Below are 72089 nucleotides of genomic sequence, written 5' to 3' on the forward strand. Positions count from 1 at the left end.
CAGGGAAGAAAAAAACCCGTGTTCCACGGAAACGAAACAAAGCGCAATCTTGAATTCTTTCGTTGCGGCCAGAGGCGGCTTTGGGGATATTTAAATCGAATTTTAACTGACAAATTCGGTTCCATTACAAACTAATTAATGTATGCTTCATTTCTTCTTATCAATAAGTCAACAGTCTCTGCTGCTTTAGACTATTATAAAAGTACGTAATTAGAACCCAGTGCAGTGCAGTTGATTATTAAAACTGGACTGTGCTATCACCTAATAACATACGCCTCTCTGTTATTTTCAGATTTCCCACAGCAGTTTGTGACTGATTTAATGACATTCCCTCGTACTATCGCTGCCTACCTTACTTTTTCTAAATAAAACACCAACAAATTTGAGCATCATTCTTCATCGAAACCTTGGTATATATCTTAATTTTGTTAGAAAGTTACGACATGCTATTTGAGTAAAAGGTTGCACTCGAGTTACAAACGCGGAACAGTGAAATATCCCTGCGTTTTTCATCTAACATAAAAAATATAAATAGATGTCATGATTTTTACACAAAATTCACTAATAACATTTTTTTAAATAAACCATGCATATCTCACAAAATGAGAAAAAGACTCACCTTAAACTGGTGTTCCCCTGTCTCCTGAAACCAAACAAAGTATTAATGAAATTTAAGGGTTTTATATTTATCAAAGGTAGATGATTTATAATAAATACAAATAAATCTAAATTTGTGATGACACTATAGCTTTCAGACCATGATAATTAATTATCATTATTGCTCAAATTACAAGAGACTAAAAATATACTGGGTTCATAAACACACGTGAAAAAATGTTTGTTGAAAGCAAAAATACAAGCACCGTAAATCTAAAATTAAATCCTACCTTTTCCCAACACTGCCAAATTAAATCTACTGAAAACTAATTTACTGTTCATGAAACACCACAAGCGTAAGAACAAAATTTCACTTACTTTTTAAACACTGTAAAATATTCTCAGTAGGTATATGGACTTCCTACTGTTGAAATTAGACGGTAACTTCTTTATTGTTATGTAGTTCTGATAATGTTCAGTACACTTAATTCAAAAAACGATATTCCATGTGTTCAGCATGCAGTGTCGGGTTTGATAAATGGACTTGCATTTCTACTGCAAAGTCTAAGCGAATCGATAAAGGCTACCGCTGAACAATCACAAACAACTCCAAGCGAACCAATGGAACCATGACCTAGTTCACCGGTACATCAAACATTAAATAAGATACGGCAAAAATTTGTTACTGGATCTGAATTACTCCTTGAAACGTTCTATATAATATGGTTTCACAAATACCCATGCTGCAGTGGTTAGGAAAATTCGCAGACAAATATCCGGTGTTCTGTCTTCAGGAAAATGCAAAGAAAACGGAGAAAAACAAAAGAGACATAGCAACAGTAGAACTACAATACGGTGTCGACAGAAAAGAATTAAAGGAAATTGTCTTTTTGATGTTAGTCTGGAGAAATTATATTGGCAGAATCTGAAGATGAAAAAGAACGAGCATACGAACGAGTGTGTCGGGAGCAGAAAAGATATCAGGAAAACGAAAAAGAAAGAAGACTGGATTCAGTTAGTGTCTCTTGTGGTTATAGGTTACAGAATGTATGACTTATGAATTACTATGCCAGGCTTGCGGATTCAATTACAAAGAAACAAGTAAAAAGGTTTTCGCCCTAAGGCGAGTAACTTCAGCGCATTTTCCATGAATGATCAGTCCTTCCCAAAAGGCCATAGCTATGTGCGCTGTGATTTTCTTTATTAGAAGCATATATGGTTAAAATTTCAAAGAAATATCTCCATAAACAAAAAAGTTGGCGTTGCGCAATTCGCGTATGCGCACGTCTGATTTTTACTATATGCGATATGTTTGCCTTCACCAGAAATATCTGTAGTTAAAATTTCAACAAAATATAGGTATTAATAAATAAGAAAGTTGACAGTTTAAATGTCAAGATTTTCCTTGGCTCAGGTGCTAGAGCTATACGCTACCGGATGCATAAAGAACGAACTTAATATCTTGAAAACTGTAGGAGTAGTTAAGGCCTCGAACAGACGCAGTGGCGGATTTAAATTTTTTGCGCCCCTAACACCGAAAAATATGCGCCCCAAAATACTCTTTAAATTGCAATAAATTTTAAAAAAATCAAATTATAACATGACATTTTTAAAACTAATATGAAAAGAAACTATCTCTACCAATTCCAATTTATTTAATAATTTTAATTAAACATTTTTGTCATTTGTAACTTGTTAGGAGACTTATTTTAAAACTTAAAATGTTACCTAAAATAAATATAGGTAATGCAAAAAATACCGCCCCTAATAGGCACGTGCTATATGTAAATCCGCCACTGGACAGACGGACGGACACAGAAAGTGGCTGCGATAGCGCAACCAACTTCGTTGGAAAATGCGCTAAAAAAGCTAATATCATATTTGCTCCAACTCTCCTACACTTCGTGGCCCGATCTCCTCCACTGGGGAAGATTTCTGACGTTTTATTTAAAATATAATCCAGCTCTCTCCCATTTACCCTATTGCTAAAATTGCAAAAATTAAACTGTTTTGTACTTTATTATCTAATAGTCTAATTGGCTTTTTCTAAAGAATAACAACATAACTCAACTATGTACTACAATAGGACAGGTACCTATACCTGGTTTTGGTTATAATCGTACTTTGGGTAATATGTTGCACAGGGCGCACTACGACTCTATGCGATTTTCTTTGTGTAAAAAGGCATATTTTAGCGGCTTTTGTTTATATTAATTGTCTACAAAGCGAAACGTACCTACTGAAGCACTAACGAAAATGTATAGCTACCCACTACCTTGCTTGAATCATTCAATCAGTGCTCGAGTATGTCATTTTAATCTCTAAAAACGTAGGTATTCAATTTCATTGCATGCATTGCCAAATATACTAGGTACTATAATAGTGCATTAATCAGAATGATGGCTTGTACTGCTTGTACTCAGTGTTTGTTTACAATGAACGTATACGTAAATATTTCATAAACCGTAACTCGTACATATTCGTATCGTTTCCGTAAATTTGCTTCGCTGATTACAATAAACCAAAGGTCATACTACTTTACTTACTACTATAGTAGTATATGATCTTTGACCGTACGTAACTTTGAAACATTTTCAATCTTTGCGACTATGCGTAAGACTTACATATCGCTTACGTATACGTACGTAAAAATTACGTTCATTGTAAACACCTTCGTATGTTTCTATACAATACAGTTCAACTTTGCGAAATTTTTAGGTTTTATGTATTTCTTACGTATAGGTACGTTCATTGTAAACAAGCACTTATAGAGATGAGAAATGAGAATATGCATATAATAGGTATAAATAAAGAACATTACAACCACGATCCAAGTTCATAGTCAATGCGTCTATGTAGATATAATTAACAGACCATCGTACAATAGATAAATATGAAGGTGGAGCGTGAGGGTTACACGTGATTGGTTTTATAAATGGAAGGTGGCAAAATCTAGGTACTTCGTGTTCAATTTGAATGAATGCATAAAAATTCTTGTTCTCTTGTCATTTCTGCGCTCCTAATACACCAGCGAGCTTAAACACTTGCTAACCACGTGCTTCTCATTCCTTAAATAATTCATAAATTGGTCAAAGAAACAGAAATCTTCATATACAGAGAACTACGAAATACGTTTTGCATTAAAGGAAATTAGACATATAAGAAGAAAACTATTCGGTGTTCTTATTATAAATAATACTACTGCAGTACAGATGGCTCTGTTAGTTCAATTTTATCATAGTATATCTTCTACTTCTCAGAGGGCGCTACAGTACTCTTTAGCAGCACTGAATTCACCGCCTTTCATTTCTGCTTTCCTAATCAAAGGATTGTCAGGAATACAACCGTCAAACACGTGGTTTAAATGCTCCGACAACATAGTTGCGCAAATCTTCGGAATGGGCATTCATACAAATTGCAAATTTTCGTCGGATCTAGACATAAATCTCGCCATTTAAAAGAGGAAGATTTTTTTTATTTACAGGTACATGAGTAATTAAATTCTACTTCAATAGCGACCAGCAGCAGCAACCACAGATCGCGTGAACTTGGTAGGAGCAATCAGAGCAAAATCTTGTTCTATAAACCACACCTGTCACCTGTGTGAGAATCCTTAAAATTACCGAACACGTGTTGCTTGGTATGTATGATGAAGTGTGTTACATTGTGAAACTTAATCTCCTTCAATTAAACCAGCTGTATCAAAAATTACCACAAGGCGTTATGAATTTGGCTTCATATCTGTACCTGTGAACCTGCGGAATTTTAGACATCCAGATGTCGACCTTAAGTGCCAACTCGTTAGTAACAGTTGCTTAACAACGCAGCAGTTGTTTTCTGTCACTAACGTACTCAAATAGTCAAATGCAAGTTAAAAAAATTAGAGAAACTGTAAAAGCAAGAGCAATTTCGTCGTCAAAAATATGAAAATAAAAAAGGTTACTTTGTCGCATTGGCCTACATTCGAGGGATCAACGATATGCCAAGTACCTACTTCTTAGAAATTCTCGGGTTTCTACTAGTGGTAAATTAAGAACCTGATCTACAAATCTGTTTTTTGTTGAGAACAGGAAGAAATAAATAGTCGTAAGGGACATGACACGAAATCCCATCTAAGATCGACAACTTTAAAGCATTCGTTTTTGCACAATCCAATATCACTACACGATCTACACACAAATTTATTACATGTAGGATATCGGACCTCGTTTCCAGGATAAACAGAAAAATATTACTTCATAATAATCATACTAATACGGCCAATTGAAATGGTGAATTCCCAGAATCTGCCCCAATGTTTCCGAAGAAACAAATTCCGTAATTCTTTATTATGAAATCATTAAAGATCTAGGTATTTTGTTTACTTCATAAGTTTGTCTTCGCAAGTTGGTATGTTCGCACTTTTGGTCATATTGGGACTAAAATGTGAACAATGCAGAATACTTGTACCAAAGAATACATACCTAATAAACATTCTTTACTTGTACCGACTGTTAAAATATATGCTAATTACCATGTTTTATAATATAAATTGGTGACGATATTTTTTAACGGCCTGCTTTACTGAGAGGCGCTGCTGAAAACGGAAAAACAGAAATTGTAACACCGACATGAATATATCGTTAGAAAGGTGATCAAATCCTACATACGAGTATTATGACACAAAAAAATTAGTAATTCCATTTAAAAAATCAAGTTACCTATGATTGAAATTTTGAAATTGACGGAGTGATTTATTTAAAAAAAAAAGTTTAACTTTGATCGTTCGGCGTATGTTGGTACATTTTATGATTATTATCCTCGCCATTAGAGATTGCCGGTACGTCATAGTTCACAATCGTATGGTTTAATATGAAAAATATGAGTCAAATTACTTCCGTAATAATGCCAACTTGATTAGAAAATATACTCCGAGATGGCGACAGTTGTCATTTATTGGACGTTTATTTGAAGGTGCAAAACTGTCAAATCGCAGAAAGTATCGTTAGTCGATTTTGGTTTTTAATTGGTATAAAATATAACGTCGTAATAAAGACGGTGAGAAAACAAAATCCTTGTAATCCAACAGGTCATTAATGCGTTATTTTTACAACCTATTTTTGTAAGCTGCCTCATTACAATGGAATTTTTCCAAAAATGTGAACATTTAGTAATTACACTACGTCAGAATTATTACAATGGTCGGGTCTTGCATTCATAAGTGAGTTTGCCGATAAAGAATTATAAATTCACAATTAGAGTATTCAATTTATAGGTTATACGATTTTCATACACCCAGCTGCACATTGGAAGACTACCAATTTTCAAAGTTACTCACTGTTACTTATGATGGCTTACAATAAGGATAAATTCAAAATGATACACTAAATGGATCACTATCACTCTACTTCTATTTCATATTTATACTTTTTTTACATTTTTAGCACAATGTTAGATTACTAGGAATCAGAAATGAGAAATAAGCAGCCTCTCAACTGGATCCTGATGTTGATCCTCCTTCTACCCTACGCAGTATAGAACGTGTGTAGAAATGTTTTAACGAAACAGGTCAGATTTGGCTCTCTTGCGGGGCCGTTTCTTACCCGGGTTTTCCAAAACAGGGTTAGATGCCGCTCTTGTCTTGATGCTTCGCACCGTCCTCTCAGATATACCCAAAGCGTTGGCCACTCGCTATAATTGTGTTTGTACTAAATGAAAATATAAGTAGGTATATATAATCACACTTACTTCTTGAACAGCAGATACGGGTATCAATGGACCACCGTTTTCTTTCTCCTTCTCAAAATGTTGCACTAAGTTTAACACAAGCTGTTGTGCTTGTGTATGCAAAGTTTTACCCTTTGCAGACATGGGAATTCGTAGAGAGAGAGATTAAAGTGATTAATAGGATACACGTAAGTGACGGATTAGTTCTCAAAAGAACTGATTGAAAAGTGCGTAACCGATGATTTAAAAGTGCGTGACAGGTAAACAATTAAAAATCACAACTGTCAAACAAATATACGGAAGAACCACAGCCGTCTATAATTACAAGCCATGCTGAGAAGTTTAGCAACGTTGTCCAAAAGTCAATCGGTGGGCCGATGTAAGTTTTAATGGCGTCTTGTTGCTCTTGAAAAATTGCATTTTTCCTCTCTCCTGTGTTTCCCCTTGGTGGTTTTAATACAGAAGAAAGATACTTAGGCAGCTTACAATTGTACATATATTTTATTCATTTACAAAAATGGATAATAACATTTTTATTTGACTTTAAATTTCGAAACGCTGTAAATCGGTAACTGCATCATAATGTGTTTTCCATCGAGCTCTCCGAAATTGGTGAACTTCTGACGAAAGACGTCCAGGTGAAGCACACGTTTGAGCACTTAATTTCGGCAAAAGGATAGTAAATCGCTGTGTATCAGAGAGGTTTTATCAACGACCAGGTGCGATTCGGAATGGCAGATTTTAAGCCAGTCGCTACTCCATTGGGTCTAGGTAGGAAGCTTTTAAAGATGGGGAGCCCCGTAGACTTCAAATTCCCGTACCGTGAACTCCTGGGAATAAGTCGAAAGGTTCCTTCAGAAAATCGACTTGACATGTCCGTGCTAGAATACCTGAAATACAAACTAATTGTGTTTTTTCACAATAAACACTTACCGTACTTACGTACCACGTAGTGTGTAGGTCATATTTGAGCTTGTACATATACTTTGAACAAATACAAGTGCTTGTAAAGGGTCTAGTAAGGAGTAGCCTGCTTTACAGGTTATGACAACAAATCGATATATTTCGTTTAGCAACTTACCTGAATAATAATTTCTGTTCATTCCGTACGGAGTAACACAAATTGTCGCAATCTCGCTGTATTACACCCAAAACACATAAAATACACCTGAAATCTGTCAAGTTGAATTAGGAAATCGGCCTACCATGCAGTGTTGCCATAATTCTCAGCACGGCTTGTAATTATAGACGGCTGTGGAAGAACTATTTTAGTCAAATGAGTTCAAATTCATACGATTTACAAAACGCATTGGTTATTCGTTTTTGTTTTTTCTCTTTCTACCACATTATCTCATTCAATAACTCACTTCGTTTCCTTCAAATGCACTTCGAATATTCACTGTCTTTATTTGATGTGCTGTTTTTCATGTGACTTTACTATAAACGTTTTGGATAGCTAGAGTCATTTATGACGTACCGGCAATCTCTAATGGGGAGGATAATAGTAACATTGCAGAGGCACAGCCTTCTAAGATTTATGATAACTGCGATATCCAACTTTCACTTTTTGAAAAAATGAGACACTAAACCCAAAACGACTCATTTTAGATAGCATATGTACCTAATACATAAACTCGTACTAAAATTGGACAAGGAATCGAAATATGCTATAACATACAGGGGGTTCTATTTAAAAAAATGCAACTTTGATGTAAATTACCCTGTATAACAATTGCAATTTCGTTGAAACTTTTTTAGGTGGTAGCCTTAAGAGGCCTTCAACGTGCCTCAATAATGAGTTTTAAATACTTCACCCACGCACTAATCGCCCACTCTGTACAGGGTCATTCTTGACGAGCGTCAGTTAGAAAGATATGGAAAACCTTTGAAAATGAAGATAAACTGATAAGTTCTTTAATGGTTTTGGCACATGATGAATTGAACTAAAATATTTTCAAAATGGCGCCACTTCCGGAAATACCGGAAGTAGCAATCAACTTTGTTATTTTAAATAGGGACCCCCTACATTTTCGGATTCTACGTCGAATTTGGAGTACAACGATACCCCATAGTTGACCCTTTGCACCAAGGGCTTCGCCGATATTCAAGTTTTTGTGGCAAAAATTGAATTTGCAGGGGTAATTTTAAAAATTTATTATTCGAAAACGGTGAGAGATATTGCAAAACAGTTTTCAATGCTTTATTAACGAAAGATCGAATTTTCTTATGGTATGCGTAACAGTCTAAAAAAGTGAGACTACGTCACTATTTCAAAGCTCTCAACTTTTAAACTTTTAAATATCCGTAACTCCATTTTTTCAAATGGCATCCCCCATTTTGTTCTTCACCCTTGTTTTCCTTTTTCCCAGACCTTTAATTTGATGCAAAATGTCAAAAGCTGCTTCAAACGGTTTCCGAGATATTCCATGTTTTAGTTGCTTCTTGTGGAAAATTGATAAAAAAAAGTTAAGTCGCTTGATGTTATTCTTTTGTTTTTATTCGCAATTCGCAAATTACTACAACATTTCACGAATAACGGTATCGAAAAAATAGGGGGTCCCTATTTAAAATAACAAAGTTGATGGCTACTTCCGGTATTTCCGGAAGTGGCGCCATTTTGAAAATATTTTAGTTCAATTCATCATGTGCCAAAACCCTTAAAGAACTTATCAGATTATCTTCATTTTCAAAGGTTTTCCATATCTTTCTAACTGACGCTCGTCAAGAATGACCCTGGATAGTCATAAAGCAGAAACTTGCAAGTTCTAATAGTTTATGTGGATATAAGCGGCCTAATTTACATCGAGGCAAGTTTTAGCAACGGGAAAACAGCTAGTTAGAAACAACGTTGAAAGCTTCACTGAATTAAAGGACAAAACATAGAAGAAAATTCGCTCGCTGGATACATATTGTCGGAACAATTCAACCCGGTCATGATTCAAGCGAAAGTGGAAAAGCCTCTATAAAATTTCTATCCGCGAATATTTAGGTACCCTTATCTTATCTGTAAAACTCTTCTCTGCGCAACGCTCGCAAAAAATTTAAAAGGTGCTGTTACCCTTATTGATAAAATTAATTCATTCTCAACACTTCATTCATTTCAACCATCAGTAACGTGGGCTACCATGTTCTCTTTGACGGTACCCACTTCCGACGTCCCGTTCACTGGAAATTCTCGTTTAACGTTTTGACTCCAGCATCAGTACTATCTTGTTGGGGGACCACAAATTCCCTTTATCGGTAACCACTTCCGACGTGCCGTTCACCCGCAATTCGATTTTGAAGATTTGACTCCACCATCGGTAAGATCTTGTCGGGGGCTACCACATTCCCTTTGTCGGTAGCCACTTCCGACGTCCCGTTCACCCGCAATTTGCATGTTTGTGGATTTCGCTTAACACCGCCACAACTGAATGTTTGGGTACTCCTCATAGCTCGAGCTTCTATTGGCGACACAAGAAAGCGAGACCGCGATTAGAGCTGTAAGAAACTGTTGCGCGCCCAAAGTCGACTACCCCTCGAAGACGCGCCCCTAGGAAAAAAACGGTAAAATTCCGTCACGCAAGAGTTGTGCGCGTTTTAAGATCTTTCCGACGATACCAATTTGAAAACAATCGGACCAAAACTGTAGAAGAAGATACGAAAAAACTTAAAAGTCTCCAGGACTACATGCTCGAGGATGGCGCCCAGATGTCGCCGACCCTACATTATATAGCCCCATAGCATCCCTAAAGTTGTTAATTAATTAATTCTACAAGCATTCTGCTACGGGCCTGCATTGGTCGCCAGCCGGACAAAGTGAGATAAAAAAAACTACCTTTTTACAAATAAATTTGCAAAAAATGCGCTAAAAGAGTAAGTCTTGGATTGAATGACAGATCGGGAGACGAACTGCGGGAGAAGTTTTGTTCTACACATAGCCATAGGTAAAGAACGTATACGGTACATGTTACAGCTATAACAAAGAAAAACGAAGACATGAACTATTAAGTGGAGGACATAATAATAAAGTAGAGGGTAGGTTGTGCAATTATAGAAACGGATATAGAAAACGGATATCAGACAGAAGAGACAGAAGAGGACCATAAATATACAAGGTACAGTACATGGTACTGTCCAAAATAACGCTGGCAAGGGAAGCAAAACAACAACAAATTCTAAGTAGAAAACACGTGTGGCAATTTAGATTTATAGACCAAAACAGAGAAGAGGAAGAAAAGAGATGCTGAAATAGAAATCGAACTACGGATAACGACTGACGGAATTTAGTTGCCATTAATACCAAAAAATATAGTAATAAACGGCTCCAAGGAGACCTGTATGGAAGAACAATAGAAAATAGTGTTCTTACGTGTATTTAAATGGCACTTCGATTTCTAAAAATCCGTCACATAAACGGCCACCTAGCTAATGAATCGTAACATATGTAGCATTAAATACTTCGCAGAGGTTGATTCGTTCTGGGCATTTAATCTTCGCCACTTCCTTGTAGCTTAACATAAAGCACAGCCTAGCTCCTTTCAAAAGTTAATTCTCCCTGTATAAAACAACCATCAAAATTAACTTCAAAAACCCCAAATTAAATTTCCGCAATTAATTTTAAAAAAATAATTCCATGTCCCAAAGCTGCTACCTGGAAAATTGAAAGTTAACCCCCGATTTTCGAGCAAAAATTCACATCGATATTGAAAGTACAAGTAACAATATAAAACTGATAAAATCTTATAAGTTTAGCGTAGCAAGCTGTCGCCGGAGGAAAGCTCTCTTCGGACGAAACCAGGGTGTAACAGAAAAGTAACAAACGCGAGTCACATGCCTCGGCAATGATGAATGGCTGAAGGGCCGTAATCTTCAAACTTCAAAATCGTGCGCAATGTCCAATTTCTTATTTATAGTGATATTTTTTGAAATTTTAACCACAGATGCTTTTAGTAAAGACAAGCATATCAGATTTGGGCATTCGCAGACTGCGCATTGTCTACTTTCTTATTTACAAAAATATTTTTTGCCATAAAAAATACCGACACAGTCTTAGAATTATCGTATGTATTCCAGTGGCGTATCGGATTTAAGTTTTTTTTTAAATGTGACACCCCATATTTTATTGCTGATTTGGAAAGTAGGTACCTACTCGAAAAATAATAATTTTTAATGTAACATGTTATACTCTTAACGGCCTTAACCAAGCCTGCCATTTTTTTAAATTAAAACAAATGTGGTTATTACATTATTCTTTACTAAAAAAAAGTATTGGGTAGATTGACAACTACAAAAAATGAGAATGATACAAGAACAACGTAGTTGCGAATCTATCAACTTAATCGAAAGTACCTAAATGTTCGAAATGACGACTTCCCCGTTGGTGTACACGCAAGCCCAGACACCGCTCTGAGCAGGCGATGCAACACGGAAACCCGTATGAATTCTCTTCCGCATGAAGTAGTTGGTACTATCCTGTACACCTCATGCTTGATGCAGCCCCAGAGGGAGAAACTAGCGGGAGTGGCGATCACCATTGGACGTCCACACACGGTCAATCCATGAAATATTTTAAGATATTTCCGAACGGGACGGCTGTAATATGCTCCATCGTGTTGGAAGATCATTTACAGGGACATTTTCCAAAAATAAACACCATATCAACCATTTTTGCATGAGTTTGGAACATTTTCGCAATGTTAATTAAGAACACTGCCGACACTTTACTGTTAATTGTGAGAAGTTACAATTTCTTTTGGGAAGATTTCTTATGGAATGTGTTCTCAAGTACTTTCTTGTAATAAAAAATGCACGTTTGATACGCCACTGCAATACAGCACGCCACTGGTGATCAAAAATCTTTTATGGTAAAGTGCAAGGCATCTTAGATGCAACACCCTGTACAGTGTACAGTACCTATTTTGCACGTAGGTGATTTTGTGTTGTGTTTTTAAATCCATTAATCTACTTGTTAGTGAAACATTTGATATTTGATGTAGTTTGAAACATTAAGCATTAAATTTTTGCCAAAATTCTTTTACGAAATCCAAAGCCAATGAGAGGCACTGATCGATGGCACAAAATTTGTTGTCCAGAACCCTCTTGCGTTACTTTTAAGTACTTACTCCTTTATACAAGCCCAAACACGCACGGTACCAATGTAACCCTGTCAGATGCTTATATACCAACATCTTTAAGAACTCGTACGTGGCACAAACTAGTTTCGTCTTGTAAATAGGGGCAGTCGCCAAACTTATATAATGAAATTGTCAAGGCAAGGCAGAATTAGACGGCATTACTAGAAATAAAACTTTCAGCATAAAGAGACCAAGTAAATTACAAATTAGAGTTGAAATTTACTTTCTGTTTAAATGATTTTTATCGAATACCCTTATAAATCTTTAACAATAAACCTACGCGTTCTATTAGAGGGCAAAAAATTTAAAAATATGTTCGCGTAATTTCCACTCTCGGCTTCGTATATGTCCTTCTCTATTTTGCTCACACGTAAAGCAGGTCTACGGCAGCAAACGTTACGTTTTTTGATTACCTTTGGCTTTATTCAGTTGCGTTGGCTTAATCCTACGAGCCTTTATACGTATACCACAAATAATTGCATGCCTGCTAACGATAAATAAATTACATCTCTCATACTAAATGAATAACTGCCAATTTTTTTATTGAATTAAAGTAAGGGTTACAAATATAATTACTCCTTAGTGTGTCTACAGCCATGCAATTATAATTCCCAAATTATATTTACAGCAGATGAGGTTGTTTCAAATGAATTACAATAATTATAAATGTGAACTAAACGCTATGTAGGTACGAAGATTTATTGAGTAGATAAAATGGAACAATACATTGACCGCACGTATTTTGGGAGCATGACAGATATTATGTTAGCTATTTTAAATGGCCACAGTGACGAAAGTATTTTTATTGGTAATATATCGGAGTAAAAGCGCGGGTACGAAATTAGAACACGCACACATTACTCGAGCAACAAATGTTCACTAGCTAGAACATCCCTATATATGTACGAGTAAACGAACGAAAACCCACAACATTTACAAAAATTCAACAAAGCGCTGAAGGACCATCAAACTTTTTTATTTATCTCGTCCGGTCGACTATTTATCTCGACCGGTTGACCTTTTATCGCGACCGGTCGACTTTCTATCTCGAACGGTCGCCTTTTGACTGCTCTTTAGCCGTTTTTATCTCGACCGGTCGAGATCAAAAGTCGACCGGTCGACCTTTTATCTCGACGTTAAAAGAGTAAAATACAAGAAAACAATAAAAAGACAACCGGTCGAGATAGTAAGTTGACCGGTCGAGATAAAAGGTCGACCGGTCGAGATACAAAGTCGACGGGGCAAGATTTAAAAAAAAGTTTGATCGTCCTTCAGCGCTTCCGTACGGAACCCACAGACATTGCTAGATTTGAATAATTTACTAATTATAACGCAGTAAACATGATTTATTGAAACATTACAGAAGAGATAACACTGACATTGGAAAAACACAAATCACATACATCCCGTGCTACATTCAGAGTTGCCAAGCAAGGTTTTTTGGTAGCATTCAACAATTCCGTCATTTGCACCAAGAGGAAACTCAACTGCAAAATATCTTTATTTTGGCGAATACTTCACAGACATTGAATGTTGAATTGATTCAATAGAAAAAATAGTTTGCGTACATCGTAACTTTGTACGGAAAAAAGACGGACTCTTCGATGACGTCTTTAAATCAAGTTGCAACACATAAATTGTAAAGAAAGATGCAACAAGCAAAGGAAATCCACGTGGTCGTGTTCACACGGTATTTGTTGATGTTGCACCATTTGCTTGGTAAGATAAATATGTAAAAACAAATTAATATACAAGATGATTCATCATAATTGTCGCTTTTTTAAAGAAACCCATTTTCTCAAATTAGACACCCTATACATATATTATTACTCTACTGGAAAGACGACGAGTCAAATCTTAAAACTTGTGCGCGTCTTCAGCATCTTTTTAAATGAGGAGCGATAAAGTTAAGGGATTATGATAAATCATCCTATACAATTCATACATCCTATTTAGATTACAAGGACTAGTATAAATTATATACAAGGTGCCCATTATGTATGGAATATAGTATATATAACGGTAAATAAATTTTTAATTTAAATAAATAAATAAAAATAAATTTTTTAAGTAGTTTAACATTTGGTTTCAGAAAACAAATGAGTAACGAAAAACAATTGATTTTTTTAGATGGTTGTGCGCCTTTTCGATAGTCCCATTTGATTTTTTTCTCTTCGATGATGCACATGTTAGTACCATAATTTTATTGCAAATTTCACTTTGCCTTCAAGGTTTAATAAGATACGAACATGTTTATTTGTTTGATGTTGATGTTAAGTTTTTTCCAATTTTTCCAATTTTCTGCGCGATTATATTTTTAGCCGTAAGAACCTTCTACACGGTATTAGGAAACTTAAAAAAAAGAGAATAAAATCGGTCAAGTCGTTCTAAAGTTATTGCGTGACCAGAAGAAACAGGGGTTCATTTTTATATATAGAGATTATAGATTGTTAATTTTGAATTTGTTGTGATGGAGTAGTATAAATACATAATTACGTTGTATAAAAAGAATGTACTTTAATTATTTGAGGCTGGGACATTAACATTGTACTTACTCTTTTAGTATGGGGTCAATCGGTTTCATGGCATATGATATTCAAGCTGCAGCGGAGAGCTATACGTGTAATGAGTGGTCTGGGTTATCGTGAGGATTGTCGTTGAGCCTTCAAAAGACTACAGTTACTTACGTTGCCGTCACTGTACATTTTAGAAGCTGTATGCTTTATAAAAAACAACTTGTTAGTATTCTCACAACAGGGCGACATGCATACTCATAATACTCGCACTAAACACAAACTTCGTGTTAACTATTGTAAACTTACAGCATCCCAAAAAGGAGCGTATTACAAATCACTAACCCTGTTTAATCATATTCCTGTTCATATCAAGGAATTACCAAATACCAAATTTAAATGTGTAGTTAAAAAATTCCTAACTAAACATGCTTTTTACACCCTGGATGAATTTGAGGATCATGTGAAACTTACAAACATGTTAGATGTAGGTTGGTAGTGTGAATTAGTCTTAATGTATTATTGTTTGTTTGTTCTATTTTTGACTTGTTATGTTATATACACTTTTACATGTAAACTTTTTTTTGACAATTGTAAGTGCTTTGCACCCTAACATGAACATAAATAAATAAATAAATAAATAAATACTAAATACACAGTTTTAAAATTGGGCCCATCATTTGGAATAACCCTGTACATCGTAAATAAGGTTAGATGGAAAATTAGTATAGTTTGGACTTCGCCGCCTATCTCAGTGGAGTAATCTATCACGATAGCGTCGGAAATTAACAGAGGACAAAAGGCGTGACTGGACTTTGACCCTGCGTCGCATTTCCCTTATCACTTATTGTTAGATCGTTTAGGGATGTATTCATACAATCGGATTTCGAATATCGAGAGAGTACTTGAAAACTTCCTAATAACGCAAAAACCTTGCTCCTTTCAAAGAATGACGTATAATGGTTGAAAAACACTATTCTAAAATTCAATGATTCGAAAATAAACTAAACCTTCAATTCCCTGCATGAGAGACCATTTACTGCCTTCAGCAGTACATCTTCCGCATCTTATGTATTCTAAAACTTGAAAGGAATACAAACGAAAGTAGTTTGTTAGCTGCACCTTTTTTTCGGGAATCTATTCGTAAAATACGGTTTCAATCAGTCGGCGCTGGGAGTTTTGACCGAAATAATTTATATGAGAGCCGAGTTAACTTGGGGAAACTACAAATTAGGGGAAGTCGAGAAAATTGATCCTGCGGATTAAATTGACATGTCTTGATATTAGTCAGCAAAATCAACGATGACCAACATAAATATCTGGGGTAAAAAGGGCGTACTAAACGTTCGAATTTATAGTAGTTATAAGTCTGTCTTTTAAAGTTAACATACCAAATTGAAATTTAATCGCGTATTTGAAAATAAGATCATTGCTTCTTACTGATATAAGTACACCACAGAATTTGTAACACGTTGATGCTTAATCGAAAAATCGTGTAATCGGGTTTTCTTTGTATGTGCATGCAATTTAGAATCTGCACTGCAAGATCATGTCACCCCACAAGTTCCGGTCTGATTTGTCCGGGCATTCGACGACAAATTAGTTTTCCGTCGTCTGATGCGACGTGCTTCGAGGTCTATTCAGAAAGGGAATGACAACAGTTACACACCCACCCTCGGTTGTTATCAAGCCCTATTTAAATCACTGATAAATAACTGAATTGTTCGTCGTAATAGCAAACTGCAGACAATTACACAAAATTTAGTAGTAAGATTAAATGCTTTGGCCGGTAATACGTATTAATGTAGTAAAGTCCCTTTTCAAAGCTAGGTATACCTACCAGTATTACTTCGCAAAAAATATAATATTTTGTCTCTATTACCTATCTAAGAAATCGTGGGAAGTTCATGGTGAGATTTTCAAACGTCATCCTCTTTGCGTGGCTACCTGTCCACATCACTTTGTTTCATATCTCAGTTCAAAGATTACATTTTTGAAATTCCGTTGATGTCGGCACTAGACAGTTATGATATCCATTTAATTTTTAGTGATTCTTTTTAAATGTAAAATGTAGCTATTGTGTAATCGTCAAAAGATACTAAGAAATATGATAATGTTTCAGATGATGTGTGACAAATGCTGGGAAATGACATTGTGTAACGAACCCTTGAAGTTTACATAACAGTATGCGAACACCCGGTATTTGGAGGCGTTTCGATACGAAAAGCGTCGTACCGCCGGCCGTTATCGTAAACAAGAACTGTAATTAATTCGCCGTTTGCACCCGTTCTCGTCAAGATATTTCAATTATCTTTGTTGCGTCCGAAAGCTTTTGTCATTCAGAAGACGAGGGGTGACTTCAGAATTTCGCCTCCGTTAAGTCATTATTAGCCGGTTTTAGTTTCTTTTGGTAATTTAAAATGAGCATTAAAACTGCATGTTTACAGCGATATTAATTAAGAGATCTTTTGTCGACCTGAGAATTTCCAAGAGACCATGAGGGTTAATTAGAGGCATGAATTTAGAAATTTCATCTCGCATATCGAAGTAACTGTGATTAGCGGTAGGTAATCTAACGAGTTGCAGAAACAGCGTCCGATTAGGTCGCGAACTTTTGCTTTTTGCATGTTTGCCAGTTTGCAAGTTACCTTAGCTTAATCTTAAAAGGCAAGCGTGCGATACTTTTCATTCTGTTAATGGTAAGGAGGGTACGGCTTTCCGTATTTAATTTCCGCAACTACCTTTTATTAATTTGTGCTTTGTTGCTTGCGTTCCCGTTAGGGCATTCGCTACCGTGCCCGTGTGCCGTAAATTCTGCTTTCAGATCCTTCGCCAGAAGCGGATCCCCACTGCCCGCAAAATTTCCGGCCGTTTCTCCGACGTGTTTTCTGTGGCATCCGTTCCGAAACTTTGTCCAGGGGCAAGTCCGCATCCCTTGGTGGTGCTCGAGTCCGCCAGTTCGTCCCGTTCCGTTAGTTTCCATTTGATTGGCAGTGATTTGTATACGTTTACTTTAATTGTAAATGTATAGGTTCCTTATATTTAATCAATCAAATTTAATTTAACTAATTGCACAGCTTAATTTTAAAAGCTCACAGATTGCGTGCGAACTATCGAAGTTCGTAACAATTGATCTTCACTTTCTGAGTGCCCTGTTTCAACACTCCGTTCTCCCATATACATCATACCTCCGTTACTAGTGGTCGAATCAAGTCGTTGAATGTGGCTCAGTATCATTTTCAATTTGGGAGAACCGAGTTTCGCCACTCAATTATGAAGATAGTCGCATTTGAATATTTGACTCTACTAACAGATGCGATTTTCTTTGGGAGTACCTACTTCCGAGACTCTATTTTCGAAAATGCGTCATCATTTCCGCTACTAGTGATCCGCTGAACTATACTTGCTACTGCAACGTGCGCTCCGTCCTGCAGCCCGATCCGTGAGAAAGGGCACCAGTAGGGAATGCAATACCGGGATCGCGCATTCCATCCTACTCTCTCTCGCAAGTACGCGCATGCATAGAGCAGCCGATTGTCATGTCGCAATGTATTTAGTGACACTGAGAGAAATGACACTAGCGAACGAGTGAGAGCAACACAAATTCACCGTACCGTTAGATGAAAGAAGGTTATCACTTTCGGTATTTGATCCTTACACCCTAAATATTCGTTAAAATATCTTAGTAAATAGCAAAGTTGGGACTTTATATAATAATAATATTTTAGCCCAACAGATGAGTATCCAATTAACGGACAAAATCCATATAACAAATACACAAGCAAGTACAGTAACAAAAAGAAAAATGTAAATATATGAGTAGATTAACAATAAAATTAAAAATACATCATATAGCAAAGACAAAAAATATTTTAACATTTCTTATAATATTAATTATTAACAATGAAAATCTAAAAATTGAATCATTGACAAATATAAGATATCATGGTTTGGTAATTGTTTAAAAAAAATGGTACTGTGTGTATACGAAACCCAGCAAATTTTGAGTTCCATGTTAGTTAGGGCAAGCCGAGTGGTAATTTGTAAAATAGAAATTTTGAAAAAATGATTTTCTTTACAACATAATAATAACTGTGTAATTGCGCAACTTTCTCTAATTTGACCATCTTTGTATCTTCTATGGTTTACGAGATCCCCATGATAGACATCATTATCTTAGACACAGTGTCTAATTACCTGGAATTCCTACAACTTTTTTGAAGTATTTCTTATCGCTCGGTGTGATTGTATGTTTTGCACGGGATTAAACTTATCTCATTTCCAACTCATGTTGGAAGGCGCTATGAGGCGACTTAGTTGTCGATGTTGAAGATATTGTGTGGAATGTAACGAGTGGTTTTATTTCGCGCCAAATTTCATTAAAAATTTCGAAATTTCTTGTCATGATAGTGCAGGTCACCCTGTATATTTCATTATTTGTTCCGGTTAGAAATTTTGTGTTTGGGCATTCCGGTTCGCTCAAGACTATGGTCCGATAGATTTAATTTCGCTCAGATTTAATTTCGTCGTGGGAAGAGTGCAAAGTTGATTGACGTCATCATGAGTAATGCGAGTTTTTGTCGTTCGTTTATCACCCAAGGCGCCGTCTAGACCGAGAATGGGAGCGGATATAGCACCGAGCCATCAAGAGATAAGGGGTCTTCATTTCGTCAGCAGAAAACCGTGAGATCAGCGTATTCAGCAGTTCCTGGAAGTTGACGACGAAGTTAGAGTGGGTTAAGTCTTCTTTATCTAAACCAATGGGAGAATTTCTAGCGGGAGCCATTTTTGTTTTATGGTAATTTGGGTGTGGTTTTCTCATTTCAATTCTGAAGAAGGGGATCGTTTTTGGAGAGACTCGCGGTTGGTACGTCGAGGGGTCGACACGTACCTTGAGCGATCGTTTTGAAAAGACTCGCGTTTAGTACGTCGAGGGGTCAACACGTACCTTGAGCGATCGTTTTAGAGACTCGCGGTTAGTACGTCAAGGGGTCAACACGTACCTTGAGTGATCGTTTTTTGGGGGTACCTAGCGGTTTGAGCCACCGGTTTATTTCGGTTGCTCGCAGTTGCGTGCTTTTTGCACCCGTTTCGAAGTGTTATTTTCTTTTCGCGTTGATTTTTTGGCGACGAAGACCCAGGTTCCGATCAGGTGATATTTAGGCGAACCTTTTGAGCTTCACCCCAGTTTACTTTGGATGCAGTGAATCGCGTTAGGATACGTTGTGATTTCTCGAGGATATATAATTCAAAGTGCTGCCCTAGTCCTCAAGGCGCCGATATTCGGGATCCGCCCCAGGTGGAATTTCCTACTAGTGCCGTACGGTCATTTGTCGAAGGAGCGCTGCGTTTTGGAGAGATATTTGCCCCAAGAAGAGCTGGTGAAATAATAAGTCGAACCACCCAAGAACAAATCGCGGTTTACCGTCGGATAGTGATCATAAAAATTTGTGTTCTGCCGTGCCGCTAACTCAAAAATCCGTCTCCCGCAGGCGATCAAAGTTAATAAACTCTAAGAGCCGGTGGAAGGAAATAGTAGGGGTCACTGTTTAAATTAAATACACCACTGTGTAGAAACTTTGGCAACTAGCCGTCTCCCACTCGCCACGCGAAGGATTTCCTGGACTAAGCTTCCGTTCAAACACTAAACTTTGCTTTCGTTCCGAGGAAGGATAGGCACCGTGGATTTTGTTTCCGTGTGTTAATTTCAAGCCACCCCCTAGGAAGTCACAGAGACCTAAGTGTCAGGTTTCATCACATCCACCCTGTACCAGAGGAAAGAGCAGTTCACAAGATCGGCTGTACAAATGTTGTAAAGGTTAGTCTAATTAAATTTGTAACGTTCTGTAAAATTCCACTTTTTGGTAATGAAGCTATAGAAAAAATTTTGATTTGATTGTTTATTAAAGTCCAATGAACGATTACCAAAGAGTAGGATAAATTTTTGTGTTTATTTAAATAAGTCCCAGCCCACGCTGGAGTAAAAACCGATGACCTGTTGTTGAAATTTTCAAACTGTAGAGGATGGCCACCCCTTGAGTAAATTAGTCTCACCTGGTAGGATTTTTTATTTAGTTTAGTTGTCATTGTTAAGCTATTGTTTTTACAAGGAGGAGAGAAGAACTGCTAGATCCCTGTAATTTGTTTGTATCTCTAATATCATTTAAATATATTATCTATTTGGTTCCAATGTGCCTATGTCTTTAACGAAGAACGAGGGGAAGGAAAGAGAGGAGTAGGAGTTGAGACAGGAGACTGGTAGGCGGCAGGTTAAGGTTTGTTACGCAGTTTCAAAAGAGTTAAAAGCCCACCGATTTGAGTTAGCCGGAGCATTTATTTTTATCGATTGAGCAGCCTGAAAAGAAGACGGTTTGCCTTGCCGGGCGGAACCGATGGTAATTTTCAAGTCCAGAAGGAACCCCCGTAGCAGGAATCAAGCATTTAGCCTGACTATCACACGTGCCGAAGGGATGCGCCCGGTACCGGACCGGCAACGGTTTACAACTCTTCACTGTCCCGTTAGTGTGCCCAGAAGACAGAATGAATAGCAAGCGGAAACGTGTTATTACGATGCGACTTCTGCAACCGGCAGCGGCGGCGATTTCAGAGTTCAGAAAGAAAATCAGAGTATATTGGTGGGCCCTGGAGTCTGTAGTCTGGAAGACCTTCGGAAAGAACTGTATCAGGGGTTATCCGACAATATTCGTGCACGTTTTGGCGACGGAAATTTCAGTAATCATGCATCTATGCTGGGAGCTTGGTATATTGGTCTGAAACCTAAAATGACAGGATTTTATTTGGAAATTCCGGATTCTATCCGCAAAATCTGATGTCCCCTCCCGTACAATTTCTATAATTCGCACACGGCACTAAACTGCCGGCACGGCACATGTGTATGTTACAATACAATTCGATAGTTCACTACGTTCAGCCCTGTACCTGGCGCCGCGCCGGATGATCCTGTAAACGTGGGCGGCGACAATCCCGTTGCTAGCAGTCGGCCCGGCGTCGAATAGCTTCACTGGGAACGTCTGAAACGGTGCGTACTAGCTTATGCAACACAACCCCCATTACCCGGCGCCGGCTCGGTACCGGGCACATCCATCCGGCAGACCGGCACATGTGGAGCCAGGTTCAATTGAGATCCAAGTCGTCCACTTTTTGATTGAAAATTTCTTTCACAGAGGACGCCAACCTTCTTATCACTGGGTATGGCTGTATGCTTTGCACGGGACTAAATTGATCACGCCCGTAACGAGACGCTTCATACTTACTTATCGTCAGAGCGGAGGTTCCAATCGGTCCATCCATTTACCTAGCCACAATGAGACAGACAGATCGACATCATCGATATTTTGTTTGATTTGGATTCCTGCTGCTTCAAAACGTGTCCGTAAAAACGTGAGAGTCGCTTTTTTACTCCACGGGGTGGTAAAAACGCACACTCGTTACTTTTCACGCCACAAACTTATTTCATGCAGCTCACTAATGTAAAATTATAGTTAAGAAAAATCAATTTTGTATTAAAATCTAGTTATTTGGGCCTTTTGAAGTTAGTTTCATTTATATTGTTAAGAAATAACCCTGTACTTATGTGTGGGTCATACAGCAATACATATAATAATTATTCCTCCGACACTGGGTAAAGACACACGCAGCGCGATTCATTCATTGAAGTCTTAAGAACATTCGTGTCCTTGTGTTGTATTTAGAAGACACAGTGTCCCTGTTATATTCTCACAGCAATCAGTAGGTATTAGGAGTGTGTGTCATACATGCTTATTTTGCACCAATCGTTTACATAAATCATCCCTAAGTACGTACTTTATTAAAGCGAACCCACTTTGTCTGGCAGGAAAAAATTGCGTAATTTATATTAGAATTTCAATAAATCTCTGAAAAAATAATTCGTTAGATATGCTTTTTGATGTTGTTGACTCGTTCTTATCTTCCTACTCACAGCTAAGGTAGCGAAGGAAGCAAAACAAATTAACTTGTAAAATTGTAATTGCTACGATACGGAGGTAATTTGTGAATTTTGTTCCACTCCACTATTTACCTGTGATTGTTGGCGAGGTGGGTCATGTCATCATATGTCTTGAAGAGGATTATTTATGTTGCTCGTAGAAAGGAAAATACGCAGTTGATATTCAGACCATTAATAATGAGCGTAAGATTTTGAAACGCGTACGCGATACCACAAAGCTGTGGATTTTATAACAAAAAAATGAAGAATAAAGTTTTCACGTTTACGTATTACTTTATATTCCGCGGGCACCGCGTACTTGACAATCTAATAACAGTATCGCAGAATTTTACGTTTATAAAGTTGTAATTTTATTACAAATATTTCTCTGTGTGGGTATTGTTACCAATTTCAGTAATAAGAAAGGATGCGCCGCCGATCGAGTTGCCCACAATGCATACAATTACGTAATCCCCCAACTTAATCGAATCATAAAGTGGCTGCACAGTTTCGCATTTCGAAAGGCATTAGCATGAAACAAATCCAGTTATACGCCGGAGACACAAATAATCGAAATGTTACCAACTTATTCAGATTATCAAAAGATATCGTTTTGATTTGAATACATGCATACTGAATGACTAAGAAGAATAAGCGGGATAACGTTCAGATCATAGAATTGGCAAGTGTAAATCAATACCACATCCTCAGTACCTACATCACGTAAAAAAGTTTTTCATACATAATCGAGCCTAGGGTTAAGGCATTTTACACGCATGTTGCGTATTTATGATAAACGCACTCAACTTTAGGTTTTTAAATCATTAAGTAGTCGAAGTACGATAAATTTAGAGTGCGTTTCAAAGTAAACTCGACACGATTGTTCCATTTGGTTAGTAAATTCGTTAAAAAAAGAGGCGAGTGTTGTAGATTTGTGCTATTTCAATTCAATCTAAATATTACGCCGAGCAGACGAATGTTTGATTATAAATTGGATTAACTAGAAAGAAATTCGGTTAATATCATTGTAGAATTTTTCCGAGTTTGCTTCATTTGATTTTAATGCAGTACATTCGTATGCCGAACGAATAAATAAACTTCCCTTAGTTAAATCAGAAACATCTTTTTAACAAGCATTAAAATTTATATTCTTCGAGTTACATTTATAAAGAGCAATTTTTCGTGTGCTGTGCGTTGCCTTTCTGCATCAAACGTGAGTGATAGAAAGTACAGAGTTACATATTGCGCCTTTCATAAAGTAAACTTGAGATTGTATTTTAATGGATTTGAGAAGCTCCCATAATAAATAACTGCAAATGGGAAATTGGTTTGAAATCCTGTATTTACAAAAGTCGGAAACGCCGGTTCTTTGTAGATAATTTCATTTAGCACACTATGAGGATATTAATTTAGAGTTTAGTTGTAATTTTGATTTCGGAGAGTTTCCCAAAGAAAGCTTTTAGTTAGATTATATACTCCGGGGACTAGTTTTTGATCCACAGGTATTAATAAATCAGTAAGGAACAAAATGTCAGAAACCAGTGCGGATATGTATACAGTAAAATGATAATGTAACCTCACCTCTTGAGCTACGTAAACTACCCCTTAAAGTATTTAAACGGATCCCTCCATATGTGATACGAGTACACTTTCTAGTGGTTTACAGTTGTTGCTATTGTTCCCAATTCTATAACGTTACTGTGAAGAATATTTAAATTAACAGAAAAAAGTGAGAATTGTATAACTATCCCCATAATACAATTTCTCAGAAATCCGAGTGTGTACTTCAAAGAATTGTTTAAAACTACATAAAGTAGTCTTATATGGGCTATCATCATGAAGTTCTTGCTATATTTTCGTTTCATACAGAAAGAGTGATGCCTTTTTGGATATCTCGTTGTAACAGCGTTGATCGTAACAATGCAGAACTTTTACCACTGAAAGCCCCTAAATAGACATTTCGGATAGGATACATTCTGCTGTGATGCCATGCATAGTTTGAGCTTGCGTAGTTATTTTATGTCTATCAGAAAGACTAATGCTACGGATGGCTCGTCTTTGATTTAAATAAATTGAAACTCATTATTAGATAAAAATGCGAAATTATTGCTTCTATTTAATTTGATAAGACATTGTAAAATGAAAAGTTACAGCTGCGTTTTATTTTTTAAATTTTCTTATCCTTCAAAATTATTTGTGATCGAAGAAATTTGGACAACATAATACATATATAATACAAAATAATACATTTTATTTATTTGATATAGCACAGCTGAATAGTGGGTTTAAGACAAATATTGCGCGTTTTTGAAAAAGAAAACGCTAGTTACCAAAGGAGGGGAAGCAAAAATGAGATGTTCTTTGATCTAGGCGCTGCGTTACGCTAGAGAATGCTATGTTACGCTCGAGGACGCTAAGTTTTGAATGCAGTTTTTGAAATGTACATGATTTTAGTTTTATGAAATAAAAGTGTTGTATGCGTCAGTCAAATTCGTCGTTATAAAATTGAAGGTGCACCTCCTCAGTTTCTTTAGTTGGAAAATTTACACGTTGATTCCTTTCACGCCCTTAGCTTCCAATGCGTTCTCTGACGGTAGGGCATTCGCTTTGCCGGAAGTAATCGAATCTTTTCCAGGTAAAATAGATATTTCATGCGCCGAGGCATTTCGCACCCCATGTATCAAGCAACACACACTTTCTTAACTTACTTGAATATAGAGGATCTAATTGTGAAGCAGGTTAACGGTATAGGGTACGGCAAAATGAAGAGGAAGGTAGAATGGATAACAAGTAATTACAGGTAAACTTGTAATCAGGAAAGTAAGTACCGGACACACCTTTATATGACTTGGAAATCTGGTGAGGCAGGCGGTTAGGAGGGGGAAATTAAGAATAAATATCTGCGAGAAATGCTATTTACCCGATTGCAGGTATTACTCCCTACTTAATTTCGTCTCCTCATACCGTACCTTGGTTTTCCGTTTGTGCACAAAGGTCAAGATCCCTAAAAGATCCAAACCAATCTTCAGTGTTTTCGTACCGCTGGTATTTAAATGAATAGTTGGTTCACATAATAATTGAATACCCTCTTTTTCCATACACTTTTTCAACACTGTTTCCGCTGGGGCTGCTGCTGTACTCGGAATTAGGTATGAGTGAAGCTTCAATGTTGTAATAATTCCTTGTGAAGCTGCAGACCTGTAGTTTTCTTCAATAGTTCTACAAACCCTTCGCTTTTTCGACCTCTTTTTGATTATGGGGCAAGCATATAGCTTGTTGTACCAACATATCTAGAAATAAAACTTAATTAGAATATTTGAAAAAAGTTTGCTTTTATTAGACTCTTGGTGTAAAGAAAGGCTTCAGAGGTTTGGTGAAATTTAAAATTATATCCTGATAAAAATTCTATACAAAGAAACCAATGGTCGAAGATTTTGGAGCTTGGTTTCCAGAAAGGTATCAAGGTGACGGTGTTTGCCTCTTAAACACTTTTAACTCGAATTTGCGGTTTTAAAAGGCTATTAATGCGCTCCAAGACTCTAGATGTCAACTACGTGCTCTCAAAACGTTTTGTTGACCCTTGGAGACTTAAAAAGGCCTTTGGATACGAATACTAACTTTGGAGCTTTGGAGGCCAATCGTTATTGTATACATAAATATATTTAGATGAATCAACGTGTAGAGGCTATGTTTGGATGCACCAGAGGTAAATTTTAAATTTGCCTGGTCATGTGAATTTTGATGAATAGATGTTTTCTTCAGGTTTCCGAACTAATGTTAAACTATGGTGGGACAACCGGTCCCAAAGTGTGATCTAAGATAATGCTTTGTGGTGGAGTTTCATCGTATGTTTTTCTTGGTAGGCGTTAATAAAGTCCTGGGTAGAAAAACAATAATTTCCAGAGAGATTTTATGTCACTACTAAACTGTGAATAAGGTAATCTGAATAAATAATTATTGTTAATAAATCACATGTAATCGGTACTGAAAGTTTGAACAAGTTAAAAAGTAATCGTAAACGATTTACATAAAGCGCATTTCCACTTGCATTCATTTCCCATTTGTAAGATGCAACTTTTGTTAAAATCGTAAAAATCCGGTCACAAATATGAAAGATAGCGTTGCACATGCGCAAAGCCAAATTTTGAAACTGAAACTGGCGTTTGATTTTTCTTTATCCCAAGTGCCTATGTATCAAATTTCGTTTAAATTCTTCCATAAATAAAAAAGTTGGCACTGCGCATGCGCAAAACCTAATTTTGAAATTGGCGTTTGATTTTCCTTTATCCCAAGTGCCTATGTATCAAATTTCGTTTAAATTCTTCCATAAATAAAAAAGTTGGCACTGCGCATGCGCAAAACCAAATTTTGAAATTGGCGTTTAATTTTCCTTTATTCCAAGTGCCTATGTATCAAATTTCGTTTGAAATTCGTTTGATTTTCCTTTATAAGTGCTTATGTATCAAATTTCGTTTAAATTCTTCCATAAATAAAAAAGTTGGCACTGCGCATGCGCAAAACCAAATTTTGAAATTGGCGTTTGATTTTCCTTTATTCAAGTGCCTATGTATCAAATTTCATTCAAATACTTTTATAAGTAAAAAAGTTTGCAATTCGGTTTATAAATGGTCGAGATGCGAAAAGGGCACTGTGAATTTCATTCGATTCAACTTTTGGCATTGCGTATTATATGGCTAAATCTATGCCCATATTGAATTTCATGCAATTCAGTTCATAACTAACGGAGGTGTAAAAGCGATCGAACATTTCTAAACAAAGTTATCGTTCACACGGACAGATAGATGGACAGACAGACAAAGGAACAGACGGACAGACCAACCGGCAGGCGACAGATAGCAATGCAAAATTATAAACGATCTCTAGGGTCGTTAATAAACGGCAAAAGTGTAAAATTATGGAACATGTAAAAAACGGTTTTTTGTTTTTTTTACAATAACTTTTTTTGTAAGCGGTACAGAAAAAATTCCTTTACAGAAAAAATTCCTTCCTTGGTACAAGACTCGACACCATAACGAACCAAATAGCGAAAAGAGTAGAACAATTGCTCTTAAGATAAAGAACTAGTAGCGTCGCAAAACCAGCGGACGGACGGACGGACAAAGTGGCCACAATAGCGCATTTTATTTTTATTTTTGTGGAAATGCGCTAAAAATGTATCGTTCAAGAACAGATGTCGAGTAATAGTTGAAATATACTTTCGCTTCCTGCTATATTTTAAATAACCGTGTAATAGACATTTTGACGAAACTGTTCGTGTATCCTACAGTAAACGCTTAGTTTTGTCATGGAAGATGAAATGCGTATTGTGTGTATTGAAGGGCTGCACTGTAATTCACCCACTTATTTATGAGGACGTACACTACGATAGAAAAGCTATTAAAATGCTAATATGTCACTTACATTGATGGATTTTTCCCCCATATCTAAGTAATAGGGGTAGATATCGTCAATGATAAAATAAAAGTGAGTATAACTGCATGAATATTTATAAATTAAAAGGATTAGCGATATTTTTTATACTTGCACCTAAGAAGATAAACTGAAACAAAACTATTTCCCATAATCTTATCTAAATGGGTAGTTTTACAAATTACAAACCTTTTAAATAACTACGAGGCTACAAATCTGTCGGATACATTCCTTCCTGCAGATGGTCGGTATCCTCAAACAAAATATATCGAGAAATATGTGTTCTCGAAATTAAAAACATGAAATATTGGCATCCGCACCTCCCAACGTTCAGATGAAGAGGGACCCAGGCCAGGGGAAAATCTTAACGCATGTGGATTGTCAAAACAGTTATTATGTGTCCATTTATGAAAAGCGACACGTTGTTTATATAAAAATGAAAATTACACGCATAATTCACAGTAATGGGTATTTAAAGTGTCGCATGTGAGCACCTAAGGACCACCTACGTTTTAACGCCGTTGTTTAATATTTATAATTCATGACAATGTGGGGTAGCCACAACCAACAGTACGCGTTTTACAATACGAAGAATTGTACCCTCACCTGCCCTAATATTGACTTCTATTCAGTACCATTGAAGCGCATCAACCGCACAAAAATATTAACCTTCAGACTATGGCGTGCCGTATTGATTTAATACTTTCAATATTAGAAGGAGCAGGTACAAACTTTAGGTTGATAAAAGTTACGCGTGTGAGTGTCCACTAATTTTTTTTATGTGTTCTTTCGGTGTACTTAGATGCTTAGCATACGTGACGCCACTGACTCCTCGATGACAACAATGGGAAGATTCTATGGAGCATTGTAACAAATCAGCAATGCGTGAGGATCGACAGCTCGTAGCGACTAAAAACGGCCTTTACCTATGTAACAAAGCGAAACACGGCCTAAAGACCCACAAAAGTATTCACGTTTCATGTATCAAACAATACGGTTAATATATGACTTTTGAAAAGATTCCACATTTAACGTTTGATAAATCGATCTGAAGACAACAAAAGTAAGATAAAAAGCTTTATTTTGACATCGAGTAGTATTACAGCTGAACCGTAAACCGTTCATTTCCAAAATTTTCTTATTCCTGGGAAATAACTGTGGTAGACCAAGATTCATTAAAACTTTAATTTAAATCTCATAAATGTCACCGTTAAACTACTATTAAACATAATCGCATTGACGCGAAGAAATATTGAACTTGCTTATTATAATACTGTTAACACACACTGCAAATACGATTTTTTTTTCGTTAGCAACCCTATTAAGAATAGATGGAATATGCAAAGCAAATAAAATAAATAACTTATTATAATATTTAAATGTTGGATGACGTGCATTGCTCAAGGCACGAAAGGGGTGATATACCACGCAATCATAACGTGTCGCTAATCCGAGTATCGGTCGCGAGATCTATGGTTCGACGCTAAGCAGGGGTCCTTGTTAGTTAACCTCTTATTATTTAATGTTGCCCTTTTTACAGTCAATCATCTTTGGAATCTCGAGATGACACCGGCGGTGCAACTTACAGAATGAAATAGTGATTTGTTGTTTGACAAGCCAATTTAAACTTCCTACTTAAATGTTTCACTTTGGATTGTAAAAAATGATGTGTCAAGCTGCAGTTTATTTTTCTTCATGAACCTACATAGGCGTAAAAGTTTTATGCGCGCATAAAGTTGGTATTAAGGTCGATCTTGAACGTTAAAGGTAATCCAGTGGCTACTAACAGAAATTGTTTTTCGGAGAATCATGTCTGCAATTAGGTCGAGATTCCAATTTCAGAAAAAAAGGTGCTTTCATTATATTATCTTCTACACTACTACTACACGGAGGAAATTTACATATTGTACTCTAATATATTGATGAATATGCATAATAATCAAGTTGCGCCTAATTGAAATTTCCTTTGAACATTAAATTGATAATTATACATAAAAATCAAACAAAAAATTATTAACACAAGTTGTTTAATGCGAATCTGGGCTATTCCCATCAAAAATAGTTTATGACAAAAGCTGGCAAATTATCCAGAAAACTGATTTGCATAGTAAATGAACGAGAAATTAGCTGTGTCCATGGACTTTTAGTAATTATTTTATTTAATTCGTTAACGAAACATAACCTCAAACGGTTTTTGAAGTATTTGGCTTAAATTTGCGCAAGGATACTTCTTCACACGTCCTATTGCTATTTGCAAAGCTAGTGAAGCATGCGTTAAGCGCACTTTATTTCAGTAAGACGAAAGCAGTTTGTTTTCTTAATAACGTGATCAAATTGAGCCTCCAGGTTGACGCCAGATCGGCTCAAGTTCTCAGGAAGAGTTATACCGACTGTGTGGCTCAGTGGTAGAGCGTTAGGCCGATTCTACATTGGAAGCGGAATTTCTCCCGACCAGACGCTCTGAGCGGGTCTGGTCGGGTCTGAAGAAATTAGAAAACAAACATATGACGCACCGTCGCCCCTCCTACACTGAAACCAGTGCACGCTCCGGGGAGGAGAGTCGGGTCTGAACTGGTCTGACAACAATCAAACAGGTTTGTTTTTTTTCCAGTTGCATGAAAGCTTTGGTGAAAACTAGGTGCAATGTTTGAGCGCCGAGTCTGGACTGGTCTGGCCTAGCCGGGTCCGGCCTGGTGGTCAGATCGGCTCCGCTTCCAATATAGGAGTAGCCTTAGGCTACAAGGCCGAGGTTCGAACTTGGGTTTGAGGCCAATTTTTCATCTTTGGCAGAGATGCGAATTTCCTTATATCAGTTTCGAGCATTCTGCCGGCTACTACGGGTAAGGTTTTCCTGCAGTTTTCCTAATTCGTAAGGTAAACACCGGAGTAGTATAGAACAACTTAAGACCTTCTGCAGGGGCAGCTCTAAGAAGCATTATGCGGGTCTCTCTGTAATTGGGCAAAAACCTGTTGAGGGCCCAGAACAAGAGAGGGACAATAAATAAATAAATACAATGTTGATTATGTGAGTTGGCTCACTATCATAAGCCAAAAGGCTACAAATTCGGCGTTTGTTAGAGCCAACGAGAATTTGATCGAGGGTCTTAAGACTAGCAGAGTGTTTCTGTACGAAGTTATCAATGTAATTGGATGCAATAACTGTGTCGATCTCATCAGGGAAATAAGGGCCCTGTTGAAGCCAGTTTCCTGATTGCACCGACTTGGGCAATTAGATAAGCATCCGAACAACTGAATTTAATCGAGAAATTTAACCAGTCAAGTGATACTTTACGTTATAGACGGAGGAGCTGGCTACGGAAAAAAGTGACTTATCGCTACATGGCTGATTTGTTGTGTAAAGTATGCTGATACATAGTGCAGTAGAAAAAGTCATGTCTGCCAGCGAGATCCCGTGCCTTAAGGTTGAGAGCGGTGGTCAAATAAGCCGATTTTACGACTATATTTGCCTCTGGCGTCTTTATTTTGAATCCAACGCAAAAACTTTTTTGTACAGCTTATCAAGGTACATCTTTTTTGCATTTAACATTTATTGCTATGATGCTTACTTTTCGAGAAAAGTGCAAATTAAAAAAAAATATAAAATAAATAGTTTAACTTTTCAATTTAGAATTTCTCAAAAACTTAGAAACTCACAAAAAAAATGTCATGGGCTTTTTTGTGGAGTTTTGTATCCCACATTTGTCAGTGTGTGCAAAAATCATTACAAAAGAGTTTTTGTTATGGCCCTTTTAAACTGTGTGCATGTGGTTCGTTTCTTGTGAACACAATAACTCAAAAACGCCTGAACCGATTTTTATGAAATTTGGAATGTATATAGGATTGTATAGGGAATGGCACACGAGTTTCTTAGTTTTTGAGAAATTTTAAATTGAACAGATAAACTATTCATTTTATAAGTAATCTTTCTAAATTTGCACTTTTCTCAGAAAGTAAGCTTCATAGCGGAAAATGTTAAATATAAAAAAGATGTGCCTTGATGAACTGTACAAAAAAGTGTCTTTCATTTTTTTGCGTCAAATTCAAAATAAAGGGGCCAGAGGTAAAACAGTCGAAGATCATCAGTTTTATTAAAATTTGACATATTTGACCGCCCCTCCCAACCTTAAGCCAAGGGATCTCACTGGCAGACATGACTTCTTCTACTTCACTATGTATCAGGATCAGCCATGTAGCGATGTTACTTTTTTCCGTAGCCAGCTCTTAGACTATTACTTCTTTATGCATATCTTTAAATACCTCTTGAAGGGATAAATTTTTGAATTGTAATTGTTAACGTAACTTGGTCAGTACTTTACTGTAATTACTACCGACGCATTCTCATCTTTAACGCGGTAGTTGCATTGATTTTTTTTGCAGATAGCTATCCTTCTGATTGGTACACCGAGTGCATATCTTTTCGATCTTGGACTTAATGGCCACAAGTAATAATGCATTGGCATTTCAGGCATTAATTAGTTAACCACGGTACCACAGAGTTAGTTGCGTGGATTACCTTCATTATTGAAACAATTATAGGCCATATTTCATGTTGTTTTTGGGAACCTTGTGTTATTGAATTGATAAAGTCAATTAATTACTAATCGATCATTTTCGATTGGGATTTGATTATTTGGGTGAATTTTAATTGCACATTTAATTTGTGTTGGATGCATGTAATTAATAATTGTTTAATACTTTGGGAACATTCTGTATTTGTGGGGTTACGCTATCCAATTTTGGAAACAATCTTATTTTGCGAAATGGTTGTTTTGTATGGGTCAAATGTGTCATCGCATCATGGGGTAAAATGTTTGGCTAAACAGTTTTGGTGGCAACACGAACCCACTGAAAATTACCTTAAAAGTGGAAGACCAAGAAGTGCAACAAACGATATGAAATGGTTGCCAAAGTTGAAGCCATGGCTCTTGAAGATTGTCGTGTCATGGTTCGCACTAATGGTATGACATCAAACTTAGCATCATTCATGATCATTTGAACATGAGCAAGATGTCCACGTACAAGAATGGAAGTAACATTTTGGGATACTGGACATTTTGTTATATGGTTGTAGAGGAATATGAAAATTAATTGATTTAAATTTCTTCTTGGTGTATTTATCAAGGCAGTTGAAAGTGGAAAGATCAGTTTTTGAATTTTCAGTAAAAAGGAAATAAATTTATTGTACTGAGGCAACTGGGATATGGTAATTATAATAAAGTCAGCTGGCTGTGAATAATGGAAATGAACACCTGGATGTTTTTACGTAGAATCTTATGAATGTCAATAATTCCCAATAACCGTTAAGATAAACGATACGCTGGGATGACTTGCGTTCGTATCTAGGTTGGAAATGCACGGTCTGCTGATAGAATCCACTCAACGTTATTGTGGAGCCGTCCGAAGAGTTGGCTTTACAAGGAGCCCCAAAACTACCACCTAGGGAGCTTCACTAGCTAGCATTATCTTGAAATCTACGAGGGAAACGCTGGAGAAGTACTCTTACCCCTGGTTTGGAGATGCAGGTTTTCTAAAGGAGCAGTTCAAATTTATTGACGGCACAATTAATGCATAAGAATCACGTACAATATTAGATCCGCAGGAAGAAATCTGAATTTCACGTACATCAGACGACTTCCAATCTCTAGTGCCAAACTGCAATGCTGCAGCCATAAAACTAAAGATGTTACTTCAAATTAGTTTATTTGTACATTCGTTACTTTACCTTATAATTTTTTACTCTATGCTTTACTTAATACCGCCGAGCATCCCAGCATTGTGTCTCAAAAATGCAATAGAAATATAATTTGTGTCTGGCCTGGTTATAAACATTATTGTCTTATATGATTATTAAGGCTAATGGGAAAGTTTGACAAGTAATATATTTATTATTGATCGAATTCCACATTTCAAATAACATCTGTTTTTCATTTTTACACTTTCCCGTGCACCCATGATCTTCCTGTGCATATCTTTACAGATGCTTCAGAAGTCGAAGGTGTCGGTTGCATAAGACTGATTAATCCTGTATCAGTTTTAATCCTGGAATACGATTAGCGAAACAATCCGTCATTAGTCAATCGCATTCCTTAGCGGCAGGATTACTCCGTTTTTACACAACCCGACCATAGAATAAAAAACATGAGCTTATAATTTATGCTGTATAATCTGAAGATGTTTAATGCGCCGAAAGAACCTAAACGAATACTGAAAAACAAACTGGAAAGAAGTACAAGTAAACTTAAAGCGTCAGCAAATTCATTATAAATAAATCGCTGTAAAATTTTGTATAAACTACATTCTCATAAATATCCGTAAGGGAATGTAAGCATGTAATTTTCATAGCAGAAGTGATAAATAAAACTTCTGTCGTCTATGCCGAAACACTATTTCTTAAAAACTGGTACCCGATTTGTGGCGCTCCCACAATGAAATGGCGCTTTTAGTAACTTTCAACACGAAAGAGGTGGAATATATTTAAGAAATTTATTGAAACGCCATCGGTTTTATGTGTTGAAACTTGTTAGATTCAAGCCCCGCCACATACATGTATCTTATTATTCATAACTTGTATATTATATTTGCTAAACGCTATAAACGAATTTTAGAAGTAATTGAATGAAATGCCTCGAAAAGTGAAGTAATTTATCATTGTTAAATAACAAAAGGTTTTGTGTATACTGGACTAATATTGGTAAATAAACTTGCGGGAAACGGTAAAAACTAATTACAACTTTTTAAAATGGTCGAGTTAACGTGATTCTGATAAAATCCTATTTATGTTGCACTCAATTTCAATTTTTATTGCATATCGGACTAAATTACGCTTACCACCCTTCTCGATATTACTTTGCCTAACTTTAATAAAAGTTCAGCTTGCAATTTCAATGACTATAGTTATTATCGAGGTTATTATACACTGTTTGCAATTTTCTTTAATTAACTTATTTTAGAAGTAGTTCCGTAATATCCCCTACCATATGGCGGTTTTTAACGTTTTGCGATATTTTCTACACCATTGCGTCACCAGCTGCGGCTTAACGCTCAAACTTATTACCAGTTTATAATTCTATTTATAATAATTTGCGATCGTCGAAGTTGTTTAAAACAAAATTGAACCGGAAGAAGATATTTTTAGTTGGGAAAAGTGCAGCATGCTAGTCAATTTGAAAATAGCTTTTATACACTAATAACGTTAAACAGCATAGTGTTCTTCCTTGAAAAAAGTAGTGATGGTCGATTGTGTACCTATATAGCAGATCCTTCTGCAATGCAAATAAGCACAATTTTTGGAACACATCATGCGATAGCATACAATCTTGTCATTTTGTCAACAGTGCTGTTGTTTTAGTGTATACCAGTGGGCCTGCTTATTCCTTTATAACACTTCCATCGAGTTGGCTGGTGTTGTTATTTCTATTTTTTAAAGCAACGGCTAAACAAGAACGATTTTCAGTTAATAATCCTTTATCGCTGATTGTGTCTCCCGATCCAACCTTTAACCAACTATATAGAGTAGTATAGTCCAGATAGCATCAGATAGCGCGAAACTGCCCGTAGTTTGGACGACATAATTCGTCCATTTAACTCCGAATTCAAAAACAAACTATTTGCATTGGACGTCATGTAGAAAATAAGTGAAAAAAAACTAAACCTTAAAGATCCATTATAACTCTCGCCAGGAAAGATTGCCGGTCACAGCACACCTTGTGTCGATCTACAATCTATGTTTTTCTTAAGATGCGAGCGACTTCCAGAATAGGATCGTGGTAATGTTGAACGAAAAGTCTTTTTGTTCAACATTGACACGATACTATCCCGGAAGTCGCTCACATCTTTAGAAAAACATAGATTGTAGACTGGGATCAAGTGTTCTATGACCGGCAATCTTTCCTGGCGAGAGGTTTATATAATAATTCAAAATGAGAGTGTACCTTGAAACATGTATAAAATGTGTTTCATCAAGGAACAAAATGTTCCTTAAAAGAATTTTACTTTGGAACGTTGAAAATGGCATGACATAAACACCTAGTTTATCGACTAGGAAGTTATCTTAACAAACTAATCTTTATTAAGCGGCAGAGCAAAGCGATGAAAGCTTTATAGGGGAGTTGATGGTGTTCGTCTGCCCGTCTGTCCGTGAACACGATAACTGTCAAACGCTTGGACCGATTTGGTTCAAACTTTGCACAGTAGACCTATATGCCACATGTAACAAGCCAATTGAAAATGGGTCAAATCCAATGACTCCGTGGGGTCACACCGAGGTGCTCTGCCGCTTTTTTAAACATGGGTTCATTTCCTTTTAAGTGAAACAAGATATTTGAATCATCAATTTTATTGTTGGTATCATCAAAGGGCACTTCGAAAACTTCTACTCAAGGTCACAATTTCATCGTTTAGATTAGCACTTCTAAAGACGAAGAACGAGAGAATGTGCGGATGCGCATATCAACAAAGTACACCAGTATAAAAAAACTCACAGATATTTATGATTTTTTGATATTAAATACAGGGTGAGTTTTTTTTCATTTTAAGCTTTAGGATCTCGAAAACCGTAAGACATACGGATTCGGTTAAATGAGGAAAGAGTTGTCGTTTTAAGAGATTACTTAAGATATGCTTTTGTTTTTTGAAAAAAATCCACAGTTCACTAGATATGAGCGAAAAACAGATTTAGTGATTTTTCATTTAACTGTTGTAGAATCGTTATTATTAGAAATATAACAAAATGACACGAATAAAAGTTTTAGACATTTTAATGCTTAACATGATGAACATACTAATTTATTTTTAGATCTTACAATTTTTGAGTTATAATACAAACTAGGTGGACCGCGGACGCGGACGAGCTGCATATAGAAATATCATTTACTCGAAAACGGTAATACCTATCACTAAAATTCTTTCACCAAAAACTTTTGGTGACTATCAGCTACAATTCGTACGAACATGTATAGAGATTCCTCAAATAATAAAAAAGTTTCTCGCAGAGTGAAGTTTACGCTTCTTAATAATCGATTTATCGACTTTGATGACAATTATGATAATGTAGTTATATCATATTTTCGTAGGTAATTGCACAAGTGCATCAAAATTACCGATAATTTTTTTGAAAGCATGTTGTCTAAAAACTGCGTGAGTTTATTTTCATATTTTGGCGAAAGAGCCCGACACCGAATGCAGTTTTTTACTGACAACATGCTTGAATAAAAAACTATCAGGTTTATTTTGATGCACGAGTGTAATTTAGGGGAATATTTCCCGAACAAGCATTACTTGTCAAACTGACGTTACCTACTTATAAATTGTCTGTGTATTGTGAAATTGTCCAAAGGAGTTGCCAGTTGCCATGGATATGGACAGTGCAATTATCGCAGAGCTCTTTCGCTTTCTACAGTGCAATTATCGCTGTAATTGAGCGATAATTGCACACCTCATATGGCATTTATGACATATGAGGGAAATATTCGATATAATAGGCATAGTTAGAAGCGCTTATTATTTGGCATTATAGAACTGAAACAAATATATCAATATCTCGTGCGGGAGCCGAGATATTTCGGCGTAAATCTCTAAAAACATAAATTTTTATTAAAGCACTTTTCAGTGGTTTTTTGACTATAATCAATGTCATGACCACCGGAAAATGTCGGAAAACACCATTTCGGATGCAGAATTACAATATCTACATACTCGACTAGGTCTGATCTTGTTATACCTTGAAAAATTTTTTCCCCATTTCTACACGCCTTTTTTGCCCGATTTCGCTCCACTCACTATTAATGTTTTAAAGTTAGGGCGCATTGAGTACCTACCCCCTCCCCTACCCACAAAGTGGGGCGATAAGTACGTATATTTATATTATATTCCTAAAGGCGGTACTTGTTCGTATAATTGTTGTTATTGTTGTACTATTAAAAAACGACTATAGTTTCGGCGATAATCGCCATCATCAGGTGAACTATAAATTAATTAAACTTATAAACTGATAAAGTTATACACAGTTACATGTTTAGATTTACTTACACATTGAAGATTGGAAAGTGTTGAAACTTAAATTACAAAGCTTGTTTAGGCATATTAATTTGCACCTAGGTGGTCGATAAATAAAACAAGAAATCTTAGAATTACTTATAGTTTTTCTTCAATAATCCAAATAATCTGGTCGTACTAGATTTGCGATATTCAGGTACACATAGCTCGCACACAAACGCCGACAGCTTCTGGAAACTTCTCACACAACCTTGGTTATCTTGCTTCTGCACAGATTTATTATTAAAAAAGCGAATTGCATCAACAAAACAAATCCGCCTGATTGCTCGTAATTTGGCTTTAAAAAAAGTACATACTTTTGAACCATCCCACAACGCAGTAGCAGCAGCAGTAGCTACTCGTTTTTACGTTGATTCCAGTATTTACGGAAACACCACTTCTACCGTAAAATAATCTCCTTCTTTATGAATTTTTGAATAAATTGAAATGGATTTCAATAACTCCGGTTTCGAAGGACGCGTCCCCACCTCTCCAACAAGAAACGCGCAATTCCTCCCAAAATCTGCATTTTCTTATCAGCACCATAAGCACCAGTGTTAATTAAATTTCGCCTGATAATAAAACTCCTTATCGCAACGATCAGATATGTGTTACTTCTAACACCTTATCTAAATTAATTAAATTACAAAAGCGATAAAACAAGAATCCTGCATTCAGAAATTTTCTAAAAGGAAAAACCACACTGAGATAAAAATTCTAATGAAACACACCAACTCTGTGCTTATTTCCTAAATAACCCCCCCGGATTTACTTAATAAATTGCAATATTTCTCAAAAAAGTAGGTACAGAAATTCGAAAACTATGCAGTTAAAAAGCGGAAAATTGTCAGCTGTAATATTTTTGCAAGAAATCAATTTGTTGCATTTCTGATAACCAAATGCATTTTGGTCAAGCCATGTCGAAATGCTATTTGATTACATTGGACAAATGACTAATCAATCTTAAATAATGTACCTTAACTCTGCCATTTGTGCTGTACAGCGTGAACCCGCTAAAAATGTTGTTAGTTTTTATGGTGTTGAAAGTACAAAAATAAACATTTTTGCCCAATGCACGACCCAAACGATATCTTAAAAAGTTAGGTAGGCATTCTGAAAGTTGCGCTCATCGGCGCCCTTCGACACAACGCAAACTACCGACATAGTTAGCTGATTGATCCTGTATAAGTTGAGAAAATGGACATTAAAAAAATCTTTTTAAATGTAACATCATGACGAAACATTCGAAGAAAAACATTTTTTTTGTGACATCGACAAAGGGAATTTTTTTCAACAGTTGTCTTTATTACAATATGAAATGACGGCAATTACCCACTTTACTATTCCTTTATGAATACCTATAAGAAACTTAAAAAAGGCTTACACAGCACATTCTCTTGTAATAAAGTATCTACCAAAGTTAGTGTGGCGTAAAGCGCACTCATTCATCAATGGAAAATTGTTTTATGGTTTAATGCAGATCGAATTAAAGTGTAACAAACTTTCTAGGTAAGTTACCCCAGTAATTAAAGTTCACAATATTAATTATGATTTTTTGGATTGGAGATGACGCAACGGATTTTCAGCTTAGACGGCTTTATTTTTACTACCTGACACCGCGCTATTTAGCATTTTGGATCATTTCAATTAGTGGGTTGACATTTTATTTAATAATTTTCTAACAACCGGTCGGTAGGATCCTTTATTAGAAATAACTAGGCGTGTATTAAATTATGATACATTTTTTGAGGTTGGCACTTTCGGCAATATATTAATTTAAAAATAGACATTAATAATACGTATAATTTAAAGTCAACATATTTCCAATAATATATGAGCATGGTAAGTAAGGACCTGTAATTATCAAGTTTAATGCAGGATAGCTACGGATCACCGCGACCAAACATTCAATTACACGGACCACCCACCTGAGTAAATCACGGGACGGTTGTTGTCTCACCGCTTATTTTACTAAACACCTTTCGAATACAATACATTAAAGTCTAGCAGGTAAAGTTGCTATGCGAAATTAAATATTCATTGCCTCAAATCACATTTTGTGATTTTCAAAATACTGAAACAAGTAGTAAACTGTCATTCTGTCAATTAAATGCGAATTATCGTATACGTAAGCGTGTTTCGAAATTTTGGCATTGTTTACATTTAATTTTCTACGGTTATTAAATTATGATTCAAGTACTACAGTTGTCCATATTAATAAATCAGCATCGCTTACTTATTTGCCATAACTTACTAAATCAACTTTTACGACTCCGCATCCTAAATCTCCAAAGCGAAAATTCTCATTTATCAACAAGTTCACAAACTTAACAAGGTAATTTAAATATCTGAAAACTGGTTATTATAACTTCACTGACCCGCCTTAAATAACCATATCATGGCCATTGTTTAGTAAACTGGCGTACGTTAATAAGCACCTTTGCTTAATTGATAGCGTCCCAAGATCAAGAAACAATAGAGACGATAACCACTTTTTGAGCTATTACGTTCCCTTCGGACACGAGTTACGTCAAACAAGAAAAATAAACCTCTCAATGGAGATGTACCTAAGCTAATGGTTGTTTCGAAGATAATGCATCTTACTTACCTACAACTTGAATTGCGTTATTAGAGGTGATTATTGGTGTGATGTTTACATATGCCGTAATTTAGCATAATGTCTGTTTTAATTTTCTACGCTCTTCACTTTTGTAACTTCCCGGTGAATATTAACAAGTTCTTCGGGCGCAACTTACATAATATAATAGTATTGAAAGCAACCTATCCTTCGGAATTTCTCTTTTTCGGCAATGTTCGCCTCCAATAGTATTTTTTCCTAGTATCCATTTCAACATTTAGTTCGTTCCTTTTGTATTCGGTAGTGTCCTGGGTAGTGTATAGCTCTAACACCTGAGCCAATATCTGTGGAAAACGTTATTTTGTCTATAATTCTATAAATACAGCAAAATGATGGTTTTTTGGCAATCTGCACGTTTAACGTTTCTGAATCATCACAGGGCTGAATGTCAGATTAGGACGTTTTGATGTTTGGATCAAGGCATTTGGAATGAATCCGGCCGTTTAAATTATTAATTAAATGTATATAATTGTTTATTTCATTGTAAAAGAAAGAGTATTTCTTGGAATTGATTAAGATTTAAAAAAAATTGTATCTTAATTTTTCGCTATCAACTTGTTTTGTTAATGCGTTTGTGACAGGTCCGACTTGATTTATTAAGGTTTTCGCTGATTTTAGAAAATATTAAGGTTTAGATAATTCCAAGTAGTGAGAAACCACGCGTCGTGTGACAGGCTGTTGATTGATTTGCTTAGATACTAAGGGTTTGTAATTCGTTATCATATCGGGAGACGATGTAAGAAGGGAGGACCGTTCAAATACCGAAGGACGCGTTTAGAAGGGGCATTTTGCCAGTTTCGTTGCCGAGTTTGTTTATTCGGACACTGTACTCCAATTGCTGTTAGATAGGAGTTTATTGTTTAATCTCATGTGTGTTTGTAGAATAAATTTTATTTATGTAAAATTATGCAAGTCGTGTGTTCATTCGATCCGTTTAACAAAGAAGAGAGAAGTCTAATGCTCAATTACGATTAATTTTATTGATTCGCGTCCAAAGTTCATTATAAGTGTTTTTCAAAATATGCAAACTGACCGTTTGGATATTAAGGGTTTTGATCTTGGCCTTTTTGAATCAGGAATGTAAAGTCCGAATTGAATTATTTTGCTGTGCCGGGGTGCGGATGTGTACCGAGAGAAATTTTTATTAGAGCGCTAGCTAGGTTGTGAAGTGTTGTAATTGGCCGGAAGTTCAAGCTTTTTGTCCCCCGTCGCGTTTTTCTCCCTTCGCTTCGGGAGAAAAAATGACTTTTTAGTCGCTTAAATGGAAGACGTTCATTTAGTCCACGGAGTACAAAAACAATTTTTTGCTCGTTTAGTGAGTTGGCGTCAAAAGGGAGGAAAATCTTGCGGCTACGGTGTAGGTACTATCATGCTTTACTTTTTAAAAGGCCATAGTGAATCTCTCAACTGCATCAGCACAAATGGGGAGTCCTAATTTAGAAAAGAAAATATGAAACAAATATTTATTACCTGCACTACCATCGAGGCATTCGAGTGACATTACGTTTCATGCTGACTGACATACACTAGATCTTAAAAGGAGTAATTTTGTTGGTCTTTACAGCAAAATACAACTTTTTGTCACGATGCCTGTTGCCCTTTTATATTAAAACTACATATTTAAACAAGACTAACATAGACGACAAAAAATGAACTCCGAATCGTATTTGATTACTTTATAATGCTTTATTCAATAATAAAAGCTCCAGTAGGCACTAATTATATTGGGTTTTTCAATGTTTCCCTAACTAAATTTATAACTCACGTGACTTTAATTTAAAAATAACAGATGGAAGATAAAGGTTAACAGGCAATTATAGAGCCGTCAACGCTTTCCTTTTTTGAACTTAAAAACTTGGGATTGATGTGGAATTTTACCCTTATATTGGTTTGTCTAGTAATTATTACTTGAATAATGTTTATTTTAGAAATGGAACCCATCTGTTGTTTAATTTTATCTCTATACATTAGAAAGAAGAGGCATATAAACATGATATAATAAGTTTGTCGTGACAATTCTAATGGAACTTAATTATACTGGTCTAAAATAATTACCGGACGTGTATTCTTAAAATGGATTCTGAATTATTATTTCTGTGTACCTACCTGTCTATATCAGATATGATATTCTCTTTGGACAACTTGTTTAGATTTACCAAATTAGTTAATGCGTTTCCCGAATTGAGTGGTGGCTACAAAATGGCTGCTAATGGCAATATCAAAATAAAATAAAAATTACACGCTCTCAAGCTTTTTGGCATAATTAGTTTGCAATACGCACTGGTAATATTTACGCGTAAAATGAGGTGCTTCCAATTAACCTACCAGAATAAATTGGATTTGTTTACCGTAATGGCTTTACTGCAAAGGTTTGAAAATTAAAAGTTCCTATCGTCAGCAAAATTTCAAAATGCGTTCAATAGATGCAGATTTTTATTCGGGTTTTCCCGTAACCGAAATCTATTCATTTTCAGTACTGTAGAGCACGAAAAGGGCAGGAATCTCCCTTATACGCACGACGGAGCTGCGATTTAGGTAATAAAGTAATACTGCAACTTCAATATAGGCGGATTGCAAAGCTCGCAAGAATCAACCAAAAGTCTGATGCAATTAATAAGTGCATTCAATGGAATGGGTTACTCAGCATCACGAAAACCACGGTTCCTCCAATACCAAAATAAAAGAAAATTCAAAAGTAGAAAGTAATTACTGGTGTTAATTACGGCCATCTAAATATGTCGGGCTGACTGTAGGAGAAAAATGCATTCCAATGCACTTCATTATCAATCTGATTATTGCATACATGTTTAAAATGATGCTGTAAGTAAACTAGTAATCTACTTTGATGTTACATATTGAGAAAATAATTGGTTCGTGCAGTAACTCGTTTTTTGGTTGACTCTAGATTCCACAGGTCAAAAATCAATATGAGTTGTAGATCTGATGGTAGTAAAATTATATTTGCGGTCGTTCTCAAATAACGGGTATCGTTAACAGTAATTGTAGTTGTTAGTGGGGCGTGGTTAGTCCCTAACCCTTCTTCGTTTACATTATTTCTTATAAGCGGTACATCAGCCGAAGTGAATAATTTGTAAAATATGTTAATGGAAAATTGATGCGTATGGTGGTAAGGACTACGTCTTCGGCATGTTCTCAATAATGTATAATTAAGCCAGACCTTGTTCACGTTCGGTTTCAGGTAAGAATTCTGATGGCTATTATTTGTTATGGCAACGTTATGAGTTAATTTTTTTTCAATTTACTTAAAAAAAGGTTTCTAATTCAAATACTTTCGTTTTCTTAATGACCCCGCCTTAGGGCAAAGAATCTCGTTATCTACAGTTTCACTTACACTAGTATTAACACTCTTCCCTAGAAGTCCGTTTGTATGGATTGCACTAGCATTAAAAATAAATACACGTCACGACTTATGTACATATTTCTTGGCTCTTTTGTCTCAGTTATTGCAGAGATCCTAATTGGTCGTGCGATTTTGTTCAAATTTTATATTTTTATTCAACTCATGTCATTGGCTTATAGATAATCATTGATTATACTTAATGGTTTTTTTTTCAAATGCAAAAACTGTGTGTGGTCAATCTTACCGAACAATTTGACAATATCCGAGAAAACACATAGAATTGGCATTTTTCATCGCAACTATCTACGGAAGTACTTCTGGCACGTTTCCAGAAAAGAAAAAATGGGGATATTGTGGTCGGTTTGTCCGTCTACACGCATTTTGGGTTACCTATGTAGACACAGTCCAAGCAGATGACAGAACACATTTTAAAGACTCAGAATCGGATTTGCAACCACTAAGTTCGGAAAATAGGATCAAACTACGAAAATGATATGAGAAAGTGTGTTTGAGTTGTATACTCTTTAATTTGGATTCAAAACGTGCCTGAAGTATTACAATGATTAACGAAAACATGTGTGATCTATATTTAGTGGTATATCATTGTCTACATTGTGACTAAAATACGGTTTTGTATCCTAAAATGAACCTAAATAGAATTAAATTATTCTTAACTAGAAACACATTGGAAATAGAATAGGAACAAAGGCAATACTTGCAACGAAATATGATTCTTATTAGGAGGCTCTGTGCTTTTATATCAATGGGCCCCTGCGATGTCTATACTGCTTTCCCTTAATTTTGCTGGATACAAATTAAAAACCCTTAAAAACAACCCAAGATTGTTAATAATACGTGTGAAAACCCAAAAGCAGGATTATTCAATTGTTTTACGTCAACAATGAAACCGAAGCAAGTCATCTTTACTACATCGTTGCTACTTTTCGGTGAAGAATTTTAGCACTAAACTTTTTTTGTTTTGCTCACTTTTACAATTCACTTAGCCCTTAACTATAGGACCAACTAGCTTTTAAAATAACGAATTCTAGTTCTAATTGTTTGGTACCAATCAAAAAACCCGCCGAAGGAGATTGGTATTATTTTGAAAGTGGTGCTTCGTTAAATACCGCAAGCAAGACGCTGCTGCTAGCTTACTCGCGACGGTTGGAAAGCGTATGTTCCTTACGGTATTTTTTCTGGCATTTCACCCTATTTCATTGATTGAGGACGCAGTTCGTCATTTTTAGCGCATTTCCACAAAAATAAAAAAAAAAGCGCTATTGTGGCCACTTTGTCCGTCCGTCCGTCCGTCCGTCCGTCCGTCCGTCCGTCCGTCCGTCCGTCCGTCCGTCCGCTAACTTTGCGACGCTACTAGTTTTTTATCTTAAGAGCTATTGTTCTACTTTTTTTGCTATTTGGTTCGTTATGGTGTCGAGTCTTGTACCAAGGAAGAATTTTTTTCTGTACCGCTTACAAAAAAAGTTATTGTAAAAAAAAACAAAAAACCGTTTTTTTACATGTTCTATAATTTTACACTTTTGCCGTTTATTAACGATCCTAGAGATCGTTTATAATTTTGCATTGCTATCTGTCGCCTGCCGGTTGGTCTCTCCGTCTGTTCCTTTGTCTGTCTGTCCATCTACCTGTCCGTGTGAACGATAACTTTGTTTAGAAATGTTCGATCGCTTTTACATCTCCGTGAGTTATGAACTGAATTGCATGAAATTCAATATGGGCATAGCTTTAGCCATATAATACGCAATGCCAAAAGTTGAATCGAACCGATTCAAAATTCACAGTGCCCTTTTCGCATCTCGACCATTTATAAACCGAATTGCAAACTTTTTTACTTATAAAAGTATTTGAATGAATTTTGATACATAGGCACTTGGAATAAAGGAAAATCAAACGCCAATTTCAAAATTTGGTTTTGCGCATGCGCAGTGCCAACTTTTATTTATGGAAGAATTTAAACGAAATTTGATACATAGGCACTTGGGATAAAGGAAAATCAAACGCCAATTTCAAAATTTGGTTGTGCGCATGCGCAGTGCCAACTTTTTTATTTATGGAAGAATTTAAACGAAATTTGATACATAGGCACTTGGGATAAAGGAAAATCAAACGCAATTTCAAAATTTGGTTTTGCGCATGCGCAGTGCCAACTTTTTTATTTATGGAAGAATTTAAACGAAATTTGATACATAAGCACTTCGAATAAAGAAAAATCAAACGCCAATTTCAAAATTTGGTTTTGCGCATGCGCAGTGCCAACTTTTTTATTTATGGAAGAATTTAAACGAAATTTGATACATAGGCACTTGGGATAAGGGAAAATCAAACGCCAATTTCAAAATTTGGTTTTGCGCATGCGCAGTGCCAACTTTTTTATTTATGGAAGAATTTAAACGAAATTTGATACATAGGCACTTGGGATAAAGGAAAATCAAACGGCAATTTCAAAATTTGGTTTTGCGCATGCGCAGTGCCAACTTTTTTATTTATGGAAGAATTTAAACGAAATTTGATACATAGGCACTTGAAATAAAGGAAAATCAAACGCCAATTTCAAAATTTGGTTTTGCGCATGCGCAGTGCCAACTTTTTTATTTATGGAAGAATTTAAATGAAATGTGATACCTAGGCACTTGGAATAAAGGAAAATCTAGCGCCAGTTTCAAAATTTTATTTTGCGCATGCGCCGTGCCAACTTTTTTATCTATGGAACTATTTAAGTGAAATTTGATACTTAGGCGCTTGGAACAAAGGAAAATCTAACATTAGTTTTAAAATTTAGGCTTGCGCATGCGCAGTTCCAACTTTCTTATTTAGAAAAGCATTGAAATGAAATTCTTCTCATAAACTGAAATTGAAGTAGCACGTCAACAATGGATTGCCCATGTGCAACGCTATCTTTCATATTTGTGGGCGGATTTTTACGATTCTAACAGAAGTTGCATCTTACAAATGGGAAATGAATGCAAGTGGAAATGCGCTTTATGTAAATCGTTTACGATTACTTTTTAACTTGTTATAATATTTCTGTACAGAAGAAAGCTACCTAACCGAAGTGAGAAGTTCAACGCGTGTTCTCCGTATTCGGAAAAAGTTGGTGAAGTTGAAGTAATGGAGGCGTTTTAGTGCAACGCCAGGCCTTCTGTTGAGCTTCTCTTGTGATTTAAAAATTATAAGTTTATACCGTGCGCACTGTCGCCGATAATTTCTACCATCGTATTCAACAAGCTCGCTCGTAGATCATCAAGTTTGTCTGTTAAAGAAAAGTGAAGTTCAGAAGATGCGAGCGTATGTGTTGATTTAAGTGCGCCTCGTTTATCGTAAACCGTTGAACGACCAGATGATTAGGGTCCTGATTAGGATTATTAAAAGAAAATAAAACAGTAAGTAATTTTAAGATTTTCTTATTTTATTTGTCCAACGCCAACGTGCGGGGTAATTTGTCCAAACATGCTTTGCAAGCTTTTCTTTCTTTCAGGACTTTTGTTTAACGTTCTTGTCATGTGCTTTGGAATAAAATTTGGTTATTGCCAATCAATTAATTATGTGTTTATTCGAATACACATTGTGCTACCCGGATAGTTTTCATGTCAGAAGTCAGATTTTTCTTCTCGTGTCCAACATTTGTGTTAATGAAAATTTGTTCATAGTTGTAGTAGATATTAATTAACTAAAGGTCAAGATATCAGATAAATTTTGAGTAGTTAAGTTAAATGTTCTTAAATTTAGATTTTAAATTGTGTATTTACCTACTTTACTGACGTATGTAGTATATGTGTAGGTATATTGCACCACGATTAAACAGATTTGATATATGATATAGTCAGATGACGTTAAACCTATTATTTTGGATCTATTCATAATCCTATATACCAAAAGTATTCGGTATGTTTTGACAAAGTGGCATTACCTGTAGTAACACTACAGTTGAGTATGCAGACAGAAATCTTGTAGAGATGATCAATCTTCTTAGCAGATATCGCGTGCAACAAGCTAAATAATAGCGTATATCTACGAAAGCAGTGTCTATAATTTGCAAAATTTCCCTTTTAGCGACTATTTGCTGGAGGTAGAAAAATTATCAATTAACGTCCTAAATATTATTCATTTGTCGTTATGTTTCGTTAAACAACGTGACCATTCTACAAGATAATTCCCGGCAATCTTACGTCGTGATTAATTAAAAATATAAAACTCTGAGGTAATACTTATAATAGGTTTATGGCGAGTTATAAAATCGTGTGCTGTATTTAATGAGACCATTTATAATTTTTTGTGTCGTTAATAATAGACTATCAGTTTTCAATTGAAGTGAAATTACTGAAACTGAAAAAATTACATCTCGATAAATATGTAAGTATCGTACTGTTTTTTGGCACTTTTTTAAGTGTCACCTAGTACAGCTGCCATTGAAGAAGCAAGGGATATTAATGCATTGATATAAAATTCCTCACCTTCAGTGGACATTGTTTGATGTGTACACCATCTTCTGTGTTCATATAAACAGTAATTTCTGTGATAGGTATTATATACTCCATCTTTGCATAATCTATAGTGCTGTCTTCATACATCATACAACAGCATAACTACTTATTCCACATGAAAAAGTCATTTAAACACGAATTAGGGCCAGCACACAAAGATCTCACCATTATTCGAATTCACAGCTTTCATTTAATTAAAAACAGTAAACGACAAAATAAACTTTGTCGTTGAAAGCCCAGCGTGAGCGCGATAGCGAGAAGAGCTTTGACAAAGGTCATGAACGAGCGCTATATAATTCAATCAGCTTATGGAAAACCAAAGAAAGCTCAAAGTACTTTTTGAAAGAAAATAAAACAAATCGGCAAAGTTTGTCTAAGGATACTACGTATAGGTAATTGAAACAAACAAAAAAGCTTTTGATCACAAAAACAAATAACGATTTATTACAATGCGCAAGAAGTAACTGTTTACTATGGAAATATTAGCTACAGAACGCTGAAACAAAAAATACGACATCAAATGATAAATCGGTTATACTTTTGGATACGTATTTCCAATTAATCTACCGTGTTACCAAAAATGGCGTGACATGGTTCGGTAGTACAGTCTAATTTGATTATACCTAAGTATTCCGCAATTATTTTGTGTCATAGACGGTTTTATTTGTTTTCCAGGGGAAGCTTTCTAGATATCAAGGGTTGTCGAGAATCAGACGATGCTTCAAAATACGTCTAAGGTTGCTTTGTAAGCTATTTCAAAGTTCATTCATTCGTTCTTTGCTGTTGTTTGAATACCAGTTCAATGTTCGCAACTAATATTCCAAGACGGAGCACTCCTGAACGAAAACATAGAAAACTGTTGTACAAAAATTCTTCACTTACAATTCGACAAATTTGCTCTTAAATATGTGTATAAAGAATCTACCTAGATTTTGTTTGGTACGTTTCCAACTTTTGATAAAGTGATAGCAATATGAAGCAGCTGAAATGGATAAATAAAATACATATTCGTAAAACTTCAAAGAAATATCGTAACCATTGGTTGTGAATTGAACTTTTATTCCTTTTCCAATCTTGGGACGTCTTGGAAGAAAACGTGAACTGTGTCCAAATAGTTAGTAATAAATGGCAAAATTGTCTCAAGAACTACTACACAAAATTATCAACTACGCGATAACTAAAACGCAAATTCCACTACCCAATGGACCGTATGAATAAAAGGAAGCAAATGCTTATACTTGCAAAATTCAAAGTAATTACTCGTAAATGCTCTTTCGCACTGGGCGACTTAGCAGCGCGTCTAAGCAGAAGGACAGGACGCAGTGCAGCGCTGCTAAACCATGCTAAACAGACTAGTATGAAGGGACAGTTACGAGTATTTACTTTAAATTTTGCAAGTATAAGCATTTGCTTACTTTTATTCATACGGGCCAATGTCCCAAAAGCTTCTGTTCTTATAAAATCTTCACAAATAAATAAGTAAACTGCAGACATTGCGATCGCTACCATTTCGTAATGAACTGCATGGAAAGTGGGAACCAAAATAATGACAGTACCTGGTGGTCCGTAGACGCTGTGCACGTAGATGAAAATTTCTCGCGCTGCTGCCGAATCTTTCCAAAAAATGTTACCAATGTGTAAAATTCGTGGCTTACGATTGGTCGACCGTCCGTCGGTCGGTTCATAATATCTCTCTTCTGATTTCTTCAACCAGAAACGTTGAGGTATTCTGTTGCTTAAAATACCGAATCTTTCCTTCGGAAAATGATCGGAGAGCTGGTAACCCCTTTTGGAGAAAATAGTAGTAATACTAAACCGGATAGTGCCTATCGCCTGATCTCAAAGTATTACAAATAGGACACTGATGTAATTGGGTGCCAGCGTGTTGAGAGCCCAGAACAAGAGAGGGACAGTAAATAAATAAATAGATAGATAAATAAATAAATAAATAAAAAAATAAATAAATAAATAAATAAATAAATAAATACCTAGATCTGAAATGTCAACGTACGACGAACTTGGGCAGCTCGCGCAAATTTGGCGTGCTTGAGAAAATTAAAGGCAATTAGTGAAATAGAAAAAAAATAGAGGTCAGCGGTATCAACGGTCTGTGGGTCGGTCTCGGTAGCCTCTGGGGTAAACTCAATCGGCGAAATGGTAGCTCCAGGAATTCGGCGGTCGGATCTAGCAAATGGTGGCGGTAACTTCAGTAAACCTAAAACAAAGTTAAAACCCAACCGGCAAACTTCCTAGCGGAAGAATTAGCCACCAGTTACAAAGCGGTTTCTAAGGCAGACAATTTCGGGAAAACGTATGGAACCCCCCCCCCTTCCTTTGTAATTAAAGAAAAAACTTACCTTGTAAATTAATGAAGCGGTAGAAAAATTTCTGAAAGCGAATTTTAATGAATACTGGTTACTTAAAGCGCCAAAGCGATGTGGTGAATTTAATTCGAAAACTCAAGAAAAGTACTGAAAATGGCGGTACTTACAGAACTTACTGGTGACGTAAAAAGGCAAAAGATATTAGACTTACTTACGGCAAGGGAAGTGCAAAAGATAACTTCAGCAATTACAAAATACAAAGGATCCCTCCAAAATTGAGCGTTTATATTATAAAGAAAACCCAATTTGGAGGAAGTGGAACGGGGAAATTCTAGCTTCTCACTGTACGAGTGTTCGCTCCGAAAGCGATGCAAATTAGTTCGGTTTTTAATTAATTACTCAGCCTGTAATTATCGGAAAAATATAAAATGGTCGTCGAACTACTCGTCTTTTAGGCGCGATCATTTTGAGATAACTTGAACGCTGTCTGTCGGTTTTTTAACCAACTCATTATCGTCATTCATTAAGCATACCATCAAAAATTAGTCACCTTTGTAATTTTTGTTTACATGGGAAATCGTAAAAAAATTCGAAAGGCGATTTGACCGCTACTCATTTTTTATCGCCCCATATATCTCTCCTTTTATGAGACATGTAAAGCAGATTCGCCTAGCAACGCAACGCGCAATCCCAGGTCCCAACGCTGCTTTTGAAACATTGCTCCCGCTACAACTACTCGCTAGTTTCTTTTTATTTAGACGCACCGACGCCGATGTTTGCTACCCGCACGTTAGTAAGGGCGGTATTCCATTGGGGTAAAAAATTCCCCCCCCCCCCGCACTGTTTCGACGGAAATACACATTTTGAAGTACCAGGAATCCGAACCAAACAAAATCTATATCTGTCAGTCTGTCTGTACTGTCATTTCCGGCTAAACAGCTAAACCGATTTAAACCAAATTTGGTACACATATTCTTAGACATAAATGGCAGAACTGAGAAGATTTTGGGGAGAATCGCACCTGCGCAAGTATGTCAAACTCTCATTTCCGGCTAAACGGCTGAACCGATTGGCCTCGGCTTGCCAGTGGAAACGTGTTTTCCGGTGAAACAACAACCGAGGTTTGACTAACCTCATATAATTTTTGTGCGCCAGGCGTCTAGAATTCACGCCAAAAAATAAATAAAAATATAAACTAAAAATAAAATAAGAATACAAGCTTTGTTACAGTTTGCCTGCGCGCAGCTGCTGTGATAATTCACACACTGCGTTTGATCGTAAATACCAAGTTTTAGAGTTTCAACTCAGCAGACATATCAATTATAGATTGGTGAACTCGTTTTAGCATTTCATAAGAGAACGGTACTTCATCCACAGGAGTGGTTAATGCTCGTTGTGCAATCATGTGTAATCGCCTAGCATAAGTCAATGTCAACAGAAGTGACAGATGTAAAGCATACCATGAATAAAGTTGATCAAAGAAAGTCTAATTATTATAAGTTTTCCAAATATAAAACATATTTAAACACTCGTTACACGAAAAATACATCCAAAAACTACAATGCCAAAATCAGACCTAATTCCAATTAATTCAAACTTACGTACATGATTAATAAACGGGTTTCAGATTGCAAAATAGGTAAAAGAAAGATAGGTAATTAAATTAACACATATAACTTTAAAAGAAAAGTGTTAACAAAGAGGAATTCTATGAAAATTACTCTACCTAAAGAGGATACTTCTCCATTCCATTCGCGTAAAGACGCTTAGATAATTAATTTAAATGATTTTAGCGTGATGACTTTGGAATTTTTCCAATCAAATCAACATTTTCTGCAAAAATCGACCTACAACAGCAAAAGTTATATGATGTCAATGCGAATGGCACCAACTACTCCCAACAGACTAAGGGTGCATTCAGTCAGTTACACAAACCAAGAGTACATTCACAGAGCGTTACAACCGTGCGGTTTTGGGTAATAAAGTGCTATCTCAAATACATTCGAACTTGGCTTCTATAAACATAAATGAAAATCAAAGAAATTTTTTTTTCGGTCTGCGTAACGTAAATTAACGTCAAAACGTTTAAAGTTGTTCTCGTGCTAATAAATAACTACAAAAAATAAAACACAAGAGAATGTTGCATAAAGGATGTGGACGCGTTTTCACCCACCATTTCATCTCAAGTTGCGCGGAAACACTGTTATTTGTCGGACGACCTCTTGAAAATTGTAGGTTTACAAACATCGCCAGAGTACTTAGCGAAAATGCCAAGACCCACAATTATAGTAATCTACAGTAAATATCAAACAAGAGGAAATGCAGTAAATCAATTATGACAGATAATAAATCTGTAATTTCGAAGGTTTTATCAGATTTGATCGATTTACGGAGATTATAATAGAGATTGTGTAATAAACTGAGTCGTGCCCCCTTGGAATACATGCTGGCGTTTAATGATATGCGAGTGTCACATCTGACAAAATCCCAACTGGATATGATTGAGTAGCTAGTTATGAAAGAAACTATAAGAAATCGAATAAAAATTAGCTAAACGAACAGGGATTGGATTCCCCATTGGTTCCATAAATGCGGGCGCAAATCACACTTAGGTGGTCGCAGTAACAATGACTGATTACTACACATGAGATTCGGTCCCCAGTAACTCAGATTACGTTCCCGTTCGGTGATCGCTATGTATGCGGATCAAAGTTCATTACGTTTTGTGGTCAAGAAAATTGAAAGGAAGAACTGAGATTTAAGGAAAAAATAAACGCTCTTGACAGTGCGTTCACCTACAGGAAAAACGAAATCATCGGCAGCTCATCAGCTTTGAAAAGATCAAGATACCGCGCGGAGTCGCGATCCTTTTAGCAGGTGACACGGGTTTTCATTTACTTGGAAGATTTTTAACAATCCGTCCGGATTTATTTTCGATATTGAATGTTTAAGTCTCCTTATTTAATTTTCTTTTATGACGTATTCGTACACAACGGCGCGAGATATCCCTTTTAGCAGAATTGCTATTTAATGAAATGTTTCCTCTTAATCTCAGCGGCTTTTTTTAATTTCGTAATGTTCGTTTGATTTTCCACAATATTTTTCGTATACTGGGAATATCTAGAACAGCCAGCTGCCACATTTTGCTTTACGAGAGTGTAATATTGAACAAACCCTTAAGATAAGAGGTTACTTAATTCGATTGTCACTATGTTTCAATTGAAATACACATACATTTTGAAAGTATTCTTGCCGATAGAGATGAGCCCTGCGTCACAATAGACAAGCACGTGAAGTAATCGTAAATACCCTAGTCAAATTATTTCTCTAATAAATTCACAATTAGTTTTTGAAGTTGAGGTTGTGAAATTTCATGGAGCAGTGACTTCAACATGCCCTAGCATAATTAGGTACGTAGTTTTGTCGACTTGTAACCATAAAAATCCCTTTCGGCTAGGTCGATCAGATGTAGGTAGATTTCCGAGTAGATTCCTTTTGTTTCAACATGGGGGAATATTGGCTGATTCACGAACTTGACCGAAATATTTCTGAGTCCAATGGTAATCACCAATTCTTCTACTGTGAGGTCTAACATTTCTTCACTTTTTACCATTGTTTTATCGTGTCATCTTACTTTATATTAAAATACGCATGGGTAACATAAAATTTCGTAGGTTGGCAGTTCTGAAAAGTTGGTAACAAATGTCAACTCAAATTGAAAATTTGAAACTGTAATTTTGCATTTGTAGTTATTATTATTAAAATGAATTCAGATTCCGGAGTTCTCATCTACGCCCCCAGAATAGCGTGATATTGCAAACTCTCGGGTAGAATTACTACCTACCTACAAAATCAAGGCCGTAGTATGAGACAACCGTCAATACTTGGTGCGAGGCGAATAATGTAGGAAATATTAGTGAAAACTGTTGATTAGCGTATTTCAATAATATGAGTAACAACAAAAAGTTCTACACAATGTGGTCTAATTACTCATTACATGCCTTGCGAGTTGCGACTTATAAAAACATTGATATTTCAAAATTTCTAAAACTAGATGCATTCTTAAAGAAACAATCCGAAAACTATCAACCTACAAAATCAAAAATATTGGAAATTGAGGATATCATTAAATTTATTACGGAGGTCGGCAAAGTGTTTTTCTTACCAATGTACGTTTACATATCTGACACTTATATACTTTTTTCTACGAAAGTGTAGAAACACGATTGTTTTTGTAGGTAAATTGATTGTGAAAACAGGTCTTTGAAACACTAGTGCGGCAATAGTATATTAAGAAACAAGTTTCATAAGTGGCGCGTTTAACGCACGAGTTCAAGTTTAGAAAACGAGCCGCTCGCGGCGAGTTTTCTAATGAACGAGTGCGATGGGGCGTCTTATGAAACAAGTTTCTTATACTATTTTTTCTATTGAGAAGATATTTTCGAGAAATTTTTATCAAAATGTTATAGTAACTTTTTGTAACTAGGGAATTTTGATATAGAAGTTGTATTAGTGCAGGTTGTATTAAGTTGGCAGTACGACATCCCAAATATTTCACTTATTTAAATACACTCTCATCAATTTTGTTTTAATTAATAAACTTTAGAAATTAGTACATTAACTGTGGAACAATTCATAAAGGCAAAATACAGTCCTTCGTCCTTTTATATAAGTTATGTGAAATTCAGTCGTGTCACTGTCGATTAACGACAAAGCTAACAGCTAACAGATTTCGCCCATATGACACTGATTCTACTTATATTGGTGACTGACATAAAAAGAAAAACAAAGGTTTCTTTTCGTGATTTGCCATTAACGGTCACTAACGGATCGGTCCTTAGTGGGTTGTTGTTACGTGATAGGTGTCACTCATTAGGACGGGTTCGGCTTCGGATTGTCACTTCCTCTTAGGAGCATAACGATACTACACAAATCAGGCTCACGATATTAATAACGCAGAACAAGTGCTAAAAGCAATAAGCTGTTTCTTTAAAATATTGTTTAATGTGTTCCGAAGGTATCCTCGTTGTCATCCTTCCCCCATTCGAAATCTCCTTTATAACCTGTAGGTCTTTTTTGGAAGATAGGTACACTATTTGTACTAGTAATGAATGGTCACAGATTGCACTAGATGTTGAACGTGCTACAAGAAGAGGCATTAATCATCAATGTAAAAATTTACCTCAAAGCCCCACATTGTTGATATCTCGGTTCTTACGCTACATACCGTAATATTTAATTCCCTTTTCAGTTTTGGGAGAAAGTAATTGTGGTTTTTTCATATTGTTCTTCTTGTAATTTGATTAACACTTTATCAGCCTTACATGTCTCGCTTCTAATCAAATAGAAAGGGAATCTTGTCTTTCTGTATATCAAAACATAACCCTAATCTGTAAATAAATACAATCGAATGTCAAATAGGGTAGTGAATTTAGGTTTTCCTCTTTAATACCAACTTAAAAACGGTGCGTTAATAGGTCTCATTAACGCACTGTTTTGAGCGGAAAACAGTGCGTTAAATAAGAACATTTAAAAATCGAAATAGAAAAAAATATTTTCTGCACGCATTTTCTAGACGCTAATAAACATATGCGAAGTAACTTTGTAATTGTATTGCTTTATTCACAGTTTCGTTATATAAGACAGAATTGGTAGAATTTTCTTTGCCTTCTGCTACAGAAAACGTTCTTGGGACATGATTCTTGGAGTCAGGAATCGTTAAGTACAGTGGCACCACGCTCAGAAAGTCCCTGACAGGGCGTGTCCGAGGGCGCTAGAAATTTAGACCGTACATTCTGATGCAAAATTTAAAAACACTAAGGGAATTACATACCTTATCAGATCGTAGATCCAAGCTATATGCGTCTTGAAAAAGACGAGTTTGTATAAAACTGGAGACGGAAAACGTAAAATAAAGCAAATACAACAGGAAAAGTGTAAACTAAATTAACGTGAAGCGTCAACTGTCAAAACGGAATAATTAATAATTATGGCGCGGAATGTATCGCGTCGTTTTGCAGACTTTCTATTGGCCAGCCTGAATTATTTCAAAATTAGTTCGCATATTTTCCGGGGCTTTTCTGAGCATGGTGGCACTGTATCAATAAAATTGCATCTTGTTCTGTGAAATCCGTTACAGTCATTTTACAACGTTCGCTCCGACGGCAAGCTCCAGCCACTCCAAGGACGAGAGCAACCTGTAATTAAATTATGCTTATTTATGATTTAAAAATACAATAAGAAATTCACAAACCTTCATCATTACAAATGTTTCATCAGGCCCTTCTCTCAAAAACTTAGCGATTTGTTCTCTTATGAAAACGCTCCTTTCCGAAACGCTGCTTACACTTTTGGGGTAGCAATTCATGCGAAACCGCATTAGCCATTTCCGCAACGTCTGGCGGGGTGCACATACCTTCTTCATCTTCAGTTTCGTCAAAATCTATCTTAACACTTCTTCACTACGCCACAAATTGTTTGACTTAAATTTACGATTTTTCAAACAATTATGTTTTGTCATGGCAACCGGCTTACTGGATCATTTACAATTGAAACATCCAACTACGATCAGACTATACGATTTTTTGTCGTTATTTGGCTAGTTGAAATTTCTAATTTCTAGAGAAGAATTTTTCACTTTCGTAGAAAAAATAGTATGAAACACGCATGCCGAAACGGTCATTGAAAAACTCGTATAATAGGAACACTCGCTGGCGCTCGTGTTCCTACATTTATACTTGTTTTTCAATAATACCGTTTCTGCACTTGTATTTCAATGTACTATTTAATTCGTCAACATTTTAATAATTGTGTAACGATTTATTTTCTTCATTACAAATGATTTCACGGTTTATTATTTGTCGATCCCCGTAACTTTTGAAAGCAATTTAATAAATGGGTTGGAATTTAACAACGCAATTTTACCGCCATTTCCACTTTCTTTCTTTCGTGAACCCTATCCAGTTAAACTTCGTTTAACCAAACAGCTGAGGCTTAAGTTGGAACACATGGAATTTTAATTGCCATCATCCATATCGATTAATCTCTGGCGATTGGATTCATAATTTGGGGATTCCGAATTATTGTTGGACGGATTTCACCTATATAACGCCTATAGTGAGAATTTTAATTACGTTCTTTTCTCTTTATATAGACGAAACATTGGAGTGATAAAAATGTTTTTATTGCACACCATATCAACATGCCTCCTCCAGTTTAGAGAACAATCAATGTTACAGCCTATTAGTTTGTATAATTTTTCTTGTCTAATGGACCTTTGTTGTACTCTAATTAAAGTTATTTCAATATATTGCACTTTTTAGGGTAGATTTGCATTATACGAGTTTTATCACTACTCAAGATTAGCTTATTAGTAATTAATTATTACATTAAGCATTCAGATTATTTAAAGCCACATTATGAGTATTGCCACAAGACAGTACAGTTAGATTTAAGAGGTATGTAAATTTTAGGTTATCAAGGAAGGGGGTTCCCTTTGATTTCTTTTAGGGTTCAAGTTTTGATAGAGTTTTTAGTTCCGTTCTAAATTTTAATTTTAAGTACCAGTATACATTTCCCATACATTACATACAATTCTTGTTTGACATACGAATGTGTTAACCTCGGATTAAATTAACCGATGCCTGCGAGGTCCGACACCTTCGACATATCTTTCCGCCTGCTGATAACGAGCGACCATTTTACTGTGAAATGGGTCAACTGGCCATGAAAGAGGTGTAATATCAAGATTCCACCCGCAAACACTTTGACAATAAGTCAAATAACAAAATTGATCATTATGTGATGTACCTTATTTCTAACGAAACATAAAGAAGATTACGTAACCGCCGCGCCAGTTCTCATTATAGAGACTTTACATCGCTTGGTGTGCTAATTTGTGTTTTGGGCATATTTACGCAGAATATCATAACAAATCGCCCTCGTTTGTTAACACTAGATTTTACGAACTTCCATTAACAATAAACTTGAATATATAAAATGGGCACTGTTACAGATATTTACAGCTACAGCAATGTTTATCTAATTCTTTTTTTGTTATACTTAATTTTATATGTAATTACCTTATGCTAAATTTTGTTCTTTATGATACAAAGTTCACGAAATTGTATCTATGAGACACTGGAAGGTCTCAAGCGAATGGAGTAACATGTAGGGTCTGATATTCGGTTTAAATACTCCTAAAAACAACCATTTGTACGTTTTCAAATTAAGTGATCTTTGATTCGCGTCGATTAACCGTCATTTGTTGGGTAGTCCAATCTCGATATTTCTTTACGTCGATTTCTATTATCATTGCCCCAATCTAATTTATATTTATTATACACCTTGTACACGTCATCTAAGACCCCAAGAATATCATTTACCTTAGTATGATTGGCAGCCAGAAATCAGCTTGTTCATTCCCGACAATTCCTACATGGCTGGGGATCCGCACAAATATTCCGTCTCTGGACATTGAGGTATTAATGCTACTATTACGTTTAATAGGTTATGCTTGCCGATTTTGCCAAAGGTAAACAATTCGATAATGTGTCTTATGAAAAAGGTTTTAAAATTTTGTGTGTTTGTAAACCCGGCAAAGTTTGATTCTCCTGTTAAGTTGGGCAAGTCGAGCGGTTATTTGTAAAATAAAAATTTTTAAAACTGATTTTGAAAATTAAGTAATTGCATTTCGCTTTAACATTTAGTTATTATGACCGTTTGTGAAGAAATAATTTTTTCAGTGATGAAGTGAGCTAACAGTTAAATTTGTTTTTATAAATAAGTAGCCTTGAAATTGTGCCTGACATTTCAACATTTTGTACTTTCATACTGGGCAACCTGCAGGTAAGTTACACATCAATATTATTAAAACAGTTACAAGGGGTGGTTTTGTTGCACGTTAGATTCGAATTCTACAGGGGTCCGTTAACTTGGCTACCCCACTGAGAGATTTCATAGTCGTATTATTTTGAAATGAATGCGCTCGTTATGCGCTCATATGCGCCACCGATAATAACTCTTGCGCCATTATCGTTTTTTAGAAATCCGAAAAAACATTGGGGGGGGGGGCAAGTGAACGTAGCCCCCCCCAGTACGTATTTTGTCCCTTGTAACTAGGTCACCTGATACATTTGGTTATGCGCTCAATTGCGCCACTTGAATTAAAGCTAGCGCCATTACGGTTAAGCCGTGACAAATTTTCAAAAAGTGGGGGGGCCAACTTAACGTTTTTAAAAGTTACTTTTTTTTAACATCTTTTCATACGAAATTGTACTCTCTGGTATGCGCTGAAATGCGCCGTAAAAAGATATCTTTGCGCCATTATTGTTTTTTGGTTATCCTTAAATATATTTGGGGGGGGGCCAAGTGAACGGAATCCCCCATAACGCATTTTGCTACCGGTATTTGTGCCACTTGATACATCTGGTTATGAGCTCAATTGCGCCACTTGAATTAAAGCTAGCGCCATTACGGTTAAGCCATAAAAAAATTTTAAAAAGGGGGGGGGCTAACTTAACGTTTTCAAAAGTTACGTTTTTTAACATGTTTTTTCTACTACATCGTACCTTTCATCATGCGCTAAAATGCGCCGTAAACAAAAATCTTGGCGCCATTATAGTGTTTCAGAAACACTATACAGGGTGTTTTTTGGGAGCTTTAGTTAAACGATTCTGAGAAAGTAAAATAGGTAGGTTTTTAAAAATTTGTATTTAGGAGTTACTCCGAAGGCCGAATCGATGTAAAATATTTTCAAAATGGACGCACTTCCGGAAATAGCTTTTGAAAACGCTAAGTTAGACCCTCCACTTTTTAAAAAATGTTTTATGGCTTAACCGTAATGGCGCTAGCTTTAATTCAAGTGGCGCAATTGAGCGCATAACCAGATGTATCAAGTGGCACAAATACCGGTAGCAAAATGCGTTATGGGGGATTCCGTTCACTTGGCCCCCCCCAAATATATTTAAGGATAACCAAAAAACAATAATGGCGCAAAGATATCTTTTTACGGCGCATTTCAGCGCATACCTGAGAGTACAATTTCGTATGAAAAGATGTTAAAAAAAAGTAACTTTTAAAAACGTTAAGTTGGCCCCCCCACATTTTGAAAATTTGTCACGGCTTAACCGTAATGGCGCTAGCTTTAATTCAAGTGGCGCAATTGAGCGCATAACCAAATGTATCAGGTGACCTAGTTACAAGGACAAAATACGTACTGGGAGGGGGCTACGTTCACTTGGCCCCTCCTAAATGTTTTTTCGGATTTCTAAAAAACGATAATGGCGCAAGAGTTATTATCGGTGGCGCATATGAGCGCATAACGAGCGCATTCATTTCAAAATAATACGACTATGAAATCTCTCAGTGGGGGGGCCAAGTTAACGGACCCATTCTACAGTTGCATTCGGTCAATGCCGTTTTTCGAAATGTAGTTTACGCGATAATTTATTTACTCTAATTGTCAGCTGTGTTCTAAATTTATCAGGTCTTATATAATTTGTTCATTTAAATTTCAGTTTATTTACATAACAAATCGACCCTAATTATCACAGTTTTGGAGACGATCCTTCCAAAGGAGAAATTATGAGTTGAGCGTGTTTAGCTGTTGACATGAATGTTTGACACTTATTTTATGCAACATTAGCACACCGTATACCGTATCCTGTGCAAACCGACGCGACGTTCAGTTTATAAAAGCAGATCGACGCGTCGAGTCGTTAAAGCGTCGACTCCCTGTCGCCAAACGAAACAGGTGACCTTTCAATGGAGCCGCATTCGTCATTATTATGCAACAAATGCGTTGCATGTCTCTCGAGGGTCTTGATATGCTCTTTTTTTGTGTATGATAGTATTTCATTCCTCGCACCCTAACGCATTTCTACGCTTACTTATTTATGTATTTTTCCTCCCCTTCAATTTTCTCATTTATGAAAACGAATTAGGTTTCCGCATTAATAAAATATGTATCTGTTCCATCCCACACCTGCAGTAATGTGACTTACTAACTCATGGAGTTTATTGAAGATGCTTTGATTTATGTTTCTGCATTACATTACGCACTTTGTGCATTAATATAAAAAAAGCGATGGAAAGCGTTTTACATTATCTACCACTATGCGATATATTAGGGGACTATAATGGTTGTTTCGAGTTTTTTTAACTTGGGGGAAGTTTTATCTCATAAAAAGAAGTGCATGTTATTGGAAAACTGATCGAACAACAAACTTATAAGATCGACAAGTAAGAGGTTTTAAGTACAACAATGTTTTAAAAATGAAGAGGTTACCTCTGCAAGGTACACAGAGTCTCGCGTTGTAAACCAATGTTATCAATTTTCGCGCTAACTTTTTAATATCCTGATAAAAAGAGATGCTTTTAAAGAGCTACTTGCAATGCTATTAAATTTTCATTGGCATACCCAAACCGTAATTTCAAATTGTAACTTAAACTTTAACCGAGACGCCGGTTTATTCTCATTTTCTTGGAATCTCTAATTCTAGTTCGTCTTCTTTTGGTCAGTTTAGATTCCTCTTGAGAGTGATTTAACCAGCTGGGGAGTTCCCAGCGCATGATGTACGTGAAGAATAGCAAATTCAAATAGCCAGGAGTAAAGCTGACCACCTTACGAATTTATATTAGCAATTCAGTGTATTGGTACTTTATGGTACGTGCCTCCGTTGCGTAATTCGGTGAATCTTTCGTTCGTGATATAGACGCTTCAAAATTCAGTATTTCTATAGAATTTATTAATCAAACTACCTGTATCTATGGACGTCGAAAGGGAAGTAATGTTTTTAGACACCTTTACATCTTAAACTTTATGAGATCATACAACCCTGCCGAGCTGTAAAACGTGGATGCCTAACAGTAGCAAAAGAACACAATTTATTTCGTTTTTTTTACTAGACGCGCGTTGTAAAATTAATGCCGTACAGGAAATAGGCTACGGAATTTAGTTTCCTATAAATAAGGTATGAGTGCATAAGGAAACGAAAGTAAAATTAATTTCTTTTCAATCTTAAAATAGTGAAACAATGGGCACGTACCATCCATAAGGAAACATTAAATATTCTGGAAATGACACGTAAAGTACGAAGGGGCACATTTCAGACCGCAGTCGTGCCCTTTGCTCTATCAGAATTTTTACTAATCTCATTCATTAGCACCCATAGAATTAATCACCTAAGATTCTATTTTTAGCACAAATCCTGTTTGTATCTTATTTTGTACGGTGCAAACTGATAGTTGAAATACCATAAACTCCTCTTTTCTGTCAAAATTCTCCAATTAGCTAAGACCTCTGGTGGCAGCACACGTAATTACTATTGGTGGGCGAAGATCGCCATTTTGTTTATTGACAATGGCCAAAAGTAATCAATATTGTAGTTTTTACGGCTGTAAAAGTAAATATACTTGCAAATTTTCATTTGAACATCACTATAGTTACACCTTAAAGCTAGCAAGGATAGTTTAAAAGGTCACATTTTATCACGTTCAAGAATTGTAAATGTGACCAGTGCAATTTTGCAATCAACAATAACAAAACTTAAAATCCGCATATTCACATTCAAGGATGTAATGTGCAGTCTATGTTATTAGGTATGCCACAAAAATAGTAACAAAACTTTAAATCATCATTTATTAAAGCACGACTTTTGGAAGAATGCCTATTGTTTAAATGTGGTCAGTGCAATTGTGCCATGTAGTGTAAGTAAACTGTTTTAAAGCCAAATCAACTTAAGGGGCTAAGGGGTTATATTTTCAAGTCTCAAAAACGACAGTAGAAATTCAATTCACTTAAAAACGTGATAGAATATCCCAATGTTTACAAAGCGCTCCCACCAATGCACGCCATTTTTAAATTACATCAGCGCATCTAGTGTTAATCTCCAGGGCGAATTAATAAATTTATGATATCTATATCCTTTTTAATAATTAAGGTTAATGATTATTGTTACACTTGGTTTTCATTGCCTAAATTCATGGAACGCGATTAATGTGCATGAGCAATTATTTAAGAAATTTCTAATATGGACTACTTGTAAACCTCGTACCTATACAGGGTGAGTTTTTTTTTCATTTTAAGCATTAGGATCTCGGAAACCGTAAGACATAGAGATTCGGTTAAATGAGGAAAGAGTTGTAGTTTTACGAGCTTATTCAAGCTGATATGCTTTTGATTTTTGTAAAAATTCCACAGTTTACTAGATATGAGCGAAAAACAGATTTAGTGAGTTTTCTTTTAAATGTTGTAGAATCGTTATTATTAGAATTACAGAAATATGCAAAGAACAAAAATTGTAGATTTATTTCCGCTTTATAAGATACATTTATTAATATTTATTCTTCTTTTATAATTTTCGAGTTATAACGCAAACTACATTTTTTTTAATGGTAATCATAGTTGGCAGTGACATTTTTAAAAAGTGCATTTTTTTCTGTTTACAATGATATAAGGTTCATTGTACTTACTTTGACAAATAAACATGATACAGAACTGTGTATTATTAGGAGTAGTAAGAACAGATTTTGCCATGGGTAAACATGTTTTGTTCTCTTAATTACTGTCTATTATAATATTTAACTTGCAGTTAGTTGTGCGGTGGGGCACCGTTGTGTTGAAACCAGCGTAAATTACGTCGTGTTTCCAAATCTAACCCATCCTACATATCTTGAAATTCATTTGGTAGAAAATGAAGATAACATTGGCCTGTCCAATTTTCGTCGTAAATGAAAGGTACCTATCTCACTACATATTGTTTTCCAGGGCCAACTCTGTTTACTTACCTCTCAATAATACGAAAATTACTGCAGGGCGTTTATTGATTAAAGTACATTTAGCAAGCCTTATATCTTTATAAAGTGTAAAATTTGTCCTTTTTAAAAATGTCAAAGTCAACTATGACTGCCATTAATTGCCAAAATTAAAGTTTGTATTATAACTCAAAAATTAAGCATTAAAATGTCTAATACTTTTATTCGTGTCATTTTGTTATATTTCTAATAATAACGATTCTACAACAGTGTTAAATGAAAAATCACTAAATCTGTTTTTCGCTCATATCTAGTGAACTGTGGATTGTTTTCAAATAACAAAAGCATATTTTAAATAAGCTCTTAAAACGACAACTATTTCCTCATTTAACCGAATCTGTATGTCTTACGGTTTCCGAGATCCCAATGCTTAAAATGAAAAAAAAACACCCTGTATATTTTGAATCTTTGGGAATCTCTAGGCTTTGAATATAATTTTATATTCAAAGCTCTAGGAGACCAGAATTGAGCTTTGTACGAGTTCATTTTTTTTGTCTTACCGCCGATAACGCAAGTAAACTTCGTAGTGAATTTGTTGTCCCTGTAGAAATATTTAATTAATTGCATCCGCCGCAAGCTCTCAGAGAAGAACGGGTTAAATTAGAATTTTAGGATTGACATGATAAGCCATAGCAGGTTTTATTTTCTATGATAAATTTAAAGGCCATTCAAGTTTGGCCGTTATCAGCCAGATAGTGCCGACCCGGTTGATTCTACAAATTTCATTTCACAATGGGTATTAATTAGAATACCGATTCTGTACATTTGGAGATTTCATTCTGAATAATTGGATAAGTATAAATAAGGATTGACATTTAAATGAGTTACAGAAAACCCGGTCGATTGAGCTGGGACTTATATCCAAAGAAGCGCTCTTAAAAAACGTGCATTCTTCCGATGTCGAAGAAAGTAGTAATTAATTACAAACAATTTAATTTGTTTGAACGTATCTAAAGTATTAGTGGCCGAGATAGGAATTTCATTTTCTTTCTACTAGAAATAGGATCTTTTGTTTTTGCACATTTGCAATTTGTATTTGCAAGTAACGTATTAACCCTTATCGTTTCCGTAAATTTTTTTTCGCAACCGTACCGTATCTTTAGCTTTTGCATCTTCGCAAGTTACGTTTCGTTAGTACCGCGTTAGTACGTTCGTGTAAGTACATTATACATACTTAACAGTACGTCTAATGTGCGTACGGAAAATTACGTATCTAGCATGTACAAAATAGTGCAAAAATAAGGTTTTTTTTACCACAGGATCGAGAAACACTATTTTTACTTAGTAATTATTGAAATCTGAATATTGAATATACAAAGATGACGAATAAAATTTTGACAGGATCTCTTTTAAAAACTCCTCTCTGATACTGTATTCTCCCTACTAAGCCTTTCTAATGCTAACGTAAGGGTTAGCGCTGCACTAAAACCCGTCGCATAAACGAGCAACTTAGCCATACGGTTGAGCACCACTCCTATCCTAACTCTTCGTGTATCAAACTGAGACGATACGAGGGTAGTAATAACAGTAAAATCAATTTATTTATCAGAAGAAATGCTGGTTTATTAAAAAATTACTTAATGACTTAAAACTCTTAGTAGATTGAATGTTCAATGACAATCCCCAATTAACCAAAACCCCAAACGGGAATGATCGATTGGTAATTAATTGAATATATCAATCCCAAAAAGTTCACAAAAACAAAATGAAATACGATCGATAATTGCTTCGACAATGAAAGTACAACCAAATGTATTCTATTCTTACACTATGGTAGAAGGATAAATCGTTACATGCTACGTGATAAATGTATGCCACTCAATGCTATAGATATCTTAAAATAATAAAGACGCCATGGCGAATCGTAGAAGACGCTCTCGATAAAATATGCTCCAAATTTGGAATTGGGGTTACCTTCTTATACTGATGAAGAAATTAATGATGATATATCCGTTTTGTGGAAAGCTTTTTGGTATATCAGGGATCTTATTCCAAAAAGGTTTGGCGCGCTAGCCCGTGTATAGAGCACCATGCTACATTTAGGTTTTTATTCAAACTGATTTGTCGCTCTGGTCTGAAATATGCTTTTCATTGTTATATACTGGCGCATATATCGCTTGCATACATTAAAATAACATCTTCAGGTAGGGATTGCAATTTCTAGCATATATTGTGTTAATACTAAAGTAATAATTCAAACGTTTAATATTATATACCGATACCGATGCAAAAACGATGCAAGCATATTGTAGAGAAAATGAATTGTAGTATCATTAATAAATTCAAGAACGCGGTATATCTGCACAGTATATCATATTCCCACAATACCCAGTTAGGCGTCTCTAAAGTTCACTTTTATATGCCATTCATTATTTATTTTGCCACCACGTACGCGATTCGGCAACAAGATTAGTACAGTATCTGTAAATACGAATCGACGGATCCATACGATAATTAACCGATAATAATATCCAATTAAAATTTGGACGACATTTTCAAAGCGCGGAATTTTACGCCATTTTAAACATAATTTATCGGCGAAACTTGTGAAATAATAAGATTTTATTAAGCATGACATGCTTCTGTAATATCTAGTTACTCGGCCTCTCCTTTGCTACAAATAAAATATCCGCCACTCAATTTTATACCTTCTTAAATTTAAATCTTCTGACAGCCACAAAAAACGTGTTTGATGGGCGGAATTAATGCTATTATGCTTGATATGTTAATTTTAAAAGTTTCCTTTCAAAATGATTTTTATTAAAAAGTTTTTAAATTATATGTAAATGAGGATTTGCCGGTCGTAGAGGTAGAAATACAAGAAACTTATCGATTGACCGAGTATAGAATATTATTTCAAATACATTAACATCCCTTTGATACCCGGGTAACTGACAGCTATGACGCCTTATTTAAAGGCTTCGCTGGAAAGAAAAACAGATCGCGTTTGTCTTATATCAACGTCATCGATCTAGCAGTTTCGTATCATTTAAGCCCTTTGTATTGTCGGCCTTTGAAGTGTACGTGTGATGTCATACTGGCAACACAACAGACGCATCACCGGAGGATATCCGTAAAATGGAAAACGGAACGTTCAAAGAAAATGTCGGAAATCGCCTTCGTCTTTGATAGGTAATTTCACTTGCGACCACATTATCAAAACCTATACATCGACCACCTTGAAGGGGTTAGGCGATTGTAAAACACTATTCCCGTTAACTGGAAAATGGATCCTCGTTAATAATTTCAAACTAACCAGTTCACTAATTGAACTAATTACAGAAACGTGTCGAATGGACCCCATTACTTGACAACTTCACATGTGCTGCAAATTTATGTTTTTAATAGTCACAATAAATTGTGAGTTTATATCGTATAGTTACCAAACGTAATACTACGCCGGACAACGCTTTAAGCTTTACAATTCGAATCTCGCATTGTTTCGCTTGAAATGCGCTTTATTAACGGCGAACAACATTGGATAAAACTTGGGAATACAGTTTGTTCATTTAGAAATAACTACACGTCCTCGCACATGCCAAAATTGAATGCAAGTCCGACGATTAAAATACCATTTACCCTTCAGTTAGGGATGGAAAATCGTTTTTCTGCATTTGTGTCAAGCGTATGTTATTGACAAACTTTTTCTTCTTTTCAACTTATAATTTATGTCTATTTAATTTCTGGATACCTACTCTAAAATGTCTCTTCAAAACGCAGTTTGTTGATAGCATAAGGGAAGGGAATTGAAATTTTTCCAAACCAAATTACACAGAACTTTTGTTAATATCTGGGTCACCTCAAATCAATCGATATTCTAAAATCTAGAGTTATTGAAGAGAACTATATAAACTATAAAAATAAAATGACAAAATATTCCATTTCCTTATTCATACTCTATTAGTAATTTATCAATAAGAAAATTTTCTGAAATTTCATGGTGGTACAGAATTACCTACTTTCAATTATAGAATAACAGTAAGGGTATAGGTATACAAGTATTATGAAAATTTAAAATGTAAAAAATATGTGTAGGATAATGAATGAATGAACACACATTTTTTCAAGTCAAGAGTACTGAAATGCTTCGCTTCAAAAAAATTTTTTAATTTACCCTTCTTCTTTTTCCTTTCCAATAACTACTATAGATACTATGGAGTGACAAAACTTGGGTGAAGAGTCTTTAAAAAATTTATTATTAGTTTACATATTGTGATGGTTTCTGGGAAAAAGAATAAAAAAGAGTCGTCCATTTTGGAACTTTGCCTCTTTTCTACATACTTACCTGATCTCTACACCCTGTATACCTCTTTATACCTTTTTACAACTGAGAATATGGACTACTAGTTTATCACGACACGAGAGATGATCCCTCATGTGTGATCCAACCATTAAAATGTTTAATTTTGTATTTTTTTATACGCACGTTAAATGTGACATTTAGGCATATTGATAAGGTTTACTTCTCTGAATTTTACAAGCAATTCCAGCATACTAATAAAAAAATGTAGTGTTTACCATGTAACGAAGCACCCGGAATTTCTCCATTTAGTTTGCCGTTTACAAGGACCACCCTGTATAGTAAGGATTGGTTTGGGCTTCGTTACGCAAGAAGACCGTGATATTGAGCATTTTCCGCAATGCCATGGAGATACCGTAATTAATTAGTCCGCCTACGACCGCTCCTGTTGGAATTTTGGAATTATTTTTGTAACCACCGAAGGATGTTGTCCTGGCGAAGATGAGGGACAATTAATATTCTTTGGTTTCAGCGCCGTTAATTATTTATAAGATGTTTTAGATTCCCATAATAAGTAAAATCAAGGATAAAACGAGTTCAAATCTAGTTGTTTACAAGTTTTGCAGTCCCGTCCGTATGCCTGCATGTTGCGATAAGAGTGTTAAAGCGATAGCGCCGTTTGAGAAGAAAAAGTCCAAAGGAGCTAGTTGCAGATTGGAGTGATGAGTACTTAGGTTTGATTACGCTTAATTAGGTAAGCGCTGTAACCTTGTCAAAAACCGTCGAGAGAGGTGTCTACAGAGGCGCTGTAATTTTTCTAGTTGTTTGCAAGTTGTCCCAGATTTTTAAGATAATCACAGGAGCCGCAATTAATTAAAAACCGAATTATTTTCTACACCGCTCGGTGCGAATGCAGCGAGGCTTTGGGAATTCCATGTTCCACTTCTACCAAAATATAGGTTTCCTTTAAAAGGAAAATGCTCATTTTGGGAGGGATCTTTTCTGCTTCATACTTTCGAGTTGTAAGTACGCCTTTTGATTTCTTTAATTTGCGAAACCGTATCATTCCGAATCCACCGAACCCCTTTTGCTTTACCGTTTTACCGTTTGAGCGACCGTAAGTCAATCCGTTGTCCTTTCCGTTTAACTACCGTTTTGAGTTTACCTTTTTGCACTACCGTAACCTTTTGCCACCGTTCCGCTAAACTTCATTATATTCTGTTCTCCTTGCTTTTCCGCTTTTCTTTCCCCTAGACACCGCTAATTGATTTGTGCTTTATTGCTTTATTCCCTTTAGGAAATTTACCGTCAGGGCCGTCGGCCATATTTTGTTTTAGATAATCCGGAAGTGACCGCCGCCATTTTGTGGTGAACCCTGACCGATCCCTGGTTATTCCGTTCTCCACTAGAGGATACCCGGAGGCTTTCCACCCCGTCCGCGAAGACCGCACCGCCCCTTTTCCCAAGACTTCGGGGGTGCAGAGTTAAGTCTTGGTGGCGCCCGAGAGACCGACCGACCGTTTACTGTGTGAATTGAATTGTACAATTATATTATTAGTCATCCATTAAAGGAACTTGAAATAATTGTGCTTTCATCTTTTAAGGTACCGGTTGTGCACGAGCGAAGGGGGAAGTTCGTCGCACTTCTTCCCCTTCTTCCTCATATTCCTCCCGTGGCTCCATAATTTTTTTTGTACCATCATTTTTTCTATCAACTACGTCTCATCTATCTTTATGTCTGTTGTATTTTGGTAGCGTTAGTAACGGTAATTGAGTGAAACAATTTAAAATAGTTATTTATTATACAAGACGATAAATGTATATTTTAAAGATTGAGTGAAAATTAACTTTCACGTTAGTTTCCCTTTATCGTCGTGTATAATTCAAAACTTTATTTTATAGCAGAAGCCATATAATTCATTGTAAAGNGTCATTTTCAAACTTGGCGGTGATTCTTGTGACGTCATTGGGATAAAAACGTCATCTGCGTTTAGTTATAGGCATACCTTGTCTTATTGTACCATGGTTTGAACTACTCAATAGATTGATGTGTTTTTATAAAAATCGAACATAGGGAAATTACATTGCATACAAACTCCTATGTTCGCATTAAAAAAAAATCATTGTATAAAAATTAATTACCTGTATAGACGCTCGCGACCATACTACCACTTCATCAAGAACTGGGACTTTTAATTCCATTTTACTCGAATTGCAAATCGGTTCCCCTCAGTGTGGCTGTCCTAATATCAAGTTGCTAAAGCATATTATGCCATAAAGATGTATTTACAACGGTTCTATGATGGTAATAGTTGCCTTCAGTTTTTATTTACGAAATAGGAAACATTAATTTTCAGAGGTTTTCGTTCCAATATTTATGGTAAATTCACTTACAAATTTTGAGTATCCCCACAGAACATAATTAAGTTAATCTTATATCGGCCACTTTCCTCTGAATATACTTTAATCTAAAAACCCTAACGCACGCCTGATTATCGAAAAGAGACCGTACAATTCCAAATGAATATGAGCAAACGTCTGTCTAAAAGGAAGTAATAAGTTCACCAATGATGACGCACGTGTCTACCCAGTATAACAGGAAACAGAACAATCAAGAAAAAGGAGTAGCGATTTACGAAGCTTAAATAATCTCATTATTTCTAATCATCAAATTTGAGAAGTTTATCTACATTGTCATTTTATTTAATTACAACCCTTACAGTTAGATGGACAGCGACCGCCCTTTGTGTGATGACTCAGTTTCGCTACTTGTTTTTCATCAATTGAAATGCCATCAAGTCCCAAATTTAATAGCGGTACGTGCCCCTTTCCCATATCGAAAAATCTTTATG

The sequence above is a fragment of the Photinus pyralis genome, unplaced genomic scaffold (assembly GCF_008802855.1).
Source record: "Photinus pyralis isolate 1611_PpyrPB1 unplaced genomic scaffold, Ppyr1.3 Ppyr1.4_LG2, whole genome shotgun sequence".
NCBI classification, from domain to species: domain Eukaryota; kingdom Metazoa; phylum Arthropoda; class Insecta; order Coleoptera; family Lampyridae; genus Photinus; species Photinus pyralis.